The sequence below is a fragment of the Castanea sativa genome, chromosome 5, assembly GCF_040712315.1.
Source record: "Castanea sativa cultivar Marrone di Chiusa Pesio chromosome 5, ASM4071231v1".
Taxonomy (NCBI): Eukaryota; Viridiplantae; Streptophyta; class Magnoliopsida; order Fagales; family Fagaceae; genus Castanea; species Castanea sativa.
Genome location: NC_134017.1, coordinates 48,940,697 through 49,012,528, shown reverse-complemented (window position 1 = coordinate 49,012,528; position 71,832 = coordinate 48,940,697). Strand labels below are relative to the sequence as shown.

Genomic DNA, 71,832 nt, shown 5'->3' with positions numbered 1-71,832 from the left:
TTGTTAATCTTTTATTCATAGATTTGTTTTTATTAAATAGTTTAATTTAATTTAGATAGTAGAACGTTCCATTTATTTTCAATTTTCCAAATAGTAATTAATTTAGTGAATTTCGGTATTCAATAACATAGTTAATCCCTGTGGGTTCGACATTCATTTTCTAAAAACACTTTACTACTTGTTACAATTCTGTGCGCTTGCACATTATTCTACGCGAACATCCATGACTGTTACTTTGAGTGATGATGAAGTTTCTGATCATGAGTCTAAAAGTGATCAAGAAGGAAACTTCAAGGCTTTCACCGCTACTGCTGTAGTAAGTGAAATAAAGACTACTGATGAGAACTCTTCTAATGGAGAACTCTCTGAGAATGCAAATTTGCAAGAAACTTACAACAAGCTTTGTAAGATAGCAGCTAAAGATGCTATGAGTGTTGAGTTTGGGTTGAAAAAGATAATCACTCTTGAACAAGAAAAGAAGAATTTGCTGCTAAAGTTGTTTGATGCTAATGAACTCTGTTAAGATTGAGAACATGATTTTGCTCGAAAAAGTTAAAAGTTTAGAATTAGAATTATCTGTTGCTAGAGAACAAATAGATAGAACTTCTACCTCTAAACTAGATCAGATGTTACATGTCCAAAAGTTTGTGATAGGTTTAGGGTTTGTTGACAATGGATCTACTACTGTAGTAAATACTCCTAAGTTTGTACCTGCTACATTATCTTCAGTTGTTCATCCAACTCTTTTGAAGTTAAGGTACATAAGGATGTAGTTCCAGCTTCTAGAAAAACTATGGTAGATTTGAGTAAGTCTAAACCTAAGAACTGAAATCAATCTAGAAGTAAGAAAAACCACAAACCTCAGTGGTTTTGTCACTTTGTGGTGGAGCTGGATATACTAGACCAAATTGCTTTAAGTTGCAAACTTTAAAGCAAGCTTCCAAACAAAAAGTGTCTGTGTCAAAAGCACAATATCTTGTGGCACTTATTCATGAGTTGATAAAGGTTCTTAACCTTTATACCAATACTGGAGCTAAAATTAGGGTCAATTCAAATAGGAATCCCAACTCCAAGTTTGCATCTAAAAGGTCTAGATGCAAAAGACCCAACCTCAATGAGTCTATCTGACATGTTCCATGAGTTAATTCTTTCTATCTCTTGTGACCATTTTTTTTTTTAGGTTTGCATTGGCATAACATTCATACATTGCATTCTAGGTTTGTTTTTGTTGTTCTTCAGTTTTTTTTTAATAGGAAAAAAAAGGTTTTTGTATTATACATTTTCAAGATGTGTAATTGAGGTTGGCCTATGAAATTTGCATTTCATGACTGTGTACCTTGTTTAGTATTGATGAGCTTTATTTTTTTGCACGTTGCTAGTTTGTACTCTGTAGTGCTTATATTGTGTGAGTTGTTTATGGTTTTTAATCACATGCTCTTGATTTTGAAGTCACATTATTTTGATTGTAAGGAATAAAAAATCCTAGGAGAAATGCATAAATAACCATCTCACTACTGTTATTCGCCAATCATGAACACTTGTGTGCAAATTGATAGGCCAAGAATGTATTGACTCATTTGGTAAATTAATCAATTTATTAGCCAAGTTAATTAATTAGATTCAATTACATGCAATAAGCGTGATAGCACAAACAAATCACCAACTAAGTTCAATGCAGCGAAAAATAAATTTGACACAAGTGATTTGCTTACGAATGGGGAAAACTACCGAGACAAAACTCCACCGGGTGAATTTAAGGTCACCACTCTCAAGAATCCATTATTATCAAAACAAGCGGTTACAAGTAAATGGAATCCTAGTACCTAATATTCACCTACAATTGAACCCTTACCCTAATATCCAATTGGACTTGCAATGCAGTGACAATCTCTCCTTTCAATGCACGGCTTCTAGTACGTGACTAACCGATTAATGCATCGATTCAAGTACGTGACTAATACACAGCAACCCTTTGATTGTTGTAGTTGATTTGCAGCAGCTTCTCATAGAAACACCAATAAGATCTTTAATGATGGTGTGAGAGATTTTGCTTGGTTACAGAACCCAAAGGCGTACAAGAAACGTAGCAAGAAATCTTTCTCCTGTAGAAGGAGACTAGGGTTTCAAAAAGAAAACCTTATGAAACTCTCTAGGGTTAGGTTTTTCTTTTTCCACCTCCTTTAAATAGGAGCTTAATGGGCTCTCCTATTCCAAATAGGTTTACACAAACCATGGGCTTTCCTAATCCAATAAGAATTATACAAACCCACAAACCTTGGGTTTATATAATCCTTTTGGGTTTTTCTAATCCTATAAGGATTATATAAACCCATAAACAAATAGTCTTTTAGAATTAAAATGTTGCTGGCTATAGTTTGAATCCCGTAAGCTTGATAGATCAAGACATGTGTTGTGCTTTAATAAATCTCGATAGATCGAACTTCTGTCAAGGAAGTATCGAGACCTGCAAATTGCATTCTTCTTGAGCAGTTCTTGAGTAATCTTCATGTCTTCAATGTAACCACTTGTAATGATCATCTTAAACCTACTTAGATTTATCCAAATAGAAGTAAAGTGCGTTTTGTCAAAAGATATGCCAATTACATAAAAATATGTCCCTAACACAAATCATAAAAGCCGTGCTCGGTAAAGTGTAGCACTTGCACAACAAAATACTTAAGGCGTTATTGTACATTAGTTAAAAGAAGCAAAAAGCAAAAAAAAAAAAAATTATATGCTTCAAAATAAAAATAAAAATTTGCATGATTGCAAGCGTGTTTTCTAGGAGATGTGGAAGCTATATGACGTAACTCTCTAGGTGATAGTCACTTTCAAACTTATGTGATGAATAATGTAGCAAGTGTGTTTATTTAGTGTTTACATATCACCTTGTGAGTATCTCATACACTTACTAGTTGCACACACCACAAGTAGAACTTTGTTAAATTTGGTACATGTGATTGTGTGTTAAGTTTTGTGGCCTTCCAAATTAAACTTCTTGATATGTTAATGCATTTTGGGGAGTGAGGAAAGAAAAGATTAAGGAAATTTGATAAAGTTTGAATTTTTCTTTGAAAAGTTTGGTTTTGAACATTATTTGAAGTTATGAACATACATGTCATATCATAAAAACAGTTTTTTCAAATGATTCTATAGAAAATTTTTTGCATAATTTTTCAAATTTTTGTTCCTTTAATATTCGACTGATCAAGTCTATTTTTCGACCGATCGAAATGTGAAGAAGAAAAACAGGTTTTTTAATTCAAAGTCTCGGGTTCCTTCAATTCCTGCCCGATTCCTTTCGATTAGTTGAGCCTGTTTTTATGTGAAATTCGATTCCTGCCTAATTCCTTTCGACCGATCGGATTTTGATTTTTAAAAATATATAGGAATCAAATCTGACTTTTTCAAACACTCTTTTTGTCTTTCTCTTTGATTCCTCTTTCGATCCCTTCTCTAAATTTTTAAAATTTTTTTTTTTATCGTTTTCTTGGTCAAAGATTCAAAGGTTTTTCTTCATACACTTAAGGTAAGACTCTTTTGACCTTTCTTTTTCATCATATTACATGTTTTCATGCATTTTTCATTGTTTTTTTTATGGATTTTCACATTTCTCAAAATTTGGGGTTTTTATTTATTCATTTATTTATGTTTTATGTGTATGGGATTTTAGATCAAATCTAAATCATGGGTTTTTGTTCACACATCATACAAACATGATTCACATGCTTTAATTTCAAAATTTTTGTGGTTGATTAAAAAATTTGAAATTAGGGTTCTAAGTTCTTGAGAAATTGGGGGTATTGTTAAATTGGGAAAAATTGACTGATATTGGCTTTTGTTATTGATAGATTAAGTGATTATAACTTTTTTTATATTTGTTGTGTTGTTCAATTGATCAATATAGGGATTTTTTTTAGAATTAGGTTTTTCAAAATTGGGGATTTTCTAAAATTCTTAATTTCCTTTGTCAATTTTCAAGATTGTGATAAAATTGAGATATTTTAGAGCATTAAAGCATGCATCTTATGAGTTTAAATGTCATGCATCATCTAGTTTTTCAAATTGCATGTTATGTTGTATCTAACCCTTCTTAATGCAGTCTGCCCTTGGTTTTTGTTGTGTTTTTTCTTTTTCTGTCCTTAGTCATGGCTCCTAAGGTTGGTAAGAAGTTCAAAACTAGAACAAATAGGAACCTTGGGTCTTCCTCTTCTGGTTCAGCCCTAGGTGATAGTAGGAATGACAACGGGTCAGGTTTGGGGCGGGTTTTTTTATTCCCGAACTCGACCCGTGGGCCCGCACCCATGACCCGAACTCGGCCCCATTTAATAAACGAGCTTTTTTTTAAAACCACAAACCCACCTTGTCAGGCCCCAAAAGCCTCGTTGGCCCATGGTACTTTAGGGCCCATTCTGTGGCCCAATAAAAAAAATTGTTTCCCTAATACTAATTTTCTCTGCAACCAAACAGTAGGGGAAAATGAACACTCAAGAAAATCCAGATCTAAACAGATCGGAAACCCACAAAACCCATTATTTTCTCAACAACCAACAGATCGGAAACCCTTTTTTTTCATTAAAATATTTTCCCACATCAAAAGTAAAAATAAGAATTAACATATAAACCCTAGGTCTAAACAAGAAGACCCTACAAAATCAAATCAAACAAGTTGATCCTATTCAAAAAAAATAGCACTTAAACTAGAAAATAAAAATTTGATTCTTTGAACAAAAAGAACGATTTTCATTGCAAAAGCTTGAGTTCACAACGAGGTGAGGGAGATGAGAGAGTTCCAGCCTTGTGAGGTGGAGGAGGGCCAGACGAGGTAAGGGAGGAGGAGCGGCATCTGTAGGCTGCGGCAAGGTGAGGGGGGCAAGGAGGAGAGACAGGTGAGGAGGAGAGACTGGCAAGGTGGAGAATGGAGTGTCGCCGGCTAGGTGAGGTATGTTGGGAGCAGCGGCGTTGGCAAAGTGAGCAGCAACGGTCTTGTTCAAGTGAGAGTGAGAGTGAGAGTGAGAGTGAGGGAGAGAATGGGAGGCGGCTTGGCAAGATAGAGAGAGGGTGAGAGTGAATAGGTCTAAGGGATTTAGGGTTGGAAAAGTGTGTATTTACACTTGGGGTTTTTTAGATTTTTTTTTTTAATATTATATATACGGGTTGGTTTGGGTCGGGTATTATTAAAACCCAAACCCGAACCGAACCCCCTTCATGTTTTATTTTAAAAACCCAAACCCAACCCTACTATTTTGGGGGTCGGGTAAACCCCCCCCCCCCTCAATAGGGTCGAGTCAGGCCGGATACCCGTAGGTCGGATATTTTTTGCCATCCCTAGGTGATAGAGAGCGTTTTCTGTTTACTAAATCTGAGGAAACATGTGAGACCTTAACTAAGTATAGGTCCATCTGGGTTGAAAGGGTAATAGTTTTGAGTGAGCTAGATCCTTCCATTTGTAGGAACTTCATGTCTAGGAACTGGGTTTCTTTATGTGAGTTGTTTGATCCTCCTCCTGCAGCTTTGATTAGAAAGTTTTACTCTAACCTTTCTGTGTATTCTTAGGTCACAGGTGGTCATTACTTGACTTCCTAGATTAGAGGTCCAGATTTTACAATTTCTAAACAAACAGTCTCTGAAGCTTTAAGTGTATCCTTAGTTCGTAAACCCACATATCCATACACTGAGTTTCTTGTTGTTGATGGCATGATGCCACTTTTTTGTGGTCGTCTTGTTTCTTGTGGTATCGAACCAAGAATCAATTCTTGTGAATTCACTGAGCTAAATTCTTTATATTTTAGGATTACTTGTCATAACATCTATCCCATTTCATATGTTCATACTGTTCCTATAGATAGATGTGCTTTTCTTTATGCTTTTGTTACTGATGGTTCCATGTGTTTTCCTTCCATGTTTATTCAAACCATTGTTGATATCTATAGGAGTAAGAGTAAAAGTCAGAAGTTGTTCTTCCCTATATTTATATTTAGGATTTTGAGATTTTTAGGGTTGTTAGTGTTTTCTCCTTTAGAGTTAGTACATATCATTGCTCCCATAGGAATCACCTATCTTAGACAGAGACAGGCATAGATGAAGAGTGCTGAGCCAAGCACTGAGACGTCTAAGAGATCACGAGGAGAAGCTTCCACTACAGCTCTTGCCTTTGGTGCTATGCCTGCTGCTGAGGAGACGTTTGTGGATCCGACTGCTGCTGTGGATCCTTCTGGTGGTGCTGAGAATGTTCATCCTATGGTTACTCCTCCTTTATCACTCCATGCTATGATGCAGTCCTTCATGATTACACAGGTTGCTCATGGATAGCTTTTAGATGAGTTGTTGATAGAGGTTTCATCTTTGCGGAGTATAGGAGTGCCTTTCCATTTCCTCCACCCTTTGAAGACTGATTTTGCCTTTGGCAATTTGTAACAAAAATGGGGAGTAGAGTGTAAGGACTTTTTGTATGTAGGGGGAGTAGATTTATTATATTTAGGGGGAGTTTGATGTTTTTTTTTTTTGGTTTATATTTTCTTTGTTTATATCTGTTTAGTGTTTATGTTCTTGATTCACAAACATTGATATGTTTTGTTGGTTATGATAGTTATTGATGATGAGGTTATTCATTATTGATGATGATGAATTCATTGTTTTTTTATATGTCTTGTGAATTAAAGTTTAGATATTTACTTAGAATATTATACTGTATCTTCCATACATGCGTTTATGGTATGTTTTTAGTGTTTCAGGAATTTACAGGTTAATTCTTTCTACAGTTGCTGTCTATACTAGCAATAGTTAGTAGTTGATTAAGGATTGTATTAGGGCTATATTTTGTAATTGGGTTGGTATTCAAGTTTAAGCATTTCATTTTTTATGTGTGTTTTGTCATGAATTGCCAAAGGGGGAGATTGTTAAGTTTTAAAGATTTAAAATTAAATATTTAGAATCACTTTTGTGTTGTGTTGCAAACCGAGAACAAAACATGTTTAGATTAGGTTTTTAGGCAATGCTTAAATGTGGTTGTTTCAAGGTTCAAGTCTAGCTGATTGCAAAAAAAGGAAGTGTGGTTCTGTCTTGCTATGTCGATCAAGAATTAGGCTCGACCGATCGAAAACTGCAGGTCCAGTTTTTTCTGCAGAATTTTAAACAGGCTCAAGCCCGCAAAAACGTTTAAGGTTTCATCTAAACTTCTCCACATATAAAAGGGAAACACTAGCCACATTTTGAAGTTTTTGATAAGATTTGTGTGTTATTCTTTGTGAGATCTGAGAGGTTTTGTACATTCTAACTACACAAGAATCTACCGAAGCCAAAACTACAATCAAGTGTTGGTAGAACATAGTTGCTGCATCAAGATCATTACTGAAGGTGATTTGAAACCTTTGAGTGAGATCTCAATGTCATAAACAAGGTGGCTTGTGTTGGTGTAAATCCAAGAAGAGAAGGAGGCCGTGGATTTGGAGCTCACACATGGTCTTGTCAGGGTCCGTTTGGATAAAACTTATTGCTGAAAACTGAAAACATTGTAGCAAAATAATTTTTAAATATATAAATAGTGCTGCGGGATCCACTTTTAATAAAAAATTGCTAAAAAAGTACAAGCACAGTGCGCGCACTGCGCGCTTGTCCCCCACAGCAGCGAAAAAAAAAAAAGCAAAACGTGGACGCAACAACTTTAAGCTGCATCCAAACGCCCTCTCAGTAAGTTACTACATGAGGTAGCAATAGATTTAGGGTTAAATCTGATTGTAAAAATTTCAATTCTCTTATAGTGGATTTACTTTATCTTGAGAATAGCTAGGTCAAATCCTCCCTAGGTTTTTACCTTGAAACGGTTATTTTCTTTGGTTTTCCTAGGTCATCATATCATGGTGTTATTTACTTTGCCTCATCTCTGCATGACATGATTTATTTGTTCTTAATCTAAATCTAAAAATTAATCTAAGTAATCACTTGGTTAATAAATTAGGTTAAACAATCTGGTTTTAGGGGTCTAAATGAACAAACATTCTTTATCAATCAATACACCAAATTTACAATGTGACAATAAAAAAACCAAATTATTTCTTTTACTTTACTCTCCACAAAAAAAAAAAAAAAAAAAAACCTCTCTCTTCTACAAGGGAAATTGAAACCCGTTTTTAGCAATTGTTGGTTCATCAAAATACAAAACTTGGACTTTAACTACAAAGAAAATTCTATCCGTTGTTAGTAGGGCAAGGGAGAGTCTAGCGTTGTGGAAAAGAATGTGAGTTTGGAGAGAGAAGCTATTTAGGTTTAGTCTTTAGAGAGAGATGCGATGGATTTAATTAGGGAAATTAATGTAGGGGCAAGTAACTCATTAATTTTTAAAATTAGATAGAATATTAATGATATGGCATTTGTGTGTTTTTCACCCTTAGATCTTATGAGGATCTATGGTTATAAAAATATGTAAGTCTTGTGAAGTTATACCAGGTGTAACTTGAACTTATCTCTCTCTCTCTCTCTCTCTCTCTCTCTCTCTCTCTCTCTCTATATATATATATATATATATATATATAATTTAGAATTTAATTGGTTTTAGACTCTTCAATTTTTGCACTTCATAATTCACTTGCCATAAAAATTTAAAACTTAGATGGACATGTGGTGGAAAATAAGACTCCAATTGAAATCCAATCTGGAATCTAATTGGATTCGGACTTTTGATTTTTACTCTCAATAATTCACTTGGTACAAGATCTAAATTAAATGGGAAACGTGGTGCAAAATTGAGAATTCAATTAAAATCTAATTGGATTTTCTCTGAGTTTTGACTATTAATATATATAGATAAATAATATTATATATACTTACACTAAGTGTTATATTCATGAGCTTGTTTAAGAACATATTATTACATTTGAGCTTAATCATTTAACACTCAAGCTAGGATGTTGAACAACCATGATTTGTACTCAAGATGTGGATAATTGATTACCATGAATTTCACAATTGGGGTAATTGTTTAAACCCCTTGAACCTACAACTTATTGGGTAGGAATGCTCTCATGAAAATATGGAATTAGACTGTAACTATTTAAACATGATATTTATTCTGATACTAATTATTTAGATTTTTTTTTAGAATTAATTTAAAAAAAAAAAAAAGTTGTATAAATAGATAAAAATAGTTCAATTAACATATTAAATTATGTAAAAGAGTCCAAATTTGGTATGGATGAGGTGTAAAACCTATGTTTTACACTAGTCAATAAGTGATTGCCACATCAGTATTTTACTTAAAATTTAATACATCCCATTATATCTAATAACATCTTATAAATTCCCAATTTGGCTAGATTTATATATTAGTATTAAAATCGATTGAGTGTAGTTGTGTTTATTCTTAAATATGTGATTAGATGATATGACATGTTTGGATTGGAGGATAAAACATGAGTTTTACACTACATCCTTACATAATTTAATTTTGAAGTAAAAATGCTATATTATATTTCTAATGCACGTATTAGTTATAAAATATTAATTAACAATACATTTTATACTAATATATACATAAAGAAGTTATCCAAATCGAAAAGGAACTAAATTTTATTTTTAAGTTGCAACTAACCATTTAGAAGAGATAGCTCCAAATTGGTTTATAATTAAACTTTTTCCTTTCACCTTTGATGCAATGGTACTTGTTAGAGTGTGAGGAGGGAGTGGTTAAGATTCGATCATCTTTAAAAGATTGTGTTTGTATTTGTCCGTTAACACCCAACTTTATGTCAAAATTTTTGTCAAATCACTCAATTTTATGTCAATATTTTGAGGTCAGCATTATACAATTTCTTCTATTGATTCAAATTTTTTTATTAAGACAGACCCATATTATTTAATTCTTAACAAGCAACACAAGGTTGTTGTTAACATTTTACTTCTTTTAAAATCCAACTATTAATAGAAAACCTGTCACTTTCCCAAAAAGAAAAAAAAAAAAGAACAGTTAAGAAACGTATAACCCATGTTTGACCCGACACCATGTGTACAAGGACCGCCCATCTGAACAACTGAACGGTTAACGTAAAGCCAACGCGTGGTGGGCGCTAAATCCCCAGCTTCCACGTAAGAGAAGAACCCCGTATTCCGTTACACACATTGTTCGCCAACACCCAAAAGCCTCCAACCAAAACCCGTTTCCGACCGCCACGTCATTATATCCCCACACACACACCTCTTCCATTTTACCAAATCCCGTTTAAACCCTCAAACGCGCACACACACACACACACGCGCGCATAAACTCCGTTTTCCATTTTCCTTCTTCAACATTTCTCTCTCTCTGAAATCTAGGGCACAAAAATCTAGCTCTCTACGACACTACTAGCGTAGCAACCATGAATATCTTCAGGTTCGCCGGTGATATGACGCACTTGATCAGTATTCTCGTCCTTCTTCTCAAAATCTACGCTACCAAATCTTGCTCAGTAACCTAACCCCACCGATTGGTTCCCGAGAAAAAAAAATCGAAATGCAAACGAATTTTTGTAATCTCATTTCCTTTTCTCTCACTCAAATGTTGATATATTCTGTGATCTGCCTTTTTTATTTACTAATTTTTGTTAATTTTGGGCTTTCTGAACAATTAGCGTAAAGATTTGTAGTTAGAATAAGGTTTTGAAGTGAGCTGATTGAAGATTTCTATTTACTTTTATTTTTAAGCAAAGTGTGATTTTTTTAAGGTTTTGATCGAGTGCAATGACTTGATAAATATGGTGATTTTGGTTGATTTGTTAGGGATTTCTCGAAAGACTCAGGAGCTTTACGCGCTGGTGTTCCTGGCGCGGTACATGGACATTTTCACGGAGTTTATCTCCGTCTATAACACCATAATGAAGATCGTGTTCATAGCGAGCACGCTCGCGATTGTGTGGTGCATGAGGGGTCACCGGGTGGTTAGGCGTTCGTATGATAAAGACCTCGACACGTTCCGCCATTATTTTCTTATTGCTGCCAGCCTTGTTTTGGCACTCCTTCTGCATGAGAAGTTTACGTTTCTAGAGGTACTTCACTGTTAACTACTCATTTTGGGACATTGTTTGCGTAACGGGTTTTTAATTATGTTCATGATTATAAGTATGAATGCCTATTTGAAGTTTCTGGAAAAAAGATTTGAGTTTTATGCTTATGGTATTCAGGTATATTTTATAGTTTTGTGCTTGCATTGTTGAGCGGCTGGATATTCCCTATGATTCTTGAGTTTTGGTTCCATAGTAATTATTACTTCTAAATTGTTTTCCGCTCCCACCCCCATCATCAATGTATTGTTTTGACACCTCGTATTCGTTAATTCCATTTTTTGTTTGTTAACCCAATGGAATGAGGTTTATTGTATTACTTGTGCCAAGAAAGGTATAAATTGCTGTAGTGCTGGAGTTGCACTTTAGTCTGCTTTGTTCAATTTAGATACAAGCTTGAGCCAAACAAATTTAGATCTTCAAAATCTACGAAAAATAAATCATGCCAAGAGCCTTATAGCTCAATTAGTTGGCATCTACGGGTGTTTCTATGACATTCAGAGATCAAATCCCCCTCCCCAGTTTTAATTATCTAATATATATAAAATAAAATAAAAAGTCTATGGAAAATGAATTAAAGGTCAATATTAGTAGTACTAAACATTTCGTTGTGATGATTATTAAGTTTTGAACAAATTGACATAATGAGTAATGAAATTAGCTTAAGTAAAAAGATTTGGGTATGGCTCTTTTACTAAAGGGGCTGCACAGTCAAAATTTCAACTTGTCAACTAGTTTCGGGATTTTCCTTCTCTTGTTGGAATTTCTCTTGTAGTACGTTCCTTGTCAATAAGTAGTTCACTTTTGTGCTTCTAATGAATTGTTGTGAAAAAATAAAATAGATTGTTCACATTTAACTTTGGTAATATTTGCCGTAACTTCTTTTATTGATTACATTGAGACATCACTAAGGTTTCCTGGAGTGGTAAGGAGGATGAATTATTTTTTTGGCAAGTAAATTGGAGGAATTAAGGCTTGTGTGCATGAGATTTTTGAAGTATTAGATTTAGCACCTATTTTTCATCATTGATTGAGTAGTACATGGTGTGGAGGTCCTTCATCCTAAAAAAATAACCACAGTATATGGTGTGGGGCTAGTTTTCTATTAACTTGGACTTAGCAGATTGAAGCGTGAAAGTTGTTACCAGTTCAACTGTTTTGCTACCATTCTATAGGCCTAGGTTGATGAGTTTTATAGTTTAAGTGGTCATTGTGTGCAGTGTTTAATGCTTTAACTTTTGTGAAGTCCCCCTACCTGCTTGGAGGCTTTCATGGTATTTCTTTCCTGTCATTGGCTGCCTATAGTTTTTGGTGCATTCTCAAAGAAACTGCGATGCCAACACGCACGCATGTGTGTTTTAAAGATTTGCATCCTCTTTCAGGGTGAGGGGGCCTTGAGCTGTCTTCTGTGCCCTTTTGATGCCTACAGTTTATTGTTGAAGTTTGATTAGAAGATGTAATTGTAAAGAAATGATTGTGACTTCCATTAAAAAGGTTTAATATAGCATAACAGATCATATTTTATTATGATGTAAATATGTTTCTTTATGGTTATAGCTATTTTAATTGGCTGGTCAATTCTCAGTCCCTGTCACATGCAAGTTAATATTAGAATTCTTACTGAAGAGTGAAGACCTATCACATTCACATATTGTTCTCTTCTCTAATTGAATTCTGTGAATCCTACTTGTTTAACCAAAAGTTAGTTCAATGCATGCTAGCTTTGTAGTTGTTCCCTCATGTATTGTCAAGTTATAAAGGTGAAGGACGATCTCCTACTAACTTTTGATGTAACTATCACAGATCTTGTGGGCATTTTCAATATATTTGGAGGCAGTTGCAATTCTTCCCCAGTTAGTTTTGCTACAACGAAGTGGAAACGTTGACAATTTAACTGGGCAATATGTTTTCTTTCTTGGGTATGTCTATTTTTCATACCAGCATTTCTCTTAAGAATTCTCTTTATAACATGGTTAGCTAGATTTTAATTCTTTTAAATCTGCTTATTATTATTAATATTTTTGTTATTGAATGCACTTCTCCTTTAAAATTTTTCTTCCCAAACGTCTTTTGTCATACAATTTTCCTACAATTCTTCAGCAAAAGTATATGGAAAACAAACCATATTTATTGTTCACACCCACAAACACCATATATCTACAGCATTTTTGTTGCCATCTTTAATTAATTGTTTGAGTCACTTCAGTGTCAGATCAATAATGAAATGATCTAATTTGAAAATCCATGTTGTGCATGAAAGACCATATACTTTTTAAGTTGAGTTCAATTATTGACAAGAAGTGTCTGTTACATTTGCTGCATGATTCTGAAATGCTTGACAGTTTTCACAGTGGCATTTTTCTTGTTTATATTTTAAATCTTTCTTTGGAAAATATGTCCGGGACTGCATTTATAATATTTTGTCAATACTTGAGAAATAAGCATTTCTATATTGGATTACTTAGTATGTCTATATATCTTCTGACTTAGTAATCAAAGCAATATAGGAGAAACTCTAGCAAGTAGTAAACTATGGGGAAACCAAGCAACGTGTTTTGATACATGGGAAGCCATTAGAATGAAAAGTGCAATTATTCAGGTGGTGTTCTACCTACTGTACTGCTAATGGAAAGTTCATATGTTCGGATACATGGGAAGCTATTAGAATGAAGAGCCCCCTTGTTAAGTGTACTGCTAATGGAAAGTTCATACTAAATATGTTCTGATACATGGGAAGCTATTAGAATGAATTGCCCTTTTGTTAAGTGGTGGAAGAGGATCTGGTTTTTTGGCTGATAAATTGCCAATTATCCCAAAAGTTTAAGCTGTTAGAAATGGTGAATTCAATCACTTAACCATAACTTTAACACTCTCCCGCACAAGTGGGTCCAAACTCCCCCATAATAAGTGGGGCCCAACACATGGGATTTTTAGCATTTTAAATAGGAGGTAGAGTAAAGTTAAGGATTGACCTCATGACCTCTTGTTTTGATACCATGATAAATTACTGATTGTCCCAAAAACTTAAGTTAGGAAATTGTGAATTTAATCACCTCACAAATTCTTAACATTGGCCACATTCCAAAGCATGCTTTTATGTCATGGTTAATCCTTCAAAGATTGATTAGTCACAAGGGAGAGAATTGGCTAATGGGGTTAGGAGGGTGATATGCTTTATTTATTTATTTATTTTTTTGTAGAAGTAGGATAGAATTGAGAGATCATATCTATTTTGACTGGCCTGTTACCTGGAGAATATGGAGGGAAGTTTTGATAATGTTGTGATTGGCAGGTTGAGAGTTGGAGTTGTGAGCTAAATTGGTTGTCCATCCTTAAGGGTGATGGTCTGCAAACTCTAATTAGCAAATTGACTTGGGCTGCATCTGTTTATCATATTTTGAGAGAGAGGAATGTGAGAATTCATAACGAGAGAGTTAGAACTGAAGTGGAAATGATTAGATCAATTGTGCAGGATGCAAGGAAGATATTTCTCATCTCAGAATAGAATTCTTTGCTGCATTTGGAGAATCCCTTTGGATGTGCTGGTCGAGTAGTTTCTGTATTTTATCTTTTTTTTTTGATAGGTAACGAAAAATTTTATTAGGGAAAAAAAAAAACTTTGGTTTTTTGAGTTAAGGTTGGTGCTCTGTAGTTCGCAGCTTGCTGCATGTATCTTGTTGTTTTGGTTCAATAAATTGAAATCTCATTCATTAAAAAAAAAAAAAAATTTTGTGAATGGAGCGGGATAAGATATAGAATTTCACCAATCAATATGGCATGTGGTACATATGAATGGATATGCATGTGCTTATATTAATGTATGTGTTTTTGTTTTGATTGTTTTAGTGTGTGTGTGTGTGTTCATGTATGTTCTCTTGGTAAAATAAGTTTAAGAGATCGGAATACATCTTAAAAAGGTCCTCCATGGCTATTTTACTGTAATTCTATAAAATGTTTACATGTGTGTGTGTCCCTGCATCTTAAAATGGTATAATGCCATTAGCTGTGTTTGTAGAACAGAAATAGGTACTTCATTAATACAAATACTTAAACCCTTTATTTATTAAAAAAAATTCTGAAGCCCTTCAGAGTGATTTGAAACCTACTCTCTCTCTCTCTCTCTCTCTCCATAAACACATGCATATACAATCATAATTTTTCAGAGCTTACTTTCAAAAGTCTATATTTCTGAGTTTGGATATTGTTTCTGACCTTCTGTTTTTCTTTTTCTCTTTTCTGTTTTATTTTTTTTCTTCCATAACTTGGGTGCCGTATATGTTTAAGTACTTACTAAACCGCTCATGATACTGCCTTTTTATTTAACCTTCATTTTGATGGTTTACTAGCTTCCAATTAATAAGATTTTATATTGGGAAAGGCAGGAGAAGTGTATGGGTTTATCAAAGCCTAGGAAGACATGACTTTTGAAACTTGGATACATACCTAAATCTAACTCTCTAGTCTCAAACCTAAGTTGGTGTAACATAGATTTAGATGCACTTAGTGTAACAGCATAACATTTTGCTTCTCCCTGTTATTGTTTTCCATTGAAGTGTACATGGTCTATATACTGGTCTTTATCTTGTTGTCTCTTGCATATAACAGTTTTAGGTTAGCCTCATGGTTCACATAAGCAAGAAAATTATTGGACACGTGTTGATTGAACTTATGGTTGGATTTACATACTATCATTAGGGCATATCGTGGATTCTACATCCTCAACTGGATATACCGCTATTTCACAGAGCAGCATTTCAGTCGATGGATAGGTAAGTTATGCCTAGAATCATTGAGAACAACTGTTTGTCATGAGTATTGCCGCTTGTAGATATATTTAATCATTCTTTCTTAATTTGCAGCTTGCATCTCTGGTCTTGTTCAGACAGCTTTATATGCAGATTTCTTTTACTACTACTTTCTTAGGTAATGAAATCTGGCACATAGTTGATGATGATCTCTAATGCGCTTTTATATTTTGATAAATATCATTAAGAACCATTTTGTTTTGCAGCTGGAAAAACAATGCAAAGCTAAAGCTGCCTGCTTGAGCCAAGCATGGATTTTTGAAAATTTGAAGCTTGTTCAGTCAAGTTGTTGTTTGGTACTCCTTTTGCACAGAACCATTAGTAAATTGACTTTGTAGCGTGCAAGAGGAAGGGATACAAGTTTCATAGTTTTGAATTTTACCCCATATCAATGGGGGAAAAATTTAGTGGGTTTGGGCGGAAAAACCCACGTCTTATAGGCAATTGTATATCAGATTAAACACACCATGTTCTTATGTGGTGATGGTTTCTTGAGTGTCTTGTCTTAAAGATTTACTGGGAGGACAAAATTGCGTAGTTGGCTAGTATCATATGGATGTTTAGTGCAGATATAGTTATTCTTTTTATTTGTATTGCCATATATTAAATTAACATGTTTTTTACTTTCTGATGGTCTTAGTTTTCGAATTGGTGACTCGATTGTTCCTTATATGTTCGAGTATCCACCTCATATCTGATTCTGAATAGGGTTGGTCTGAAAGGAAGTTGCTTCAATAGGCTTTATTTGTTCTTGTCATTAAATCCAAACCTCTAACATATGTTGCTTAAAATAGTATTTCTCCAATGTTGGATATTATAATTCTCGCACCTACAACTTGTAGGTAAGTAAGAGAATTATACAATCCAACATTGGAGAAATGGGCTTGCAATGCATGTTGATCCAATGTTACTCTGCTAATCAATGCATGGCGATTCAATGTTACTCTGCCTTGCAAGCAACATGGCAATATGAGGGATTGATAATTCGAACTCAGAAGGAATTCATAGAACTCAATTATTTTTGAAAAGAACATGTGCGTTAGTTCTCAGCAAAAAAAAAAAAAACATGTGCGTTAGTTCAATGACTAATATCGAAAGCTCATCTGACATCTCCAGCACACTCAAACTTTAATTTTCATTTTTTTTAATACAAATAATAGAACCTTTATTTTAATGATAGAAATGTTCCTAAACACGTAATTTTATTAACCTTTCAAATTTTATATTTATGTTAGGATGAAGAGATATACCGTAGGACTACATTTTCATTGATTAATACATATGAAAACTTACGTGCATTTTTATAGTCCTCTTTTGTATACCTTTTATTCATTAAAAATTAAGAGAAAACTTAGGTACAATATCTTAGACGTTGTTTTTTAGGTTTCTTTCTTAAGATTCAGCCACGTGGCTACTTAACTAAAATATATACTTCCATCCCATGAGAAAAAATTTACATAGTAGAATCTTAAAAACAGCACTTAAGTACTGTACCTAATTCTTACTTTAAAAATTATGTTGTTAAGAAAATAATACATATATGGAAACTTATTCCCAACCAATGTTACTATTGGTATTCCAGAAACCGGTTCATGATTTATTGCGATCTAATTAAAAAGGTCTTTCTAAGTGACAATCATGCTTATAATGTAAATGATAATTTTCAACATTTTTTATTTTTATTTTTATTAGAAACAAACACACATGATAATTTTCAACATTCTGATCACACACATACCTTTCAATTTTTTTTTTCTTGGGAAAGTTAGGCACATGTATATAGAAAAATAACAATAAATCACATGCACCATAAATAATCATGCCTGTATGCATATACAGATCATGCTTACCAACCATGGAATAAAAATCTTCAAGAGGACCATGAACTAGGGTCCACAACACCACAAATAAACATGTGTGTCTCCACGTCCACAAAAACAGTATTGCATATGGATAAAATAATTTAGGTACATGTTACATCGATCCCACACAATATAACCAAGTCCAAATAATTAAAAAAAACTTTTCAAAGTTCCAAGCACTGTTTAGCTACAAATAGTGAATCTTCCTATGAATTTCGAATCTGATAATGAAACGCCAATATAGGAATCTTCAGCAATGCTTCCCACGTCTGTACATGATTATAATTGCATACAGCCATACACGTCCTCATCCTAGTTCCCACCTTAACATTATAAGCTTCTTTCTAAAATTATATGTTGTCTCTTTCACAATCTCTCACACCAATCACCAAGCTGCTCTCTATTTTTCATTATCTTAATGCACCATTGGCTTATTTTTATCAATGTCCATCTCAGAAATCCCATCCTCACCATCATCACGAAGAGTTCAACTAGTTTCCAAGTCCGTGTCTGAACGGCTTGTTCAAAAATTTTCTGATGTGTCTGAATTCAACTTTAATTATGAGCAAAGTGGACTGTGGTCTCCTCCAATCCAAAGAAGGGTGTTCATGAGCTCCCCAGGAAGAATATTCACCGAGGAAGAAATGCTTGCAAGACTTAGAAAAGTCATGCATACTCGTCCTCCAAGAAAACACAAATTTTGTTTCAATGTATGGAGCTATACTCTTCCCCTCTCTTTTTTGTTCATTCTTTTGAGCTATATTTTGAAAGTTTTTGATACATATATTAGCTTGTTTTGCAGGTATTAGTTTGCTGCTTCTGAAGAAGATGTCGAAGACAATCTTTTTTTTTTTTAGAAATGGATCTAATTTAGGCTATTTAGCAGGTCAAAGCTCAATACAAAATGACCCCGATTTATAACTATTATTGTAGTTTTCTCAAGATTCTTTTACTTGGTGATGTAAATGTTACATTGTCTGGAAGAAACACAGAGAAATATATTGTTCATGCCTATCTATTTTCCGCTCTAATCATTATGCTATATGTTTGAAAAGCCAAGGCCTTTGGTTGGCTTTTTAAATGCTAGTGGCTTTGCTTATTGCTTCAGGCAAGTATTGATTCATTGAATAGAAGTGATCTAAAACCACACTGCAGCTGGATTGAACTGTACCTGTTCTATTATAGCTTTATGTGAACTCCGTAAAATACTCAGCTGCCAGCATGCATCAATTTTGTTAATAATACGCTATCTAAAAAATAAAATAGTATTCAAGAACGCTAGCTAGCTGTTAAAAGTCAAGATCTTAGGAGGTATAGGTTGGCTTTGACAGCCACTTGAGATCGTAATATATGATATGATATATATGTATTTTTATCATTGGGCCACTATGACTTATTTAATATCATCATTCATCCGTCTTGTTAATAAGTTATTAATTAATTTTTTTATTTATTTGTTGAATGTTAATAAGTTATTAAGTTCTTTGACTTCTTTCAACCATGTTTCGAGCCATATTTGTATATGGTAAAATATGAAAATTACCCCTAAAATTTAAGCTAATTTTAGATTCTATCACAAAGTACAAACGTAACTTAATATCGTTTGAAAATTTCCATGCTCCTCTTGTTTCCTTCACCATCTTAGTGTTGGAAGGAAGTAGAGGATTTGGAGGAGTAGAGAACTTTCAAACAGTGTTAATTGTTGCTTGTGTTTAAGGAGCAAATTAGAAAATTTTTAGAAGTCTTGATAATTCATGGTATTAGCACAAATCTCAAGATTGGTTTTTGTATTTTATACCCTTATAATTTTATAGCATCCATTGGAATAAAAATCATCAAGTCACTTTCTAAGTATTCTATTTTATATTAAGGGAAAAAGTTGTTGCACATAGTGTACGCAATGAACACTATCTTTATATTAATTCATCAGTTGAAATCTATCACATGTTTCTTCTCTTTTTTTTAATCTTTATAAAGCAATCAAAGTTAAAAAAAAAATCAGACACATAATTAATGGAGCATATGATTTTTATTTTGTTCATTGCATTTTTGTGAGTAGATACAAAGAGTTAGTATATAACCTTCTAAACAATGAGCATTTAAAATGTTCACAACTTGTCGTATATTCCTTTTATTTTTATTTTTATTTTTTTAAAAAACAACTAAAGTTGTGATCTTTGAAATAAAAAGTAAGATACAAAAAAATGTCACATAAGATTTTTATTTCTGGGATAACAAATATATTGGGAAGGCAGTCTAGGTGTTCTACATATAGGGCTTGGATACAACATTTTCAAATTTATAAATGATATTCATTCATGAGCATATTTTAAACGCTTGTAAGAAACGACAATTGCTGGCTGGCAAAGTTGGCACTTGGCACTTGGCAGCAAGTTTTCAAGAATTGAATCCAAAATGCCAGTATGGCGCCAAAGTCCAAACCAGACCAGACTGCCACTGACAGTGATATATACAGATAGGAGGAAACCACCCTACTAAATTTGATTTTCAAAGCTCTATTCATTTCAAAAGTTACTGCTTACAAATCCACTATATATATCTTGATTTTTTAATATGGTCCTAGTTAATATGCCAAAGATTGTTTTTCACACAACTAAAATATGCAAAAAAAAAAAGTGCATAGCGTAGAATGCATCAAAGTCTTACTAGCTAGTTTCCCCACTTCTCTTACTACTACCTACAATGCACATCTCTTAGATTGAAAACATTTGAAACTGCCAAACTTTGAGCACCAATGCATATGCAAATTTCAGGATATATTACTTGCAATATCTACTAGGGCAATGCTTGCATGCAAAATGATAAGGGAGCAACATCCTGACAAATCTGCATGCAGATCCCGTGGTTTGTCATTTTGTCTTGCATATAGAAACAGCGCATCACAAACTTCTAAGTTCTAACATCACTGCCTGCTGCAACTTATCAAAAAAAAAAAAAAAACATCATCTGCTGCAGCAGTTCTGCCTGATATAAGCTTTTTTTACAGTCCACACTTGTTCTTGTACCTTGATACCAAAATGCCTAGTTTTAATGAGAAAATCTAACACCACACATTTTTTTTACTACAAGTTGGCTATAATGTGACAAACAGTAAGTAAAATAAGTAATTGTTAGAAAAAATATAGTAAGTTTATGTGAAAATAATAAACTACTACTTATAATTTACAATGTTAGCGTTATCATAAAAAGAGAAAATTAGAGATTTCTTTTTATGAGTAGTTATTATATATATTTGAAACATGTATCCACTCTCTCATCTGGAGTGGACTCCACAACGGTAAAAACCATCTCCATGAAAAGGGTAAATATATGACAGGATAATATTTTCCTTTTTTTTTTTTTTTACTGCCTAATTTTGAGAGAGAGAGAGGGAGAGAGTTAATGCATTTTCCCTTGACATATTTACTGGAATCAGAGAAAGCTGAATAGCCTGTCAATTTTCACAGGTTCCTCGACTATGCAATGTACTGCAACTTACACAAACACAATGGGATGCCAAATTGAGGAGAATGGAAAAGCTCACCTATAGTCTATAGCGTGAGTTTATAACTTTGTCCCATTCTAGACCTGTCCAAGTCCAACTATGGAAATTTGGTGTCGATTTTTTGTTCTTTGTTTTTCGAAGTTTGGGGTGGTAAAAAGTAATGGTAAGGCATAATTTGTTCCAGTTGTACCTTGTTATTTCGTTTTCGTTTTCTTATTTTTCTGTTCTGTTTTTGTTTTTGCTTCTCTCTTTTTAGTTTTTACCATTTACCAATATGTAAGCATGGATGCTCCCATATTCGTTAAAGTCACCAAACAGCATGCTCACAGTCCCTTCCAGAATAGCACTCTACCCAAGATTTGCATAAGGTCGAGCCCACTGTGTTACCCGTAGCACATATTGATTGGTCAATTTATAGCATAAGTACCTCAAGCATTTCACAATTTATTTTAACCAAAATCTTTTGTCAATGACACGAAAATATTCCAATGCTTAGGATGGTCGGTGACAAATCCATCTCACTTGATTCCCTCTTTTTTCTCAAATAATCTTTATATACAATAATACAGTATAATAAAAAGAAAACAATATGTCATTTTGATCACAAAGTCAAAATTATGGTGGCTTTGCAATAAAATTGTCATCTTTGTGGAGCACAAAAATTTCAAATTTGGGATGGCACTTTGTGAAAGAAAGAGGGTATGTTCATTTTATATTATTGATAATAACAGGGAAAGAAATTCAAGAAAATTTATTTATTGAAAACAGTGCTCCCAATTTATTTATGACATTGTAAAAACCAATGTCGATTTCCAATCACAAAGCCATGATTTATTAGTACAAACTGAAACTACTGAGGTGACATTAATAGTCAACTATCATTGTGTCCATTTAAAGAAGTATGCAGCATTCCACACGTTATATGTGGCCTAACCATTGAACAAAGACCAGTTTATCATAACAGAATCTCCTGGTCAATCCAATGAATGGAGTAAAACTGTGTCCTATAGAAATATTTTAAAATTTTGATTAATTCTCAATTTATTGGAAAACGAGCTGCTAAAGGTAAAGGGAAATGAATGGCAAAAACTTTCTCATAGGCCAAAAATGGCCCACTACTACTATTTAACAAAAAAATTAGCAATTTACCGCTGATTTAGAAATATGCAAAGATCTATTACTTATTTTAAACTCGAGTTTATGAAACTCGAGTGTCCAAAAAGTGGTAGATTTTTATATATTTTCAAAACAGTAAAAGATTGCAACATAGTTTGCAAAAAAGTGCTATTTTGCTATTTTCGCCTTCCCATAGTGAAAATGCACAGAAGGAACAAGAAAGTTGCAGGGCAGCTTGAAACGCCCAGAAAGGAACATAACATGGAAAAAGTCTTGATATATTGCTATTAAAAGAATAAATGAAAATATGTTCTCTTTCATTTAATTGTCTTCTTAATTAGCATAAGTATTCATACACACATGACATGAGAATGTACAGTTATGAAGTAAACCCTTCAAATGTGAATTGGTATTTTCAACTATCTCATATAAAAAATATATACTGAGACATTGTTTGAACGCAGAGCTGAATTATGTTATATTTCCTTTCTTCCATGCTTGTATGTTTCTTTTGAAGCCTCTACTCTGTGCTTTCCAAGGATGAATACACCTGCATCGATCAACAAGAGTATATGTGAAGCAGTCAAAGAATTCCTCAGTCTGCTTCACTGAGCTGATTAATAACATTAGCAAGAACAAAGAATTATTGTGCATAATTTAACACAGTTTTATCAAAATATGCATTGGGAAATGATAAACTGTGTGTGAAATAGGTAATAAATATAAGTGCACAGTCTCAGACTTTCTTCTTAAATCTGGTTTACATGAAATAATTATATGACCACCTCCACATTACTTACGTGGCTATTTTTAAAATTGGACAAGCTTAAATTGGCATCAGACTGGAACAGGACTTTGTTCTAGAATTTCTTTCCCCGTAATTCCATCCTTTAGAGTTTTAAAGTAAATGTCATAGTCCTTCTCTGGAGGTGGGTTTTCGGGGTCCACTGTAAAAGGCTCACTAAATGGAATCACACTTTTAACCTGCAGAAGACAAAGAAGAAAGTGATGATGCCCAAAACTACAATAAATGAAACTTGATTAAGCTCAAGAGTAAATAAGTATCACAAAAGCATTCTCCCACTTTCATGCTTTCAGCTCATCCAAACATTTATAGTCAAGAAGTTCCATGGTAAATCATACAAGTTAGACCGGACAGCACTTGTACTTTTTACTGGTACTGACAAAGCTAAAGTAATCCTGTTATTGAAAAAGGATTTACAGCTTTTCTAATTGAGAGAAGGAACTGCATTTCATTTTTAAACTTTTTCGGTCCTGTTTCCTCAATTTCAAAATAGTATTGTACTTAATCTTCCCCAAAAAATTTCAAATGACTAAACTATAAGCCATAGAGGAAGATTATTATAGGATGGATAACAAGAACCTTTGAGCCTGAATTACAATTTTGCAAAGACTTCGGCACCATGTTCTGTGGCATTATATAGGATGGATAACCAGAAACTTAGAGCCTGAAGTCTGACCATGTAAAAAGTCAGCGACTACGATTATAAATGTTGCTTAAAGTAGTAATAAAATAGACAGAGCAGTTCACCCCTATCTTTGAAGTGGCTTAAGAACAAGCAAGCATAATAATTTATAAATTGCATACCCTCAAAGTTATATTTATTTTCTATGATATTCAGACAAAATGTTACCACTACAACCATCCACAGTCCTTTACAGAAAAACTAAAAACTAGTTTTTACTCCAAACAAATAACAAAGCTTTAGTCGCAAATTTTTTGGGGTTGGCTATGGATCTTTGATTAATCAAGGTCAGCCACAAATACTTTTTTTTTTTTTTCCTTTTCTATCCAAAGTCATACTCTTTATTACTTACATGTTATTTTTGGTCTTTTTATATCATTTTTTTTGTTCCCTCAACTTGAATCAATTTCTTACCATTGCATTAAAATCACTCTCCTTTGAACAAGACCAAACCATCTCGAGCAAATCTCTCTCATCTTTTCATCAACAGGAGCCACCCTATCTTTAAACAGATTTCTTTATTTTGGATCCTATTTTTCTGTGTATTTCCCTTTATACATCTCAACACTCTTGTTTAACTACACTCATTTTATAATATGTTATTTCTTAACAACCCAACATTCAACGGCATAGAGCATAGCTGATCTTAATTATAGCAAGTATATAAAATTTTTCCTTTAATTAATTGGGGAAAAGAGGGGGAAAATGAGAAATGAAAGAAGTTAAAAGTAAGTCATAAACTCAGTTTACATTATTACAAGGTGATTTTGTGTGGCACATTAAACTACAAGCATTTGAAGTAAAACTTGCACTTCTATCGATATGATACATGCAAATGCTACGATCAGATATGATACATGCAAATGCTACGATCAGTTATTATCCCATACGACACAAACCAAGCATATTAATAAAAAGAGAAATGAAGTGCATATAATACAATTATATGACAAAAATAAGGGGAGCAAGAGTATTACCTCAAATGTCTTGTCACAAGCATATGTGCTTTCCAAAGCAGCAACACATATACGAGCAATCTCTTCCCTTGATATCTTACCCTGTATGTATCATATAGTAAAAAATCATCGCATAAAGTAATTTTAGCCTTGAAGGCTTAACCAAGAACCCAAGAAACTTAATTCAAGAGCAAGGTAATGCTAACAGAACCGACCAGCGGGGTATTTGAACATTACCATTAAATAGTACAAACTGAGATATGATTAAAGAAAAAATGTTGTACCGTTATATTGTCTCCCTGCTCGAAAATGAGATCTGCTCCGGCAGGCTCCTCAGTTAATGCACATGGCCTAACAACTGCATATGGTATTCTGCTTTCCCGTAATAAATCCTCGCCCTATTGAAGAATTGGCCAGTGTCAGACTATGAAGAGCAGACTTGTAGATGGATAGGCTTGAGGTACCAGCATAAGACGATCAATAACAAGCAATTTGAAATTGAAAATCTTCTCTTTTCCTCTTTACTCCTAACTCAATTATTTTTGTAACTAATCAATTGTAGTAAAAGTTCTTTTCCATTTTAATTGTATTGGTCAATATTTGTACCAAGTTTTGAGTTATTATAGTTGTAGGTTAGATGTAATTTTCTTTTTATTTACTGTGGACCTTCTCTAGTCAATATGTCATATTTATATTGGTTTGCATAATATCTACTCTAACAAGGAATTCTACAATAACAATAATCACAACAAAGCACTGGTCCAAAAAGTTTATGGTTGGCTATGGATCCTTAATAGACTAATCAAGATTAGCCCATGTTTTCTTCTCCACCATTATATCCTATCCAAAATCATAATCTCTGCACCTTAATTAATATGTACTTTTTTACTACTTCTACTAAAATTATTTTAGGTCGTCTTATACTAATGTTTATGATTACAAGACATGTTATTGGGTAAAACTGTAAAAGGCTCAACTCATAAAGCATTGGGTAAAACCATAAAAGGCTCAACTCATCAATCCATGTATAGTAATTTCTTGTATTTCAAATAAATAGTCCAAATTTAAGAGTCTGCTTGCAATTTGTTAGCAGCAGCATAGCTTTCTCTGAAAATGTATTAACACAGTAGGCTGCAACACAAATAATCTGTAACTAAAAAGATTGCAGATATTAATTAAAAACCTTTAGCTTGAATGTGAGAATAAAACCCAATTCCTTGTTCAAGCGAACAGCAGGTGGCTGTTTGCTTAGATCAAGTCCAGGCCTGTCAGGGCGGGTAACTCCGGCCGAGCCAACGTGTACAAACCTACAAAGTACACAACAGAAAGAGAGAATCTAAAGTAGAAAGTCCGCCTAACAGACAAATTATTGAAGCATTCATATAATAATAAAAATAATAATAAACAAGATCCAAAGGGAAAGAATTGTTAAACCTTGGACATATAGGATCCTTTATGTATGTTCGGATGCTTGATAATGGAAGCTCAAATGCACCTTCCACAAAAGTAGGATTCAATTTCCCATCATATTCAAACTTGCTGAACATGAGCTGCAGTGATTTGGATACATCATCAAGAACCAAGGTAGAAAACCATGAAGCAGAAAATAGCCAATAGTGTTATTGGAAGCATGCCTGCAATGATATAACATTTGTAGGGTCGAAAGGTGGGGCATCTGATACTGTTCGTGCTCGAAATATAGGCCTCAAAGAAGAAAATGGCAAGCGTATCTGGATGGGAAAAGAGCACCATAGCTTGAAAATTGTGATTAATTGACACAGCCATTTGATTAAGGGGTTAAATGTCACTCACTGACTGCCATTGGCCTGCTACAGTGTCAAAGCCTGCTGTATAACCGACAGTGTCCCAATCACTGCTAGTGCGAACGATAAGTTTATACCTGCGACCATCACCTTTAAGGCGAAGCTCCAAACCGTCATACGCAGAAAGATCCTCTGGAACTGAAAAATTCTGAAAGAAAAACAAGAAAAAGTAAACTCATAAATTAAAGTAACTCATCCAAAAAGGCCTAGAACACACACCAAGAAAAGAGAGGAGAATAAGAAGAATTGAAAAATATCAATTAGTATAAAATGCAGGAAAGTCAGGCACAGCCACACTTTTGAGGAAAAAATTATTGCCCAAAAAAAGTAACTTTTAATAATGAGATTAACTATCAATGAAAAATGGAGCAACTTAATATTTTTTTTCCAACTCGTAACAGAGGGAAAAAAAAAGGAGAGAGAGAGAGAGAAGATGACAAATTGTTGCCACAGGCAGCAAGAAAATACCAGAGAACTCCTTTGACAGAGAGAGGACAGCTCACTAATAACTTTTTTGGAAAAGAAAGCTTATTGTTAACCTCATTCCTTGTTTAGCAAGAGGTGCACTTTCATCAATAATAATATGGCCCTCACATATTGATACGCAAAGTAGAGATGTGGCAATTAACCAATATTATCTTATAGTACTGTATTTACTAACCATGCCAGATGGATAACTGAAACACTATATTATCTAAGTAGTCCAAAGAAATGTCAAAAGTTCATGTCAGCAATCGATAGAAAGGTTGTCACACAACAAATTGGTTGAAGAACCTTTTAATGAAATCGTTTTGTTCCATTTCTTAAAGAACTTGGGGCATAAAAACTAAAGAAATTTCACTGTCTTATCATCTGGACAAATGCTACAAACACTTCATATAGTAGCATGATTTAGGCTTATTAAGATTCTAAATAAGATCATTTGTCAGCATATGTTGAGTGAAATAGTCCAGAACAAGGATTAGAAAGGCATATATCACACAGAAGTAAGAAGTCAAGAAAAATCATTGCATTTTACCTTTGTTCTGATACTAGTAAAGCCACCATTGTTTGCAGTGGAAACAACACCTGGAGGAGGTGCACCAAATAATATATAAAGAAATAAAAAAATCAAAGAATTTGGATGTTTAAAGCTAATCACCATAGTTCTTATGGGATTGCATACAAGAAACTAGATAATGGAAAGATAAAGGTGGAACAGTCTGACAGGAACAACCTTTGAAAACCCCAGTTGGGCCACCAATTTCACTGCCTCTTCGGTCAATTTGAAATGTGCTTTCACTAACTCCTCCCATAACAACATCATCCAAAGCACCCCAAGCAAGCTCTCTAGAATTATTATCTGCAAAAACAGGAGTAAGAGGAAACAAAAGAAGAAACAATCAGTCACAGATCATATTCATGTTTCAAATCAAAATGAAAAATGCTATTTAGGATTTTGGCTAAATTGCAAGGCACCAATGCCTATACTAATTGGTCACTTAAGGTCAGCCAACCCATGGTGAACATATTTTTCCCCTAATGTAGCAGAGTATCAAAATTCTAGGTTGAATTGTTAACAACTAATGGCAAATCCAGCAATCTGCTGAAAATGACTTGTAGAATAAGATATGAACACAATAAATTTGTAAATTCTATACACAAAAGATGATGTTATAAATGGCATTTCAACATTCATGTTTTATGGCATCTATAATTTATGAACATTTGTTCTCATTTTGCTTCTTTCTTGAATGCTATGCATTGCCCCCACCCCTCACCCCTTTTGTCCATTCCAATTTATTTTGAAGCTTTTGTTTTATTTTGCTCTTATCTGTATGCTAAAAGACTTGCTCAAATGCAGCAGCATGGTTCCATATATATAATTTTCATCTAGAAAATAGTGTACCTTCAAATCCAAATAGTAGTTTTCCATTTCGAAGTCCAACACTTCCTTTTATAGCATTGATTAAATTTTTCATCCCAATGTATTCCACCTTTTCAGGTGAATCACCTTTTATCTGTTCTCATCAATCAAATAAGGCACCATAGTCATCAAAAACCACAGATTTGCTAAATGGAAAAAGTGAAGCTATAATTTGAAATTTCAATTTGAGGGGAGAAAAAAAAAAGAGAATAGGCATCAGTTCGCCACCTCTGGTTCAAAGAACTTGATCCCCTGTACCACAACATTTTTTTAGTGTTAGAGTAGGAAAATATGGGGTAGCAAGCATACAGATTATATTTAAGAAGCCAAACAAATTGATGGAAAGTGGGCTGACATTCTAATTGCAAAATATACTGCATCTATACATGAAACTATGACTTTTCACCATCTTAACAATTTTCAAACACATACTTGGCTATATTTTGCCCTATCAGGAGTGTCCCCTTCCTTTGGCCCAACAATGACAGAAACAGCATTAATAACTTTCCTCACTCCTCTGAAATATTCAGGAACCAAAGTGCTCTCCTTAGTGACGTCTCCAACAATCTGAGATATTGCAGAGAAAGGCACAGTTGGAAGCATGCAAGGTAAGGAATGAAAACAGAATCAATTTTTCTTATAAAATGCTCATTATACATAATCATATACTAGAAATATCTTGGTGTGCCATAAGTTCTGCATGAATGAATCTGATTATCTTCCACCACAAAATAGTGGTGACTATATCATATACCAGGTACTTCAAATAAAATAATTGAAGTCCCAGACAAAATCCACAGACTCAAAATCAGTTTGATAACTCACTATAGCTATTATACCTATGAAGCATCTGGCTTCTTCACAGTGTTCTGATTGACTACTATAAAATGGGAAATTCTGCCAAAACAGTTAGAAGTATCATTGAGTCAAATTTATCAAAAGGTACAATGGTACCAGACACGAATTCAGAAGCTTCTGATGATTAATAACTTAAGATACACAAAATAAAGTGGAATGACATTAATAACTTTACTAAGAAGTCAGTTCCCACCATAGATGCACATAAAACTTATATCCTTCAGAGAAACCATTGTGTGAGGTCCTGATTGTCAATAAATGATAGCCAGACAACTAAACTTCAGATCATATGATTGAATGTGTGGAACGCACCCAAACAAAACAACTTAAAGCCATTTTTTGATGACAGCATTAATGTAATCAGTAAGGAATAAAAAGTTAATGCAGCAATTTCCATTAAATGGGTCGCTTGCTCACCAAGTCAATATCTGGGCCCAACATCTTTCTTGCCTTCTCTTCATTTCTGACCTGAAAAATTGTCATATGTCAACAACAATATACGGGGAATAAGAAAATAGGCAGCTATTGTAAGCCAAAAATATATTAAAGAGCAAACTGTAATTTACTTTTCTTGAATATTACAACCGGCTTGCAGAACCTAAGCATGCATTAAAATTAATCAGGAAGGTAAGCAGAAATACCAATACTCGGACTGGCAATCCCTTCTTCCGTAAGATGTCGACCACTCTTCTACCCACACCACCAGTAGCTCCAGCTACCAGGACAATACCAGAGGAATCCATGGTGTTTACTGGTTTACTAGGTGATGGACTGAATAATTTCTCAATCAGAGATTCAAAGAACTTCACAATTCCCAAATATTGAATTATTGTTAGTAAAGGGCATAATAAGGTTCCAGTGTCAGATTTGAATAACATTCGCTTATAAACCATGTCTGACCTTAGCAGGAGATGGGGGTCCATTGAAAAAATATATAGTTTTAAAAAATCTGCCAAAGTCCCAACTCTGCTTTCCAGCTTCTGCTGAGATTGGCCCTCTTTTAGTTCTTGACGAGAGAGAAGCTAAACTTTGTCGGTAAACAAAAGACTGTGGTCTGTCATCAAGTTGAAGAAACGGTTTAGGAAATGGAGAGGACAGCAACTGACGATTCAAAGATCTGTTCGAAAATTTTCTACCAAAATGTGATGCAGATCCCTGCAGTGTCAATTGATCGAGCCATGCAAATTAAAATAATCATCAATTTGAGGATGATGACATGCTAAAAGTTCACCAACTATACATGATGTAAACTTTTAGTTTAGTGATTAAAAAAATGTTGAATCTTTTCCAGTGATTCTGAGGAACTTGGCCAAAAAAATTGCACCCATTATCCTTCCATATTTTAAACATTGCATGATGATCACATTTACATCAAACACTTTATCATACTTTACTAAACATTCATTAACTTTGCAGGCTCATATAATACAATTTACACATAGAGACCCTTCAAATTCTAAAACCCACCATTTAATTCACTTTTTCTAACTAATACTGACAGAATCCGATTAGACAGAAATGGAAAAAACTATGTTCTTAACACGCAAGCCCTTTTTTTATATATAATAATTACGTTTTCATATACTTTTTTGCTCTGGTTTTTTCTCTATTGGTATATAAAAAACTTTCAGTAACCGAGTAGTTCACACAACAAAGACTACAACTTTGAATCTTGTACTGATATTAACTAGATATTTAAGCACTACACTAGAATAAATTTTTTTTTTTTTTTGGGTTTTTAGATAATGGGTGTGTGGGGTTACCTGAAGGTTGGGAATAGAGGAAGACAGAGGAGACGGTGATATCTGCATAGACAAGCAATCCATATTGTGTTTTCAACACAGACACAGAGTGAGACACAGAGAGTTAGCGGTGTTGTTTGGAGACTGATCTATGTTTGTTGTTGTTGTTGATATTTGAAGTGTAGTAATATAGACCACACACAATAATAGTAACAGTCGCTTTTGATTCTAGTTCTGGAATCGGAGGCTGAAAGCGCGGCAACGTGTCATTTTCCTCTTTATTTAGTCCTTAGTTTTGCATTAATGCGATATTCACTATATTTAAATAATTTCTTTAAACTGTGATTAAAAATCTATAAAATAAAAAGAAGTAGACCAAATTGAATGGAAAGCACCAAATTGGACTGAAGTGAATCAAATTAAATCGAAAGGACTTAACTGGACTGAAGTGAACTAAATTAGATCGAAAGGACTTAACTAGACTAAAATTGAGCAAATTGACCAAAATTGATGGAAATAGATAAAAATAGACCGAAATGTTATATTGATGTAGCTCCAACAGAAGCATAACAATAATAAATTTTAGTTTTTAGGTATTATATAAATTTATATGGGTTGAACGAAGTGATCAATTGATTATAGTGTGAAAAAGTTATCGATTGGTTAAAGTTGATTTCTCTCAACTCTCTCCACATTGTAGTAGTAAGTTTCTTTTCTCCCCAAGGAAAGATGGGTTGTTTACAAAAATTGCGTTAATTTCCTTGTTTTTCTCTTGCCTTCAGTGGTCATATCTAATCTAAGAGTTCTACCTTTTCTTTCTCAGTGTGGTTTGATTTTGTTTTCTATGGGGTAATGCATTTATGGTGCTTCCCGGTAGAATTGAGTCTCTATTTAATGTGTCTATGGAATGTCCTAAAGCTTGGGAAACTTGGGGCTTTACTCAATTTTCTCACTTACTTTCATCAATGAATTTTCAAAGTTTTATGGACTTTCTGTGGTATATTGTAATGGTGGCTAAATGGTCAAATAAGGATGTGGCCTTAGCTGTTAATATTGTATGGGCTTTATGGACAAACAGAAATGAAACACATCATGGTGGGCCGAGGAAATTTGCAAACCAAATTTTTCAGTGGTGCATCCAATACTCAGATGAATATTGGTTAGCTTGTACTCTACTTGTGAAGAAGAATAGTGCAGCAAAGAAGAATTAGGTGCCTCCTACGGGTTTAAACTATAAGGTAAATGTAGATGGTGTTGTGTTTTTTGCCCAAAAATCAGTTGGAGTAGGTGTTGTAATCAGAGACAATAAAGGTCATTTTATTGCTAGACTCAGTAAGAAGCTTAATCTTCCTTTAGGAGCGATTGACACTGAGGCTAAGGCTTTTGAAATTGGACTTGCTTTTGCTAGTGAGATTGGGATTCGAGATTTTGTTTTGGAAGGTGACTCTCTTATTATGATACAAGCTTTGTGTGATTCTACCCCAGCACCATCTTCAGTGGCTCCTCTGGTTTATGGTATTACAATAGCTGCTCATGATTTTAAGAGTGTGAAATTCTCTCATGTCTGTCACAATGGAAATATTCCTGCTCATTTGTTAGCTAAACATGCTTTTGACATTGTTGATTATTGTGCTTGGATTGAAGAGAGTCCTTGTTTTATTGAACAAGCTCTTCTCCATGATGTTTCTATGGCTTTTACTAATTAATGAAGTTTCAGTTTGTTATAAAAAAAAAAAAATTTAACTATAGTGTATTTCTATTTGATTATACTGATTATTGCACATAACTTACACACATTTTCGTTTTGCACTAAAATAATGACTTGAATTTAAGTCATTATTTAAGTGCAAAATGAAAGTGTATGAAGTCATTATTTGAGTCCAAGTATGTGTACGATTGTGTGCAACAAGCAGTGTACACTAGCATTTACTATTTCTATTTTAGGGCAAAAGTAACGTTACGTACCAAAAAACATTTTTCACAACAATAGAATTGATATTGTTACTAGTTTTCATCTTATATGACTTTATCTTTTATCAACTCAACAATTTTAACATATTTTGTGATTTTTGGGGGTTAATTTTTGTCACTCTAGAGTTGTTACATTGATGGATAGAAAAAAAAAATGAAATTCCAAAAATATTTTAAAAATGTTGTTTCTATTTTTTGTTATTGATCTTTTGAGTGTTATGCTATATTATGCATGTAACAAAAAGATAATAAACTGTGGATGATAGAATCCACTTGGTTCGGATAGTCACTGTAAGTGCACAATTGCACCTGGCCCCAAGAACAGTTACGGGCTCAGGCCCAATGAGCCTTAAACAATATGAATCTGTAGAGTGTGGGCTTGAAACCCAGGTTAGAAGTTTCTGAGGATTAAATGGCAAGCCAAAGATTGCAAACACTTGAAAACAACAAGGAATATTGTAAATCAACCTGCTCGGACGTAAGCCGAGAGCTGTTCTTATATTATCTCTTTCTCTTTTTTCTTTTTCTTTTAGATTACCAAAAAAGGGGAACCCTTATTCCTGTTCTAGGTTGCTCCTTAAATACCCCTCTTTTTGATACTTTGTACACGTGTTGCCCTAACTCCCCCTTAGCCTAGATATTTCTTTTCTCAGTGCCTTTGAATAGTAACCAAAAGTTTCCCTTCCACTGTTCAGGTGTCACTTCCCCATTAATGCGGCCAGGGTGGTAGGTGCAGGGTCTTTAATGTGGAGGTGGCAGCCTTTATCTTTGGTATTCCTCTAACATCGGTGCTTCTAGGACATTCAAGGGTTCACCCCCTTTAACCATTGGTCTTGACCGTGTCATTCTCTAACCTTTACCATGAAGTCCCGGGTTCTCCGGTGTCCGTCCGAAGGGAAATTCACCCTCGGCTGGATCCTCGGATCCTCGGCGTATAGGCCGACCCGTAGTACTAACAAATTCTAAACCCAAGAGCAGGTCGGCCTTCCTTAGCATGGCCCAATGGCCCACATCCCCATCAGGGTCTTTTTACTCCCCATAGTCACCAAAACTAATTTGTATGTAAAAATGAGGGAATAACTCACAACAGGAGTTTCAAAAGGGAAAAGACATGTAAGACGAATGATAGAACTAACTTAAAGCTCGAAAAACCTAGTTATTAGGTTACCGGAGGTGGTTTTCTTGTTACCAGATATGCATGTAACAATGGAGGAGGATTTTCTAATTCCTTAATCCCTCTGACTCTTTCTCTCTCTCCCATAGATCAATATCTCCCCTCAGACAATGTCCAACCACTTTTCTTTAAGATCTTGCCCCATTGATACTCAAGGAGTCAATGAGTTTGTAATGATGAGAATCTTCCGCTTTTACATAGGTTACACCATCTTTTAAAATCATAATGGAAGTTTGAGTCTAGCTCATTATTCCAACGTATCATATTCATAATCAAGACGTGGGTTTTCCTGACACCATCAATGTGGCAATTTCCTCATAATTAGTGTCACGCATTGAGGCTTGTGCTTGGATGGGGGACTTCCTCAAGGCCCTATATCTTCTCGGCCGAACACCCTGACTAGTTCTCCTCGGCACAATTATCTTTCCTCGAGAGAGATAGTGTGGGCGGGAGGAGTTTCCTTAACATGACTATTCATGTTAAGCCTTTCTTTTATTGTCCATTGGGCCCTAGGCCTTTGGACAACGGCCCAACGTTACATATACTTCTGAATAGATTGTACTGACACTCCCAAGAAGATCCAAAGATGTAGCGAAAATAGAGTTTTGAGGGGGTATTTAATTATAGGTAATGGTTGGTGGATGCATTTACCATAAGGATGGAGTTGTCCACACAACTTCTTCTCCCTTCAGGTCGGCTGAAGAGACGTTGAGGCAGGGTGTGTCTCCCTAATGTGGTGAGTTGGAACTTCCATTGTCTCGTAGCATTCAATGCTAATATTCGACAGTGGATCGATCGAGTTTATTAAATACCATGTGACTTGGCAAATAAGCCATTGTAGCATTTCAGAGAAGCTTCTTTTATATACTTTGAGATAAGAACGTTACCACTCTAGGCTAGGAGGTGACAAACTCATTCGTCCAACCAAACTATATGCGACTCCAAAATCTATATAGATAGGTTCTTTTGACCCAAAATCCTTAGTAAGAACCTGGTTTGATTCTCATTTTCAGTGTCCAAAACACAACAACAATTTTGGCCTCTCCAATTACTATCTTAATAAATATATATATTAGCGTAAACAATCTAATTAATTTGTTAAAGATCTATAGCTGACCTAAATCTTTTGAATTAAAACTTAATTATTGTTGTTGTTAAAAAAGAAAAAGATGGCAAGTTTTATCCTAACCATCATCTCTAATGTCTGAAGTTTTTGAGCTCATATATATCATACTTCAATTTTTCATAATATCATTTTTCCCCTCAGATTTTCACATGCATATATTGCTTCTTTTTTTTCGGCTCATCACATTATTGCCAATAAGGTCATGCTTTTTTTGGTATTATTTAACCATGTGTATGACTAACATCTAGAATTTCATTGACACTATATTCACTCGAGATTTCTTTCATGTTTTCAACAAACTGAGTATTTTGGACTAAGTTTAAGGCACCACCTTCAGAGGTGACTGAAACCATGAAATCATATATGCTGCATGGTCATCTTCCTATTCTACGTGCGGTGGAGTTGCATGTGTCTACTACTTTTTCAATTTAAGCTATGGTTATGATTTCTGCGGTTTTATTATTCTTAATTGGTCATTGGCAATTTGGCACTGTATTGGCACCTGAGCTGATTACATCTTTTGGATTATTATCAATGGAAGGTCCACATGTAGCCTATGCGGGCCAATCGTAGTTGAACCAATTTGGGCCGCTATGGTTGCTACATTGAAACCAAGTAACCAATAGGCAATTCTGGGCCAATGTGTTGCAACTCGGCTCGCTCATCTCTAAAACATTTGTCCAATTGAGTTTTTTTTTTTTTTTAGAGAAAGTTTGTCCAATTGAGTTGAAATGAACATATGACCTTGATCTATTTGTAGCCGAGCGGAATTTGATGCTGGAAATGTACGGTGTTTCACAAAGAAAGTATGAAATTATTTTATCTAGCTTTTCCTTTTTTATAATTGACACAAACACCAACAACAAAAAAAAACCCCAAAATTTTACTGTAAAAGTCTTCAATCAAATGGAAAATGGTAAGACTTTTCGTAGTTATCTTCCCCCATAATATTTGTTTCGAGTTGGGCTTGGATTAACACCTTACACCTATATATATCAACTCCTTATTCACTTAAAAAAAGGAAAAAAAAATCTATTATCCTCCATCTAAGATTAGGAAAAATAATTATAGCATACCTGTCATTCTCTTTGAAATAATAAAGTGGTCGGTTTTTAAAATTATCCTCTTTTTTTTTTTGCCAAAAAAATTATCCTCTTTAATTTAACGTAAATAAGAAAAAGACCTTTGATTTTTTTTTTCTTTTTCTTATAATGAGTAAAATGAAGGGATTTGAACATAGGCTCTACCTAGGAAGATTAGACAATGCCAACAAGCCACAAGATTGTCGGTGTATTGACTTTTCAAATTAAGTATAGGGTAAGATAAGAAAATTAATTATGAAAAAAAATATATTTTTATTGAATTTTCAAAATGGGTAATATTTTGAGACATCCGAAGTTAGAACAGTGGATCCAAAAAAAGAAAAAAAGAGTCAGAGGGAGATGAATTCTAAAGAACACAAAAATTCATCAAAACTTCTATTTTTATATTTTATTATTATATAGATGATTAAGTTTTTGAGACAATTGGTTAGTTATCATACTATTAGAGTTGGAAAATTTAAATTCAAATTTTGTCTCCACCTTACCTTTAATTTAATAAATTTTCACATGTTAAACCTCACTTAATAAGAGTGGACATATAAGAGTGGTTTATGTCCACATGTGATGGGAGAATGTTAAATTATAAAATTAAATTTACTATTTCTTAATAGCATTGGCAACACTCGGTAATTCATACGAAGGTAAACCATGCAAATAGTTAATGGAAGCCATGGTTGCAGACTTACAGTCACGGGCCATAGACCCGCGTGTTTTGGAGTCCGTGAATTCCCAAAGAGAGGAAGCTCAAATTGATTTAAGTTGGCACCCATCCTACTCAACTATCACATATTTGCATTCGGCAAAGATAAAATAACATGCTTTCAACATGTTCTTAAAGTCATGCACAACGAAAATTGCTTGTCTCACACACATTGTCTACTCGTATGTATTGTAGTGTCATTGTCTCCGTTGTGTAACAAGACAAGGAGAGCACTTTCGGCCACAGCAACAGATAATTCTTGTTGTTAGGCAAACACCAGAGCTGTTGACAAGGGAGAATGATTCAAGGGCCTTTTGTGGTCTTTGTAGGCAATCTGGTCAGCAAACTTCTTGTTTATTATTTTACACACATTATTTGCCGACACTGTGGTGTGCCCAATTCAAATCACTATTGTGATGGGGTTCATTTTTCTACATATTGTTCGTGTTGGCAAATATTTCTATAATTACATTACTGTTGTGTTAGCAACATAGCATGTAATAATAAGTCAACAATGTCGACCTTGATATTTTGTTCCTCAAGGCACCAATTGTTTTTGTTGGACTATTGGAGCTATATTGCAGATCTCGAGGAATTCTTAATGCAATTTCTTTGATAAAAGTCGAAGTAAACGGATCGATGACGATGAGGTGCCACGATTAGCTCGTTTAGCACTTTTATAAAATTGTTGCCCATTTCATCAATCACTTCCATAGAACTTTTAAGTCAAGGTGATGAGGCTTGCATGCCTATGCCCTTCTAACTATGGAAGAAGAAAGTAAAGCCCTCATAAAAAAGGCAAAGGGTCCTACAAAAACCAACTAAAAGGTCTTTGGACTGTATGATACTACTGAAAAGAAAAGGAGAAGGCCCATGAGGGGATTGTCATCAAAAGGATAATATAGTGATCTTTGTTACCTTTACTAATGGAAGGAAGCATATTAAAATGGTGGTTTGTCTCCTTGATGTGGTATGATTGGAGAGAGTTGTTGTTGACTTTGTTCATTACAAACAAACCTATTAAAAGGGAAAACTATTAGGTATTCTCGGAGTACTATAAATACGTACTTCCTCCTCTCACATAAATGGTAGGTTTCATCATAAATTTAATCAGTGGAACCTACCATTCATGTAAGAGAAAGAAGTACGCATTTATGATACTCCGGGAGTACACAATAATTTTCCCATTAAAAGCTCTCCAAAATAATAATAATAAGCCAATCGTGCAATTCGTGACCATAAATGTGTCGAATGGAATCGTTGATTTTATAATAGAGAAACAACATATATAATATGGCAAGTACTCAAGCACAAGCTAATAACAATATTTTCCCTTTAAATTTACTTTTTTTTTTTTTATACAAGATAGAATTTCTACTCTAACTTAATCTAAATGTAAATGTGTGTGAAACTCCCTCCTGGAAACTTGAACCCCGGCCCTTTAAATTTACATTGATTGAGAGGGAAACAATTGATAAATTAAAGAAGCAGTTGTGACCCTAGGAATTCTTTTTGGGGTAATCATTAAGAAACTTATATTATACGAGATCTAATAAAAAATTACTTGAATTTATCAATATCACAAAGAAAACCATTCATATATATAAAGTTTTACAATTTCTTTCTACTAACAAAATTAAATGGTGAAAAGGAATTGATGAGAGATAAAATGATAACTGAAAATACTGAGATAAGAGTAATAAAATAAGAGAGAGAGAGAGAGAGAGAGAGAGAGAGAGCAACAAAAAGTACATGTTACAACTGCAAACCGAGTTGTCGAGGAGATCAAAGGTGTTGGTGCTGTTGAGGAGAACTCACAGCCAATTTTTGTTACCATTTGGGCTTTTAATTTTTTGTTCAACGGGTTAAGATTATTTTTGTGATTAATGTTAGGATATAACAATTTTAAGACATGTGGTCAAATTTTTGTGATTTTTAAGTTAGTGTTTTCAAAATTCTTTTAAGGTAGAAAAAATAAGAATAATTATATATATAATTTTTCTGCAAGTATAATTTTTTTTTTTTTTTGGCAGGAACATTCTAGCTTCTATGTAGAGCGGCCCTGATTGTTAGGTAGCTGAGAAGTCAAGCCACAATTCTTCAACTACCTAAAAGATGACGATTTTTTATGATTTGTTAACAATATCATTTAATAATGTGCATGATAGTTTAATCCAAACTTTTTATAGGGTGATATTATGGACTTGTTACTTGTAAAAGGAAATATATATATATAATGAAGTGTTTAGCTGCTGAGGATATCTGAGGATATTCAGTAAAATATATTATAATCTACGTCAGCGTGTTTCATTGACCATTTCATGCTTAAAGTCTAGAATTAATAAATTGTTCTTTTCTCTATTGTGATCGTTATTATTGCCAAAGAAATTAAAAAGTGGTTAATATAGTTACATAAATAACTCTACCAACTTCAAAGCCAAGAATGAACTTTATACAAATGTAAAAATGGGGGATTTAGACCAAAAGTTTAAGAGAATATGGGAGGTGTATCTAGGGGTGTGCACGAGTTAGTTGGATTGATTTGAGGGGATTTTTCGACCCAATTCACTATGCTAGGTTTTAAAAAAAATCCAACTCTACCCAATCCATCACAGGGGTTCAACCTAACCCACATGGATTGGGTTGGGTTGGGTTGGGTTGAACCCATGGGTTGGATAATTTTTTATTATTATTAAATTGAGCAAAAAAAATATCTCACTTGCCATCTAAGTTGATAAACAAAATATACATAAATTAGTATTCAAGCTCAGTTATAAACAAAATATATCCAATTAATAAACAAAATATACATGAACTAGTATCCCAATTCAATTATAAATAAATAAAAGTGGAGTGAGAGAGTGGGAGTGAGAGGTGGCAGAGAGAGAAATACGATTATGAGGGTTTGCAAGGTAATTGGGTTTTATATAGGAATAGCTGAATAGGGGAAAAATTAAATAAAAAAATTATTAATTATATAATATAGTTTTAAATATATATAATTTAAATTTTAAAATTTAAATATATAAGTGAGTCGGGTCAGGTCGGGTTAGACAGATTGTGATTATTATGACCCAAACCCAACTTAACCCACTATTAAAAAAAAAAATTCATAACTCAACCCAACCTACCCATCCCTAAAAACCGACCCAACCTGACGGGTTGGGTTGAGTTGGATTAGTTTTGACAGGTTGGTGAGTTGGCTACACAATCCACAGTGTATCATATGTAAGAGGAAACAATTAAATAAAAGATATCGTTTAACCTCTTTATTAACCGTCTTCATCTTCAATAGTCTTTGTTATTCTTTTCTTCTTTATGAGTTGAAATTGGCTATCTAGCCTACTTAGGCTCACATGCGTAAGGGCGTGTTAGAATTATAGTTAAATGGTTAAATTTATTATATTCTAAAAACTCAAACTTTTAAGAGAATCGATAATTTAACAGTCTATTGGTAAAGAGTTGTGGACCATTGTTTTTATGTGAGTTATATCTCTCTGCAGAGAGCTCGGCTAACGCGTTTATTTGTTTTTTTTTTTTTTTCTAGTAAAAATGTCTGTTTTAAAGATGATTAATTAAGTACTAATAATTATAGTCGGTTCAGTGAATATAGCCATCACAACACCTATCACCTTCCAATCTAACGGTAGGGTCATACCAAATCAAATTACCTTTGTTAGTGAGGAAAGTCTAAAACTATATTCTTATTTAACCAGGCTTTTTCCTTCACCACAAAGCTTCATCAACTTAATTTAGGGGGCACTTTTTTTCATATGTTTACTTAATACTAATACCCTAATGAACCCGATGATCAAACCAAATTTTGTCCTTTCTTGCCGGCTTGGAGGAAAAAATGCATGGTAGGTTTTGGAGTACTAAAGGTTTTTTTTTTTTTGCAACTTTAATATTGAAGTTAATTTTCATGTAAATTTTGTCATGCTACCGTCATATTGATGTGGCTCACATAGCAGTCCGGAATGATATAGAAAAGTCTATGACCAAAAAAAACAAAAACAAAAAAACCTGGATAGGCTGTACCTATTACCATATCTAAGAGCATTTACAATGAAAAATGTCATCCTATCCTATTTTACCATCTTAAAAAGTTATTTTATCAATTATAACATACTATTTTACAATACACTCAACATCCCAACTTTTATTTTTCTATTCTACTCATTAAAATAATATATATATTACCCACTAAAATAATAAAATATATTCCAATGCAACTCTGTTTCTTTCTTCTCCCCATCTCTCTTCCACTTTATCAATTAAAATATATTATTATTTTTACTAAAGTGCTACAGTGTCTTCCTACATTTAGGATGTCACTATAGCACAATTGCAAAAAAATTTACAATTGTAAGATTTTACAATTTCACCTGTTGGGTTGTTTTTGTGCCTTTATGCTAAATTTTTCCTATATATACCATTTACAATTGCCAATGAGAATGCTCTAAGAGCATTCACAATTGGCCCTGCAAATGACATATGTAAGCAAATTTTAGCATTAAAGTACTAAAATGACCTAACATTTGGCCTTGTATTGGTCTGGTATCCTAAAAAAATTTAGAATTGTGCTACAATATCATCACAAATTTGTGATGTTACTTGTTGATGCTCATTTTGGGAAAACTCAGCAGCAAGAAGAAGCTCAACTATACTGGTAGGAAGAGAGTTAATGGATTGAGAGAAAGAAACTCATCAAGTCCGAATGGCAGGAATGATGAGTCTTAGGCCCATAAAGTAAACAAATGGGCCTTGGAAAAGCAAATGGGCCAACAGGAGCCCAAAGGAAGAAGCAGTAAACTCATGGACATTATGTGATGTAGAAAAGTGAGAATTGGCCACAGCAGGCCCGAAGTAATGAAGCAAGAAAGTAAGGGGTTTATGGAAAGCTCATGAACCCTAAGGATGAAGAATATAGTAATTGAGTCAGGAAAGCCCCAAAAAGAGTTAGTAAAAGTTCATAGGAATGTAGAGTTGGAAATGTGTTGAGGACGCCTAAGGAAGGAAAATGGGCCGAGAATGCCCAATAAGGAAGAAATGGGCCAAAGGATTCCACAAGCAATGTAATGGGTCAAGGAAGCCCAAAGCAACATAACTACAAACCCAATGACAATATTGGGGCATTGTAACTAATTGAGGGAAGAATGTGCAGTAGGCCCGAAAAAGGCTCAGCAGGCAGGGATCAAATAGCATCGCAGCAGGAATAATAGAATGACATGGCAGTAACACTGGCACACCAACGGAAACAACAAATGGAAGGCTGAAAGAGAGAAAAGCCTATTATCAAGCAATGCCCAACCCTTGGGGGAAGCAAGCCATGAAGGATGGAGGGTCAAAAAACAGTTCATGCCACAAGAGGTCAAGAATGGGTGGCAGAATGCACAAGCAAGCCTCCAGTCCACAGCAAATGCATGAGCAGCAGACAAGTCTTGGACATACACGGAATGTGGAGAACGCACAAGGCCCAGGCACCACCAACCTGTACACAGCCAATACAGGAGTGGTGGGTTATGGGTCAGAGGTAAGAGAGGGTATGATCTGACAGTGGGGAGAAGGGAAGGCCTATTTTGAAGTTCCCGCTCAAACTCTTTTGGAGGAAATGTCTTGCTAGGATGACATACTACCCAAAAGAGGGAGGATGAGTTGGAACCATTAGGTGCATGTCATGAGGGATAGTGAGAGAGAGAATACCCATACTGTGGTGAATAAGAATGCCACGGTGTGCAAGCAAACAAAGAAGAACTCTTTGTCAAGTAATAGGGTATGACACGGCCAGCGTAGGTAAGTGGTGGTAGCCAGGTAGCTAACAAACCAATAAGTAGTCTAGAAGTACACCCACACCCAGACAAAAATTATTAAAGGGAAAAATAATAAAAAACAGTCATGGCAAGCAATATATAAAAGGCTTTCGCCATGCACAAATTCATCATCGAAACAGTTGCAACCACTATGAGAGAATCACAGCATCACCATCACCATAACATTACACGAGTAAGCACTAAGAAAGAAAGAAAAGAGCCGAAAAGAATCAAAGTGACAAAAAGGAGAAAAAGAAAAGAAAAAGAGAATCAAGAAGAGAAATATGGAGTGTAGAGTGGCATACATGCACCAATAGGCTAGTCCTTTCTCTCATTCTAAAAGTCTATCCTTTGTTGAAGATGAATGATTTACTTGGGTATAAGCCATTCAGGCCCGTTCCCTCAAAGTGGGTAATTTCTAATGGCAAGATCGTCCTGTGAGGTTACTAATATTGAGGAAGTGGTTACCTTCTTGGTCTTAATCCCGTAATACCACTAAACACGGCAGACTAACCTTTTGATATTATTGTTTATCATAATCATTTCCTTTCTTGTCTTTGTGATTTCACCTACAATGTATTTCTTATTACTATATCTTTTTTTGAGGATTCCTTATTTATATCATCTAACAAGAAACATATTGCCTTTATTATTGTCATACTATACTTGTTTGCCATAACCCCTCTGTAACAGTTTCGCCTGCTAGTGACATGTGACCCAAGTTTCAGCAAAGAGGGGCATAGGTTGTGCACAAGCCGGTTCAAGGTGGGTTGCAATTGGACCGGTCTCAACTCTCCTATCCAGAACACTTAGGCCTTGGTATAGCAGGAGGCAGTCCAGCCCAAAATCACAAAAAGGCCCACCACAGTACTATAGCACAATCGTAAAAGGAAATAATATTTTTTTATTCATTCCTCTCTCCTCCCACTCTTTGTTTCACGTCTCAATCTCTGTCTCTCTCTCTGCGTGTCTCATTTCTGGCTTTTATTTATATTTTGAAATATATTATTTTATTGTGTAGATATATAATTTTAATGTGTTATATTGTAAAATAAAAATTGGGATGTTGGGTGTATTGTAAAATGGTATGGTATAATTGATAAAGTAGTTGTGCGTCCCAAAATAAGGCTGTTGGGCTTCGAAGGAATTTGGGCTCACAATCTATTTGTATAATGGGCTTTTGGATTTCCTACCACGGGTGGTGTTATGCTCGGCAGGCCTGTATGCTGGGCTTCCTCCCTTTCCTCTCTATCTCTTCCCTCTCTTCCTTGGGGCGAATTAATATCGCTCTCTCTTTCTCATCCTTTCTCTCTCAAATTGCCAACCACATTAACTGAGTCTTCCCTGCCTATTTATAGCCAAACTTAGTGGAATGGTCATGATTGTTCCCCTAGTGGGTGGAAGAAGGGGTTCAATACTATTACCCATAAGTGGGGGTTTAGTTGGGAGTGGGAGGAAATAAGAGTGGCATTGGAACTGGCTCGAACGCTGGGTTTGATTCTCGGCGGGTGCGTTCCCTAGGCAATAAAAGGGAGGTCCAATGTCGTTTCATCTAAGTTAATGTTTGGTGGTTAGAAAGAGATAATGATAGTGGCGTTGGGACTAGCCCCGCATGTAAGTTATGTGCTCGGCAGGAGCACGTCACAGGTTGCTTTGAGCACTCTGAGCTCACAACTCTCTGACGGCACGTGCTTTACAATGTGTGATCAGTGCGGGAGCTCCTATAAGAGTTGGTCCTCATGGGCCTTAGGGCGATTGGGCTTGACAGGGAGGTAGGGCCCGTACAATAGCCCCCCCTTGATTCATGTTCTGCTTCAGGCGATGAATCAAGGATCCCGGGCAAGTTGTAGTGATGGCTTCCCGCGGACATATACTCTCGGCACGTGTCCAGGGCGATCGTCTCGGCGGATTTCTCGAGAATGGCGCTGTATCAGGTTGTCACGTTAGCAATTAATATTGGGTAGTTGGCGAATGGCCCGACGGTTCGTGAATCGTGCCCACGTGTGTGGGGGGTTATCCAAGAAAAGGATTTGAGAAGGTTGTTTTTCCCGCCCCTTGCCTCATTAAACGCTTCAAGGCCCTATAAGTAGCCCATTCTGGACTCCCTCTCCACTTTTCGTGTTTTTCTTGCTCTCAACCCCTCCTTTGCCGAGCATTCTTCTTCTGCACAAAAACCTCCTCAGTTCTCCACTGTCTAGAGCCCCAAGTAAGTTCCTTCTACCTCTCTTTCCTTTTCGATTCTTCCATTTCATACTATAGTAATGGGATTTTCTCACCTACTTACCCCTAGGGCTGCCTTGGCTAGTTTTAGAAAGACCTTTGGCATCCCAGGGGATGTCAACGTTGCGTATTGCAACGTGGGCGACCTCGAACTTCAGAGGGCTGCTGATTCGAACGCAGCGTTCTTCCCACCGATGTCGATACTCGAGGGTGGAGTTAGGTTCCTTGTAGACCCTCTCGTCATAGGTACCCTAGGGTTTTATGGCCAGTGCCCCGACCAGTTTCCCTCTAACTTTTATAGGGTTGTTAGCTGTGTCGTCCGGTTAAACCACATGTTCGGGCTGCAGTTGAACCAACACAACATAAATTTCATGTATAAGCTGTGCGGCAACTTCGCCCGTGGTTATTACTTGAAAACTAGAGATACTCGAGTCCGTCTCATATCTTGCCTGCCCGACTCTAATAGGAACTCGGCCGGAGAGTTCGTTCGGGTGCGTGGTAACTGGCATGCCAGTGAGCTTCTTTGCCCGCTCTCACCACGTGAAGTTGGTCGGTACTGACAATCTCCCTTTGACTTGCTCTTGCATCCTTTATATATATATACTATATTATTATTTTTGTTTTTAGCTGATCGGTTTGTTCCCGGACTTATTGCAGAATCCAGAAGGTTCTTCCCGGACAGTTGAGTTATACACGCACGAGACCTCAACTTCGTTCTTAGGTCGGAGATCTTCATGCACGACGACGGGCAGCTTAGGGCATCTCATTTGATCCTTGACGTCAACCCTGTGTACACCACTTGTCAAAACTTTGGCCAGGTGCTCTTGGTAGACAGCCCACTCCTGTCGTATATTGACGTGCGGTACAAGACCTTCCTTCCCCCCGAGCTTACCACAAGCGAGGCTCGAGGAAGTGGCCCGCGCTATACCACTGCCGAAGACATCGCGCCGGTGAGGGATGGCTTTGTCGAGCGAGTGTCACAGAGTCAACGAAGGCACGAAGCGATCGGATAGCCAGAGGACGGTGCCCCCGTAGCCAAGGAACCCGCTGCCGCCCAAGCAGAGAGAATGGTGAAGCATAGGGAGATGACCCTTTCCCGATTCATCCCCGACGCCGGTCTTGCGGCTCAAACCCAGTCCCCGAAAGGAACGAGTCAAACTCCTCTTGGGGGCGAGGGTAGGAAGAGAAAAAGGGTTGCCGAGAATAACCCTCTTATACCGGGTGACGCTTTGCCGAAGACCCCTCCCCATGTAGCGAGAGGTTCCAGGCTTCCTGAGGGGCCAGTAGTGACACCCTCTGCGGTTCAGGTCGGAACGAACGTGGCATCCTCTTCCCGACAAGTAGTCGGTTGGCAGCACACCTTCCAGTTAGGTGACGAGTGTTTTCCAAAAACCGCCAGCGTCCGGCTATGGGACACGGGTGCAAGGGGGCGAGTGGCCCAAAGTTTGGCGCAGGGCCTCATACTGCCTGAGGATGTGCATTACTATGCGCAGGGCGATGACGAGACACTCGCCACGTGACTACAATGGCACTTCATCGCGGTAACACTCTACTCCCCTTGACTGTGTGCATTGCACTGAGTGGTCCTCTCTTTTCTTTTCCAATTTAATCATTTGGCTACTTTCCAGTCTCCAGGCCGCGCAAATGACCAGCGTTGTGACCGGGCGGTTGAAGGACGCGGCCGAGGCCCTGGAGGAGGAGAAGGCGCTAAAGGCTGTTGCTGAGGCCACGGCCAGGGAAAAGGAGGAGGCTGCCGCGGTATCGGAGAGAAAAGCGGTAGATGCCGAGAAAGCCCAGCAGGCTGCCAAGGGGAAGCTAACCTTCCTGGAAATGAAGCTCAGGGAGACTGAGCTTAAGTTAGCAACGGTGGACAGCTTGAGCCTAGCCCAAGCTAATGAGATTGCCAGCCTGAGGGAGTCCCTCGAAGCCTGTGACGAAAAATGGTACAATGTTAGCTTCTTGGATGCTAAAAACTCCGCGGAGCTGATCATTCACCAAGCTCGGCACCATGGCTTCAGGGAGGGATGGCTAGCTGCCCTTTAGGCGATAGGGGTGGCCGCGGACTCTCCGCTATGGAACCCCGATCAGATCCCCTACCCGGCCCCTCCTCCACCTGCCGTTCAGAGACGGACCGAGGCATCAGGTGAGGAGGAGATTCCGACCATGATAGACCTCGTGCGGGACATTAATACTCATATGGAGGCAGCCGACCCGAAGGTCACAAGCAATATCCGTATGGGGGCCGAAACTGCACCAGACCAGGTTTCACTGACAACTGTGAGCGAAACCAAGCAGCCTGTGCCTCCGCCCTTACCAGCCGACCCTGCCGTTTGATAATCCAGTCCTTCTTTGTCTCTCTGCTTTTTCTTTTTGTTTTATTGCTGTTATTATTTTTTCTTTGACGTTCGAAGAGCTTAAATCGCCGGGCTGTGGCGATAGAACAATTTCCCTGTCTGCCAGACAGTTATAATTTATGTTTTTTAGACGTCGTTGTTTCGATTTATGTCGTTTGTGTGCCGCTTGTGCTTCTTTATTGCTTGCTTGATAACCGCTGATTCTGTATGCGATTACTTTCTTAATGTTAATGTTGTTGGTAAATGCCATCATAGCTTACTTTCTCGCTTTAGTGAACGGGTCCCTACACCTACGTGAGACTAGCGTAAGGTTTTCACCTGCTCGGTGATAGTGCTCAAACCGAGGGCAGGTTTCTGCCATTAAATAGAAATAGAGTAAGGTTTTCACCTACTCGGTGATAGGGCTCAAATCGAGGGCAAGTTTCTGTCCTTAGATAGAAATAGCGTAAGGTTTTCACCTGCTCGGTGATAGGGCTCGACCCGAGGGCAGGTTTATGTCCTTAGATAGAAATAGCATAAGGTTTTCACCTGCTCGGTGATAGGGCTCGCACCGAGGGCAGGTTTATGTCCTTAGATAGGAATAGCGTAAGGTTTTTACCTGCTCGGTGATAGGGCTCGAACCGAGGGTAGGTTTCAGTCCTTAGATAAAAATAGCGTAAGGTTTTCACCTGCTCGGTGATAGGGCTCGAACCAAGGGCAGGTTTCAGTCCTTAGATAAAAATAGCGTAAGGTTTTCACCTGCTTGGTGATAGGGCTCAAACCGAGGGCAGGTTTCTGTCCTTAGATAAAGATAGCATAAGGCTTTCACCTGCTCAGTGATAGGGCTCGAATCGAGGGTAGGTTTTTGTCCTTAGATAAAGATAGCGTAAGGTTTTCACCTGCTCGGTGATAGGGCTCGAACTAAGGACAGGCTTCTGTCCTTACCGTGAATGAGTTGCCTTTAACCTTGCGATTCTCTTTATAATTCTTGCCTGGTGATAATAACTTGAAATAAGAAAAAGGGGGGCGCTAAATCAAGGTCTTCATATTAAACATGCAGTGATGCCCGGTTACATCAGGTTTATAACTTTGGAGGGTGTCCGGTTACTGATAATATTTTTTCAAATTGCGAACATTCCATGGCCGGGGAAGCGGTTTTTCCTCCAAATCCTCTAGATAGTATGCCCTTGCGCCGATAATAGCAGTCACATGGTAGGGCCCCTCCCAGGTCGGAGCTAGCTTTCCCGCGCTCGTGTCTCGCGTATTCCCCATTACATTTTGGAGTACCAGATCTCCCGTGGTAAACTACTTCCTTCTGACAGCTCTATTGTACCTTCGGGCAAGCTTCTGTTGATACTCTACCAGCCTGATGGTGGCCATATCTCGGTGCTCCTCCAGCAAGTTCAGCTCCCTAGCCATCAACTCCTCATTCTCGTTAGAATTGAATCCCGCAACTCAGGAGCTACACGGGTTTACTTCAGCAGGGATGACTGCCTCCGCCCCGTAAGTTAGAGAGAACGGCGTTTCTCCAGTGGATCTCCTCGGAGTGGTTCTGTATGCCCATAGGACGCTTGGCAACTCCTCGGCCCATCTACCCTTGGTACCCTCCAATCTTTTCTTCAGGCCACTCACGATAGCCTTGTTTATCGCTTCTGCCTGGCCATTACTCTACGGGTAAGCCGGAGTGGAGTATCGGTTCGGGATACCAAAGCCCTCGCAGAACTCCCGGAAAGCTCTGCTGTCGAACTGCAGGCCGTTGTCCGATATTAAAGACTCCAGCACGCCGAACCTTGTTATAATGTTCCTCCATACAAATCTCTAAACATCAACGTCTCGGATGTTGGCCAGCACCTCAGCCTCTGCCCACTTTGTGAAGTAGTCTATTGCCACCAACACGAACCTTCGGTTGCCCGTTGCTCGGGGAAAAGGCCTAACTATATCCAGCCTCCAGCGGACAAATGGCCACGGGCTGCAAACTGGGTTCAAGTTCCCGGCCGGCTGGAAGATCATCGGCGTGTGAACCTGACACTGTTCACATCTCTGAGCATACTCGGTGGTTTCCTTCCTCATCCGCGGCCACCAGAAACCCTGGGTCATTGCTCAGTACGCCAGCGAGCATCCCCCCACGTGGCTACCACAGACTCCCTCATGCAGTTCGGCTAACAGCTCTTTAGCCTGGCTGAGGCGAAGGCACTGCAGGTATGGCCCTTCGAATGATCTGCGATATAGCTTCCGATCGACAGATAACCAGTACCGAGTGGAAGTTCGCCGTACTCTGGCTGCCTCCTTCTCATCTTTCGGGGCTCGATCCTCTGAAAGGAAGTCGATGATCGGATCCATCCAGCACTTCTCGGCTTCAGTGACCTGTACAATCAGTGCCCTGGCGGCAATACTTGGCTCGGGCACCAACTCCACCCTGATCAGCCGAGGTACCTCGTCAGCTATCGATGATGCTAAAGTTGCTAAAGAATCGGCGTGCTGGTTTTGTCCCCGGGCTATTCGCTCGATCTTGACTGTCTCAAAGTTACCCATTATTTGCTTTGCTAGCCGCAGGTATTCTATCATCTGGGGATCCTTGGCCTCGAAGTTCCCTTGGACCTAACTTACCACAAGGAGGGAGTCCGAGTACACCTCTACCTCCCTTGCCCCCAGATCCATGACAACCCTTAGTCTTGCCAGCAGAGCCTCGTATTCGGCCTCATTGTTAGAAGCCCTGAAACCTAATCTGAATGAGTGTTCTAGCTTCAGATCTTCCGGGGTGATGACCACGATCCCTACCCCCGCTCCAGCCGCATTGGACGCTCCGTCCACAAACACCCTCCATGGCTTGACTTCTACCACGCCGGTTATGCTCGTAGCTCTCGGCGAGAACTCGGCAATAAAATTCGCAAGCACTTGTCCCTTCACAGAGTTCCACAACTTGTACCTGATGTCGGAAGAGCCCAGCCGAGTACCCCACTTGGCTATCCTCCTCGTAAAGTCAGATCTCCTCAATAGTGACTAGAGTGAGTACTCGGTCAAGATGTGGACTGTGTGGGCCTGAAAATAATGGGGTAATTTTCGGGTGGAGTGCACGAGTGCTAGCACCAGCACCAGCTTTTCCAGTGGTAAGTACCTGGTCTCCACGTCGACTAGCGTCTTGCTAATGTAATAAACCGAGAGCTGTGCACCGTTATCCCTTAGAAGTACGGCGCTTGCTGCATGCTCGGATACGGAGAGGTACATGTACAAGTCTTCTCCCGGTTCTGGGGCTGACAACGTCGGTGCCCGGACAAGGTAATCCTTTAGATCTTGGAAGGCCCTGTCACACTCCTCGTCCCACTGGAACCCCTTTCACTTCTTCAGAAGTTGGTAAAAAGGCTGGCATCGATTAGCGAACTTGGAAATAAATCGGTTAAGAGCAGCCAGCATACCAGTCAGCTTTTGAACCTCTTTCGGATTGCCCGGCGGTCTGAGACGTTTCACGGCTTCAATTTGATCGAGACTGACCTCTATTCCCCGTTTGGTAATCAAATAACCCAAGAACCTGCTGGATCCAACCCCGAATGCACACTTATCGGCATTGAGGCGCAGCCGGTGTCGTCGGAGTATTTCGAACACTTCTTTTAGGTCACCAATGTGCTGTCCTTCTTGCTTGCTTTTTATCACCATGTCGTCAATGTATACTTCCATCGTCAGTCCAATCTTATCCCCAAACATCCTCGTCATCATTCGTTGATAAGTGGCTCCCACGTTTTTCAAACCGAACGGCATCACGGTATAGTGGTAGTTAGCATTGGGCGTTAAGAATGCCGTCTTCTCCTGGTCTTTGACGGCTAGGGCAATTTGGTGATAGCCCTGGAAAGCATCGAGAAAACTCATTCTAGGGTGCCCGCACGTAGCGTCCACTAATTGGTCGATTTTCAGCATCGGAAACGGATCTTTCAAACATGCTCGGTTCAAATTGGTAAAATCAACACAAACTCTTCACTTGCCGCTCTTCTTTTTCACAACCACCGTGTTTGCGAGCCATTCCGGAAAGAATGTCTCCTTTATGGCCCCCGCTTCTCTCAGCCTCCCAACTTCCTGTCTGATGGCTTTCACATGCTTCTTAGCAGACCTTCTCGGCCTCTGCTTCTTGGGGGGTCACAAAGGATCCACATTCAACTTGTGAACTATGAACTCGGGGTCGACGCCGGGCACCTCATATGGATTCCATGCAAATACATCCACGTTTCATATGAGGAATAATAGTAGCTGTACCCTCTCCCCATCACTCAATCCTGCCCCTATCTGAAAACTCCTTTCACTTCCTGGTAAGATCTTTACGCTTACGAAATCCTCGGCAACGCTAGTCCCCTCCACTTGGGGATGCTATAATTGCTATAGGGTCGCCTTCTCGGTTGATTCCTTCTGCTCTGTTTGTTTGACTGTTGCGGCTACCAAACATTGTTTGGCCGCCTGCTGATCGCCCCTTATTACTGTAATCCCCTCATCAGTTCGGAACTTGACTTTTACGTGCAAGGTGGACGGCACAGCCCCCATGTCGTGTATCCACGGCCTTCCGAATATTGCCGTGTATGGTGAGAAAGAGGCGACCACTATGAACATCACCATCACCTCCCGGCCTCCCATGATAACTGGGAGCGAAATCTGCCCCTCTAGAATCACCACGTTCTCGTCGAATCCCATTAAAGGTGTATCATACTTGGACAAGTCTCCCTTTTTCAGGCCGAGCCCCCTGATCTATCATTATTCTCTTCACTATAAATCCCCTTATTCGGGCCGTGACTATTAAAGCATCGTGGTGGGGCTGAGCAGTACCTTCCAGGTCGTCGTCGTCCAACGCAATGGGTTGTCTACTGTACCTTAGCTTCTTCCCCGGGGGTTGTTCGCTCGTGCTTCCTTCTGCTAACACCACGGTCAATACCCCTTTGCTGTGGGTGCTCTAATCGCCCTGGGTGCGGCGTGGATGACCTCTATCACTCCCAAAGGGGGTGGGAGAGAGTTTCGACGCAGCCGGTCAGCCTGTCCGGTCGCCTGATTCCCTGTCTCCACCAGAAACTCTTTCAAATGCCCCGCCTTCACCAACTGTTCAAGGTGATCTTTCAACACTCTACACTGCTCGGTGGTGTGCCCTTTATCCCTGTGATAGGAGCAATGCAAATTCTAGTTTCTCCTTGACGGGTCGCCCATCATCCTGTTCGGCCGCTTAAAATACGACTCATTTTTTATCCTATCAATGATGTGGTGTACAGGCTTTTTGAACGTCGCGTTGACTCCCCCAACCGCCGGACCGGGCCAGGCTCTTGAATTCTCAAATCCTTCCTATGTCTGGGGTTGAAGCCCTTGTTTCGAGGATAACTGATTATCGGCTCCTTCCCTTTGGACTACAGCCGATCATCTTCTAAGCGCTTGTACTCTTCGATACGCCTCATCAATTGTCTCATATCCTCGGGCGGCTTTAAGGTCAACGATTCTCTCAGCCCGGATTCTTCGGGTAGGCCTATCCGAAAGGTGCTCGCCGCGATCTTTTCATTCCCCCCGCCAATCTCGTTGTACAACTCCCAGTACCGATTGGAGTAGTTGCGAAGGGTCTCTCCAGCCCCCATCTTCCTTGATAGCAACGCATCTACGGGCTGCGGCACCCGGCTGCAAGTCATGAACCGCACTCCGAACTCCTGGATCAGTTCCCAGAAACTATGGATCAAGCCCTTCTTCAACCCGTTAAACCACCTTAAAGCGGTGGGCCCAAGGCTCGAGGGGAAAACCTTACATATCAATGCATCATTATGGGAGTGTAAGGACATCATCTGAATATAGTGACTTACATGTTCCACCGGGTCTGTCTTCCCAGTGTAGGAATTGAACGGTGGCCGTGCGAACTTGCTCGGCGTAGGTGTGCTCTCGATATCTCTAGAGAACGGAGATCGGGCGGCTTGTTGCAATGCTCGGCTCATGGTATCCATGGTCGCGTTACGTGGTCGCTCCACGTTGGGGGAAGTCGATTCACGGTTCGCATACTCTTGCGAGCGGTCGCGGTGCCTACGAGACCCGGATTGATGAGATCCTGCCTCATGGCGATTCCCCACACTTACTGACCTTTCCCTTCGTTCTCCCTGGTCCCTTCTCATGCGTCGGCCCCGTGCTTGCAACTCCAAATCCTTGACCGCCCTGCGCAGGCGTTCGAGCTCTTAGTCCCTCCGTTTAAGCTCCTGATCTCTTCTGTCAAGGCGGCTGCGGCCTGAAGCGTCAGACATTGTCCGGAGGGTTTGGTACGACCCTTCTCCGGGCCCATACTCTTCTACCTCCTCATGCCTTCTGTCCTCCTGCCTTTTTTGCCTCCTTTCTCACCATGTAGATCCCCGCGACGACCCTTCAGTGCCGTTCTCTGCATGGCTTCTCTGTCTGCTTCCAGACATCCTTACGCGCACGCCAAGATAGCACCACAGCTACGTAGGAGATTCCCACAGACGACGCCAATTGTGCGTCCCAAAATAAGGCTGCTGGGCCTCGAAGAAATTTGGGCTCACAATCTATTTGTATAGTGGGCTTTTGGATTTCCTACCACGAGTGGTGTTATGCTCGGCAGGCCCGTATGCTGGGCTTCCTCCCTTTCCTCTCTATCTCTTCCCTCTCTCCCTTGGGGCAAATTGATATCGCTTTCTCTCTCTCTCTCGTCTTTTCTCTCTCAAATTGCCAACCACTTTAACTGAGTCTTCCCTGGTGGGTGGAAGGAGGGGTCCAATACTATTACCCATAAATGGGGGTTTAGTTGGGAGTGGGAGGAAATGAGAGTGGCATTGGAACTGGCTCCAACACTGGGTTTGATTCTCGGCGGGTGCATTCCCTAGGCAATGAAAGGGAGGTCCAATGCCATTTCATCTAAGCTGATGTTTGGTGGCGAGAAGGAGATAATGATAGTGGCGTTGGGACTAGCCCCGCATGTAAGTTATGTGCTCGGCAAGAGTACGTCACAGGTTGCTTTGAGCACTCCGAGCTCACAACTCTCGGATAGCACGTGCGTTACAATGTGTGATTAGCGCGGGGGCTCCTATAAGAGTTGGTCCTTATGGGCCTTAGGGCGATTGGACTTGACAGGGAGGTAGGGCCCGTACAGTAGCTTTTTGAGATGATAAAATAAAATAGGATAGAATTTTCGGATGAAAATGCTCTAAGAAAGTCCATGAATTTATTATACAGAACTACTTGTCATAAAAGAGTCTTAGCATCTATCTTAGTTGGATGTAATTAGATTTTCTTAGATCAGTGTTAGAACAATCTTAAGGGATTCTCAATCTTACATGAAATCCCACTAAAGACTAATATATATATCTTGTGCTAACACTAAATTGCATGTCCAAACTGAGAGTCTAAGAGAAGGGTAGGACAATTTGTGCATACATGGGATAGGAGGAAAACTAAAAGAAGTATCTAACAATTTTTTTTATTTTTTAAAATCATAAAATGACATCAAGATTCCATGGACAAGCTTGTGCAAATGTTATAAAATTGTGATCTTTCCAACCAATATCATTATTATACATTTATGAGAATATGAGATTATAAATTAAGAACACCTTGAGAGAGTGCTTATTTGTTAATTGTATTGCCCATAGTCTGAGAATTGGCTAGTTAATTATAGTATATTCTTTGGAGGACTACATGTCAGCAACTAGCAAGAAGGAATGGGACTAAAAAATTGTTTATCCGAGTAATATCTTTGTTGGACATTTTGTTTTTCATGTCTTTTAGAACAAGTTTAAGGAGTTGAAACAAATTAAAAATCAAAGGGGGAGAAAGAAAAAAAACATTCTGTATGCTCTTATAAGTTATAAGCTTTTGTTGATACTTGATAATCAGAGACGGCCTTTTTAATTAGTAGCTGGATTGTCCTGAGTCTTTGTCTTGGTTGGTCGAAATGTTTGGGATGATAGTTCTTCAAACTATTAAATTAATGTCATCGATCAAAACAATCACTTTGTTATGAAAATAAAGAAAAAGTCATGATCGCCCAATTCATCCGAAAAAAGAAACAACAAAATCCAAAGGATGTAGAATCACTTCTTTTTCTTTTTTCTTAGCTAAACAAGAACCATGCATGGTACATTTTATTAATATGTATTATTATCTATGAATATGATAAGATTTGAACTTTTCATTTTATTATGATTGTTTTTTAATATCGTATCAAGATATTAAATAATATTTTTTGAAGCCTATATTCAATTTTAGATCCTTTATTCAAAAAATAATAATAATAATAATAATAATTATAATATTAGTCCAGTTAATTAATTGGAGCATACATTAATTACATTATATTACTCTACGTACGATATCATGAGGAAGCACAGCACACAATACATTTTCCTGTATCATTCATGTTAATAAATGAGGCAAACAGTTGGTAGAAAAACCAAGCCAGGTGGAGTCCTTGAAGAATTTGTTTTGGTTTTCAGTTTCCACAAAGGTGGTACTAATTTCAATTTTGTTCTAGCTTGTAATTTGGTCATGTTCCTATCTATCACCATTGGCCGTACCAGTTTCTGGCAAGAACGACATTTCCCAAAACAAGAATATATTCAATACTGAACCAACCGAAAGAATTAAATCCTACCACTGTCACCAGAAAAAACTGGTAAATAATAAAAGCTCAAACAGAGTGGACAAGTTTTTGGAACCTAACGGTGGCCATGAAATTGACGCGAAATTATTTACTCCTACGAGAGAAGCCTTTACAGCAGGTCCATGTGGACTCTTGACGTAAAAGTGAACAATTTTTTGAGATGAATGTGTTTTTGCTTTTTATGGAGTGGAAAATGCTGAAAATTCAAAACACTTCCTTGTTTCTTTTAATCCAAAATTTGTTAACAATTTTAATTACTTGAAATAAAAGCTTGATTCACGTTTGAGATATGGGCATTGTCATTTTTAACAACGGGGACCATGTGTATCTGATACTTGTGCCTTACGATTTTGACTTTGTAATGCCTTGCCAACCACAGACTCATAACTTTGGCTTCAAACGATACAGCTAGCTGAGCTTGGAAATTCAGAGAATTTCCAGCTCAAACTTGACAAATTAGGTAGTGGTAAAAGTATTATAAGTACTAATTGGAGCATTTGGACTTAATTGCTGGAATGTTTTTGATATCAGATGTGTCGTTCATAGCTCAAATCTTTGCCACTATAGTTTGATAGCATTTTTTTTTTTCAATCCTACGCTACACCTACCTATTAATGAATCTACCTTGATGATATAACTTCAATGGGATTACAATCGATGGAGAATAAGAAATAAAAAATAATAATGTTAGAGATGGAAATGTGTGTATATGCATAACCTTTAACATTGATAGTTAGAGAATGAGAGATTTAAACCTTAATTTTTTTTTGTCGAAAACACATAAGAATATGTACGTTAAATTATTACTAGACTCTTGGCTTGTATATATATTGTTAATATTTTTTTTTGAGAAAAATATATATTGTTAATATGACGTAATTGTTACTAAACTTATATGAATATAACAATTCATTATAAGTTATGTTGTTTACAATAAATTTTCCAATACTTGTATGAAATTAAGTGATAACAAAAAACCATCCATGTCAAAGAAAAAACATTAATTTGGGGACAATAAATTTGAGAATGTTGCATGGTACCATAACAAGAACATGACATTTTTTTTTTTTTCAAAATTGTATCAATACATATCATACATGTTTGGACACTGACTAGCTAGAACCCTAAATTCTTTGCCTCTAATCTAGCTAGAGTTCCTTAAGGTTTACCCCATCCATCCTATTAATTAGGTGAGAGGGCCAGTGGTCAAGACCCCCTAACTTAGAGCAGCCCATCAAATTTTGTTGATACATGCACTAATTTTGATTTGGGGACCCACATTTGTCACAATATTATTTTTCGAATAATGTGTATTTGATGTAGACAACATATATATAGGGTCAATCATGAAAAATTCTTAGGTAGTCCCGGAGTATAGTAAAATGGTGCTCCCTTCTCTCACATTCATGGTAAACCCCACCATGAATTTAATGAGCAGACTCCACCATAAATATGAGAGGAGGGAGCACCATTCTCTGTGATTCGGGAGTACCTAAGAATTACTCGTCAATCATACCCATACGCTGATTTCTATCAATATATTTGTAGTTTTCACTTTTTTCTTAATCTAGATATTTAGGGGTTTTAATTAATGGTCATTTGTCAAAATATATTTAATAAATTATCTTAATTGGTACGGTCATTACTTCTCATTAATTATTAGGGTTTTTGGAACTAAGAGGTGTATAATAGCAGAACTATATTATGTTTATAATATTCTTGAAAGAGATTTTCTTTAGTGGACTGTAGGATTTTGTTGTTTCTGATAAATTATATCTATTAAAAGTGCTTTTTTTTTTTTTAAGAAGAAGTTACCCCACCATCAAAGTTCTTGATTGGATTCAAATTCTAAAAATGTTCAGATCAAATGAATTGGGACAATTATCAAAAAAAAAAAAAAAGAATTGGAACAAACTAGAAACACTAATTGTGACCTATGCATCCTTTTGAATCCTCTTGTCTATTGTTATGATCCATAATGCAGTGCATCATTTCTTATATGTTCGCCAAAAGGTTCTGGTATGAAGTCACTAGAAAGGTGTGAAACCTTAATCTACTGGGAATTGACTATTAAATTTAGAAAATATTAGTGGTTATTAATTTTCAATCCGATAAATTAATATAAAAATATAAAAATGATATAAAATGAATTACATGGCCCCCAGTAAGTAGAAAAATGGCACATCAACACGATGAGAGAGCTATAAAATAATTTAGAAAAAACACGAGTGAAAGTTGTATGGGTAATGCATTAATGGATAAAGGTGCAACTATTTAGTTGTCAAAGTGACAGATTTTCAACAATTGAAGCAATCAACTATGAGGGAAAAAAAGAAAAGAAGAATATATATTAATTCACTTACAGATAATTGAAATAAGAATCCAATGAGAATTGTAACCAAAATAGATTAATAACGCAAAGTCCCGTGTATCCACACGCAAGAGCAACGTCCTAGGTGATGGCCTCATTGAAAAGGCTACTTAGAACCTCAATAATCACCACATCCTCCAAACATCACATATTATGGCCCAAGTATTACCTCCATAAATGGGTAATTGAAATCACTAATGAGAAGTGCCATGTCTATAATATTTTCATAATAAATTTTAGATGCATTCCCGACATAACCCAATCGGATCTATACTAGCACTTTAAAGACTTGTGACAGTGGTTTAGAAACGTCGTTATAGCTCAAACATTTTGTAGTGATGACATGTTATTACTCATCAATAATAATAATAAGTAACAACTTATCATATATGCATGATTTATTGTAAAAATGTTGTGAATTTCATGAGGATCAAACAAAACCAAGTCACTCATGATTAAAAAATGTAACATAGTAATAATAATAATAATAATAATAATAATAATAATAATAATAATGTGGAGTGCTCTTGGCTCAGGAGTTAAACCTCACGGACATCATAGTTGAGTCAGACGCCTTATCCATCGTGCAATCTGTCCAAAAGAAGGAGCTAAATGGCAATATCGGTCATATTCTTCAGGGAGTTATTTCTGCTCATTCTGACTTTCGCTCTTGGAAAATTCAGCACTTGAAAAGGGAGTCTAATAGGGCAGCTCATGAGCTTGCTCAGCTGGCTAGAGCTAGTGGGGAATCTCAGATTTGGAAAGGGATGAATCCTCCATGTATTCAAAATCTGCTCAGGCAGGAATGTATTTAAGTCTCCTTTCCCCTGTTTTAGCTCCCCGTTGTACTTCTTTTCTCAGTAAATGAAATTGCAGATTTCCCATCAAAAAAAAAAAGAAAAAAGTATACAATATCTGTATCAGTCACAAGTATACAAGAAAGGACACACATCATATAACTCAAAAGCTATACAAATACGGAAATAGCGAGGTAAGTATACGTGGAGTTCTACTCACCTTAACTGCACAAACCCAATAAGCAAAATCACCTTGCACAAGGTTTGTCACAAAGATCCTCGAAGCCTAAGTCTAAGAAACAAAATAGTGTCTAATAAGAATATACATAATTTCATACTTACGCTATCACTTCATGTAAGAATATCATTAACCTTATAATCTCAATCTATTATTTTATCCACAAATGTAAAATATTAGAGCAGTGATGAATATTTGTTAAAATTCATATCCAATAAAAAAAATATTGAGTAGTGTTATAATTTTAAACTACAATTCTGTGAGTTTATTGTCAAACTTTGTCTTTAATTTATCTTGTAATGGTACTAGTTTTCTTAACTTTAAACCTAATATCAATATTATAAGGAAATTTATCTAATAAATATTAAAAGGAAACTTATTTTGAGAGGTCGCATTCATAAGCTTTTTAAGTAATAAGTTGGAAGATTATATATATGTCAAAGCAAAGGGAAGTAAAATTCAAAACGTTGATTGATTGTTATATTATCATTATCATAAACTAGATTAGTTTGGCCGTCACATTAGATGCCGTGATAAATTTCCATGTAATATTTATTTGATATAATAATATAATAAATAATCTTCCAACACATTATTTAAAAGCTCATGAGACCTCTCAAAATAAACTTACTTCTACTATTTATTAGATAGTAGTCAATAAACCTTCAATAAGAATCTTACCGCATCATATTAGATAAGATAATTTTATATACAAAATAACGGTTTTACTTACTATTAGTACTTTTTTAATTGAAATTTCTTTTTATTTTAATGAAAAATTATCATATCACTAATTAACTAAATAAAAGGTGGAGATTAATACCTACTACCACTTTTTATTATATATTTAAAACAAAATGAGTGTCCAATTAAAAAAGTACTGGAACTAAGCCAAATCTCAAAACATTAATAATAAAATACTCATTATTAATTACCATAATTATCAAATTTAATTTAGACAAAAGATAAAAGAAAAAACAACAAAATTTTTTTTTACCTTTTTGTGTATTGAATGGTTTATTGACTACTATATATCTTATAAATATTAGAAGGAAATTATTTTGGGAGGTTTCGTAAAGCTTTTAAATGGTATATTGGTATATATGTTGAAAAATTATTATATTCGCTGTCAAAGTACGTAGGATCAATCAGTAAATGGTATACATGTTGAAAGATTATTATATTGGTAGTCAAAGTAGGATCAATTAGTACTAAATTGGTTTCGTTGATCAGTTTACTTTAGTTTCCCTTTCATTGGCCCGTGTTTATCATGCTATTTTAAAGCGACGGCTAAACAAACCTAGTTTATGATAGCGATAATTGAATAATCAATCAATGACAATGTTTTGAATTTCAGTTTCCTTTGCTGCTTTGATATAATTTTAAAATGGGGTTTTGCCCCTTACAGCAAAAACAAGTAGCAAAATACTAATGTTTTGAAACTATTTAACCATATGTCCTTGTCTTGAAACTCAATTTTCTAAAAATCGAGTTTCAATAAAAAAAACTCGATTTAATGAAAATCGAGTTACTTACAAAATGTTACATGGAACTTGAGTTCCATGTAATTTTTTTCTCATAACTCAATTTTCTAAAAATCGAGTTTTTCATTAAATTTAAAACAGGAACATATGCTTAAATAATTTCAGAACATGGACATTTTGCTACTTGTTTTTGCTAAAAGGGATAAAACACCATTTTGGCCAAGAATTTTGATAGTCTCACACTCCCTTTATACACATCATGTGTTTATTATGATTTTTTTTTTTTTTTAATGAGGATTTAACGTAAAAGTGTTTTTTTTTTGGCATAAGAAAGGCAATATTAGATAACTTAAAACGGAGTTTACAAACCAAACACTTCAAACGAAATAGTTACAGACCAGATAAAAGTGTGTATATTAGGCGTAGAAAGTGTGAAACAATCATTCTCCTTTTACGATTAGGTAAACCCCACTTGACCACTATTCAGTACAAGATGCGACTCGAGCTGCAGCTTAGCCGATCGAGTCGAGATACAAAGGGTGTGGGAACTTTGACGGTGCATGAAATGAAATTACAAAGAAAGTAGAAATTAAACTGGGGTCTTTGGCCGGCGAGTGTATAGTATGCTGTCTTAGCTAATTCAATTCAACACACTCTTCTCACCTACCTAATCCATCTGCATCCACGCGGCGTTCTAACATTGTTTTAAGTTTTATATGTAGTATGAAATCTCAAGGCTTAAACATATATACACAAACAAACCCCATTCCTTCGAAATTTCAAACCTTTTACTCTTGACTTGTCCACCACTGATGACTTGAGCCGCACGTTCTCTCTCTCTCTCTCTCTCTCTCTCTCTCTCTCTCTCACACACACACACACGCGTTAGTGCATGAACAAACACACTGTCTCTCTCTTTCTCTTTCTCTCTATCAATCACACTATATATACAAGGCCTACCCTTTAGAAAACTCTCCCCACCATACCTTTTTTCAATTCCTTGCATTTCTTTCCTCACAAACAACAATTAATACCCACATTTTCATTCATTCACTCACTCAACTCTTTCTTTCTCTCTCAAAATATGGCTAAATTCAGCAGTGCGCTCCTTATTTTCCTAGTTGTGTTTGGTGCACTTGTTTCATGTTTAGAGGGCAGAAGGCTCCTAGATGTGAAGGAAAGCAAGAAGAGAGTCTATTCTTTGAGTGACGGTTTGTTTCTCAGTGCCCTTCCTAAGGGTACAGTGCCATCTTCAGCCCCTAGCAAGAAGGGTCATGGTGTGGAGGTTGATGAAAAGCTCATCTCGCGCCACCTCATTAGCATTGATCGGATTCTAGGCTCTGTCCCCAGCCCTGGTGTTGGCCATTGATCATTGATCTCTTCAAGATTAGCTGCTTTCATTTTCTCTTTGAAACATAGTTCTCAGAGTTTATTTTTGTCTCTAAAATTTTGGGTTTTCTCTAATTCTTTTGGCTTAGGTGAGCTTTAGAATAGAGAGATTTTTGTAATAGTTGATGACATGTATAGATAGTATATGTTTTGTTTAATTTGTTTATTTTCTTTCTTTCATTTCCTTTCTCTCTAGGGATTTATATTGCTACATAAATCCCTTTAGATCAATTTAGATTTCTTGTCTCTACTAAAATTAGAGAGCATGATCAGCAACATGAGTCATTGTGCTCATCTTTATTTATTTATTTATTTTTGTATTAGCTAGGGTACAACAATATATCATATCAAATTCCCAAAATAAAAGTACAAATTTTCAAAGAGCACCTGTTATCTAGCTGACTTTTTATATTTTATGATTCTGAATGTATTATTTCTAATTGATCTGAGTGCCTGCTTCTTGACCAAAGATTAAAAACAGTCCAAATATAGTCCAAACTAGCTGTTGAGTTTTAGGTAGGGTGAGCATGTTGGTGATTTATAATATTTAAATTCATTTAATTAAATGGGAAAAATGTTCTCTCTAATATTTAACTTTAATCATATAATCAAATGATTTTACATGGAGGTGACGTTTTTCATAAAGATGTAAGTTGATCTGAAATTGTTGGGTTACACCCTTAATATTGGATTGTGGGTACCCTATACTTAACTTTAATTGGGTAGCCCCGTCAATGTTTGGCAACTGAATTTGATAGGACATTTCTCCGATGCGTGTGTTTTATTATTACATGGAAAATATGCTATAGTAGGATAGGTGAGCCTTTCAATTCAAATCAGATAGTGATTTGCATTGAAAAATAAAAAAAGGCTACAAGGGAAACGGAAAAGAAATAAAGAAGGCAGTCCAGCTTGGACAAGGTATTGTTGAGAACTACATGTCACGTAATGGTCTGCCACTTGGGCTCTAATTTGGTGGAATAGAAGCACCAAAAAGGCGGAAAACGCGTCTAAGAAGCTTATCCCATCATAAGCCAACCGTTTACTTTTTATAAAGATGGTCATCCTCATGGTAAAAAAGATAGTCATCCTCCTCTATTTATAAAATTCAATTTACCCAAACTCAGATCCTATATGCTAGGGACTAGGGACCCAGTTGAAACTCCAAAGTCTATGGTTGATGCCACACCTATCGGTTTAATAATAGAATTGAGGGTGAGGTTAAAACTTAAAAAGATCTGGAAAAATGTTTCTATGTAGATTGGGTCATTAATTTACATAGGTCGCTATTGGACATGGCCTTGTCCTTTTTTTTTTTAAGAGAGAGGAGGTTATGTGAATTTGTTCTTGGATATATCATAGTGGATAAGCAAGTTTTTGACCAGACACGTATATATCCCGAATAATCATCAAAAGAAGAAAATAAAAAGAAGTTTGGTACAATCTCATAATGCTATAAAATTAGGTAAATATGTTGTTTTTAAAAGTAGATTCATTCCATTTGAAGAAGGACTCAATGCGACTGATTTTTAAGTTGAAATACCCCTAAGATGAGACTATAGTGTCTTCTTTGTGTCGGACACACTTCCTTGCACAAAGGTTCAAGAACAACCTTCTAATATACATTCATTTACAATCTATCGAGTAAGGATGCCAATCTCACAAAAGGAAATATATATAGGAGAGAAAAAGAACAATTTCACGAGAAGAAAAGAATAGTGTAAGGGCAGGTTTTGGGATCCCAAACCCAACAGGTGAAAGGATTAAAGCCCAAAGAGCCCAATACAAAGAATTTTTAGAGAGTGGGCTAAAAACTAGGCTTCAATGAATTGAATAATGCTCACAATGGATTAAAGATGGTAAGAAAGTAAAGAAAAACAAGCTTTATGCAAAGAAATCCTTCCTCGCCAAAGTCCGAGGAGAGTAGTTCTTGAATATATTTCTTTTAGACTTCATTACAATTACAGTTCTCAATGCTACAGTGTTTTTCCTACAGATTTCTAGATGATCCCTGTATAATGGTGTCTTTCTTCCTTATATCTCCTTCTTTTGCTTCTTCTCCACCCTCCACATGTAGGTCAAGTTGCTTGCTTTGATCCTTGTCTTATCAGCACCTTCCTGAAATCTTTGGAGGTAGCTGTAAGCCTGTATATCACTGTTTAGGTATCACCTCCACATTAATGCGGCCAGAGAATTAGTTACATAGCTTTTAATGCGGTGGTAGCATTTTTTCCTTAGATATTTTTTAACTTTCCCTTATCATATTCCCTCCTAATGTTTATCCTTACCATTAGAATCGTCCGGAGTATGGCTTTTGATGGTAGACCAAACCTTTTGACCTTTGCTTTGCTTAGCCGATGAGGTATTTCTCCTTAGACTACCTTCCCAAACCTTCATGGCTAGAATCCCTCCATACCCTACTAATTTGTATGTCTTAGCCAATATCTAATTATCCTTAGACTGCTAAACATCCTCGGACAAGGCCCACGGCCCAATATACGCCCCTGAGCCTTCCATCCCTACAATAGTTTCGGCATCCGGAACGCACCTGCAATTAATTTATGCGACTCCATGTTCCCTACGGTCTGTGGTACGATGGAGATCCAACAGCTAGAGATTTTTTGGGAACTTGAGCAGGAGTTTTCCCGCTTGCTTTTCCCTGTCATATATATATCGCTCACAAGCTTCAACTATTTCACTTTTGGCACTCTCAAAACTTAAGAGCTAGTCCGAGGAGCCTTTCTTCTCGCCTGTAAGTTGTCTCTAGCAATATCTTCCTCCTTTTTTCTCTTCGGTCTCTTCTGTCTTTCTTTTTATTTAGCGCCCTTTCTTCCTCGGCCCATCTAATTTCACCCCGTTCATTTATTATCTTCACCTTTTCTCTGTTATGGGTAGATTTGCTTACCTAGTAGACACCCCAGAAGGTATAGAGAGTTTTAAAGCTCGATATCGAATCTCACTAAGGATCTCTATTAGGTATTGCAAACAGGGGGAGTAGCATACCATGAGGTAGGAGGGAGAAGTAGTAATCCCTATGATCACCTTTTATCGAGAGAGGGATGAGAATCCCTATAGGCAGAGTTACTAGGGATTATCTAATGGCTCATAGGCTTTCCCCCACCTGGTGTGCCTCCAATATGTTTAGGATTTTAGGTAGTGAAAACACCATCAATGAGAAGATGGGCATGAACCTCACCCGCCATGACGTCAATTGGGTTTACAATCGTCACAAATTAACAGGCCAGGGGTACTATCTAAAAACTAGGGTTCTTGAGGTCAAGCTCAAATCATGCCTCCCTGAGTCCAACAAAGGTATAAGTAAGGATTATCTAATCGTCTCAGGGGAGTGGCACGATGGCCTTCACTATCCGACGAGAGAAGGGACACCTGGTGGGGTTCTTAAGTCTAGGTTTATTATTCTAACAACGCCCCTTTTTTCTCACTAACATTTTTTGTACTCACTCTTCCTATTTGTACTTGTAATTTAGCTTTTGTTTGATTTGCGCTATTTTCTAACAGTGTTTTCTGTTTTTGATGGGTTTGTAGACAAGTACTCTGCTATCCCGAACTTCAACCTTGTCAACGAGGTAAATCTGAACAAAGTACTCAAGGCCAAGGTCTTTGTCTACAGGGACGGGCAATTAAGAGCAACCCATCTCATCCTCGGCTATGATCTAATATCAACCAACTTCCAAGTGCCCAAGGTGTACAGCAAGTAGAGCTACCTTCCAATTCGCAGTCAAGGAAGAAGTAACTCCTTCCCTACAAGTAATCAAAGAAGAAGAATAAGAAGAAGAAGAAGTAATCGATGTCTCAAACTCCGAGGACGACTTCGAGGTCTTCAACTAGCCCCAGTCCTTAGAAATCCCAGCTGGTGATCTTGGCCAACCTCCCTCGTCTCAAGTAAGCTATACCCAGGAAGCTTTCACCATTCCTGATGCCATAGTGCTACAACGCAAGGCAAGATCAAGCCTTTATGACCTACTAAAGCCCCATGCTGGGGGCAATGCGCCAAAAAAGGCAACCCAGACCAAGCCTCCCACTCCTTCATCCACTCAAGCTCTCCAACTCGATCCTGCTGACAAGAAGAGGAAGAGGGATCAGAAAGGCAATGAGGTGGTGGAAGAAAGGAAAAATTCATCCCTCCAAGGGAACTGAGGCCCAAAAGGGGGCCAAACAAGCCAAGATAACACAGACAAGGTCCTCCAACGAAGGGGCCATTGTGGACAAGAAGAGTGACCATCAAGCCAAAGTTCCAACTTGGACTCCTTCTATAATGTTGGACGGAGCTCCCATACCCACCAATGCTTCTGTCAGGGACTTCCAGCATGGGAAGTTTGGATACTTGGCCAACGCCGTGGAACAGGCTTTACTACTGCCTAGGGATATGGCCGACCTGAGGTCAATGAGGAAACATAAAGTGTTCCTCAGCTTGAAGAGGGACCTTGCCCTGGTAAGTTTATTAACTAGCTTTCTTATATTCAAAATTATAACTATTTTCTCTAACAGTTATACTTCTTTCCTTGAAAGGCTGTTCAAGCTGCACACAGAGCTAAGGAGTTGGTGAACAGCTTCCATAGGCAGATGAAGGACGAGGAGGGCAGGCGTATCACTGCTGCGGATGCCTTTAATGTGGCAGAGAAGAGGATTCAAGAGCTGAATACCAAGTTAACAGAGGCCGACCGAGACAAAAAGAGCGTCAAGGCTACCTTAGAAGGAGTTGAAAGGCAGGCAAAGAGTCAATGCAAACAGCTCCGCCAGATCGAGGACCAACTAGCTGCTGCTAATGATCAATTAAAAACCTTGAAGACAAAGCTAGATGAGGCAAAGAAGGTTGTGGAGAAGCCAGAGCAAGATGGCTATGACGTTGGGGTATTAGAGACTAAGGAGGCTCTCACGGCTGAAGTCTTTGAGGTATGTAGGATTTACTGCCTCCAAGTGTGAAATAAGGCCTTCAACCAAGTTGGGGTTAAGGCCTCCTCTACCCTTAGGAGAGCAGAGAATGTCTACTACCTCCCAGCCATCCATGCATCAAGCTCCTCAAGCTCCAATTCTGACACTGCCTCCAAAAAGACAGATATTGACAAGAACAGCCCTGCCAAGGTCCTCCCCTCTTCCAGCAGTCCTCCTAAGGAAGCAAAACAAGTTAAGACCATTGAGAAAGAAAAAGATATAACCAAAGGAGTGGTTCCTAAAGCTACCAAGCCTCCAGCTGCGCTCCAAGACCCTTCTAAGGGTAAAGAGGCCTCTAAAAACCTTGAGATTGTTCTAGCTACCCTTCCCATGCCTGTCAAGGAGGACCCCAAGGGCAAAGGTACAGCCTCCACAGCTGCTAAAAACTGCCAAGTCCACCAAGACCATAGGGAAGGACAACCCTCAGATCAAATAGGGCTTAGGCTAAAAATCTATAGACTTTTGTTTTCATGTAAATGTAGTTTATATCTTCAAAGCTTGTACTTATTTTTCCTTTCCCAAGGCCTAATTTAATGACAGTTATGAATTTTCTCCTTTACATGTGGTGCTTGTGTAAATTCTAATGTAACCTTCGCTTTACCTTACACTTAATTGATATAAGAATGAGATACAATTTCATCAGATTTAAAACATGCCTATATCCTTGATCTTAACACTCTTTTGTACAAGTGATAGTATAACTGCTACAACTTACATAATCAGTCACAGAACAAGCTAAGCCTTCCAAGTCTACAATCTTCAATGAAAAGCAATTTTGACTTCAAATTCATACCTTACATGCTTGGAACAAGTAATTGATTTAACAACATGTGCTTTAGGTTTCTCTTTTTAACCTTAACTAATGGTAAAACATATACTTACTTACAGTTTTACCTGCTCAGCCACTTAACAGTATATCATAACAGTGGTAGATGTTAATTTACTCACAGCATATGGTCTGAGGAATCAAACATGACTATGGTTCTGTTTAACACATAAACATTTGCTTAGAGAGCATTAATTTACACAAGGTATGTGGTCCAAGAAGCCAAGCATGACCATGGTTCTGTTTAATATTCAAACAAATAATAAGAAATATCAATTTACTCAAGGTATGTGATCCGAGGAACCAAGCATGACTAATATTCTGTTTGATACTTAAACAAATAATCAAGAGTATTAATTTACTCAAAGTATGTGGTCCGAGGAACCAGACATGACCGAGGTTCTGTTTAATATTTAAACAAATGGTAAGAAATATCAATTTACCCAAGGTATGTGGTCCGAGGATCCAGGCATGACCAATGTTCTGTTTGACACTTAAACAAATAATCAAGAATACTAATTTACCCAAGGTATGTGGTCTGAGGAACCAAACATGACCGATGTTCTGTTTAATATTCAAACAAATAATAAAAAATATCAATTTACCCAAGGTATGTGATCTGAGGATCCAAGCATGACCAAGGTTCTGTTTGATACTTAAACAAATAATCAAAAATACTAATTTATTCAAGGTATGTGGTCTGAGAAACCAGGCATAACCAAATTTTTGTTTAATACTTAAAAAAATAATCAAGAGTACTAATTTACCCAGGGTATGTGGTCCGAGGAACCAGACATGACCGAGGTTCTGTTTAATATTCAAAAAAATAATAAGAAATATCAATTTACCCAAGGTATGTGGTCCGAGGACCCAGGCATGACCAATGTTCTATTTGATACTTAAACGAATAATCAAGAATACTAATTTATCCAAGATATGTGGTCCAAAGAACCAAACATAACCTAGATTCTGTTTGATACTTAAACAAATAATCAAGGGTACTAATTTACCCAAAGTATGTGGTCTGAGGAACCAGACATGACTAAAGTTCTGTTTAATATTCAAACAAATAATAAGAAATATCAATTTACCCAAGGTATGTGGTTCGAGAACCCAGGCATGTCCAAGGTTCTGTTTGATACTTAAACAAATAATCAAGAATATTAATTTACCTAAGGTATGTGGTCTGAGGAACCAGACATGATCGAGGTTCTGTTTAATATTTAAATAAATAATAAGAAATATCAATTTACCAAAGATATGTGGTCCAAGGAGCCAGGCATGACCAATGTTTTGTTTGATTCTTGAACAAATAAACAAGAATACTAATTTACCAAAGGTATGTGATCCGAGGAACCAGAGATGACCGAGGTTCTGTTTAATATTCACACAAATAATAAACACAACACATAATGTCAGAAATAAAAACATGGCAAAGTTGCCTTTCATTATTAATAATACATTTGTAGGTTATTTACATTCCAAGGACGTGGTATGACATTCTCGTCTAAATCTTCTAGGAAATAAGCCTCTATACCAGGTACCGAGGTGATACAGTATGACCCTTCCCAATTGGGCCATAACTTTCCCCACGCTGGGTTTTTTGAAGTACCTACAACCTTTTTTAATACCAAGTCCCCAGGGGCTAATGGCTTTAACCTCACACTTGAGTCATATCCCTATTTGAATTTCTTTTGATAATATGCTAACCATGGCATTTTCTCTCTATTCTTCAATTAAATCTAGGCTCTTTTCTAGTAGGTTGTCATTGCTGTCTAGAGTGAACAAGTTTGTTCTCAGCGTTAGGAATCTAGTCTCTAGAGGAATCACAGCCTCAGCCCCATAAGTCATCGAGAAGGATGTTTCCCCTGTTAACCTACGAGGGGTAGTCTGATACGTCCAGAGAACATGTGGTCTTCCACCTATTTACCTTTTGCATCATCCAACCTCTTCTTGAGCCCATTTACTATGACCTTATTAACAACCTTGGTCTGCCCATTCCCTTGTGGATAAGCCGGAGTTGAGTACCTATTCTTGATACCCAATTCACAACAATACTTCCTGAAAGTCTTGCTATGAAACTAAAGCCCATTATCCGAGATGAGGGTATGAGGAATCCCAAATTGAGTGACTATATTCTTCCATACAAATCTCATGGCATCCACATCCCTAATATTTTCCAGTGGTTCGGCTTCAACCCATTTGGTAAAGTAATCAATGCCGACCAAAAGTCATCTCCTTTTCCCTGCTGCTTTAGGGAATGGCTCTATAATGTCCAAGCCCCATTGAGCAAAAGGCCAGGGACTAGACAAAGGATTAAGGACACCCCCTGGCTAATGAATGTTTAGAGCAAATCTCTGACATTGGTCACACTTCTTCACATATTCATGTGCTTTCTTTTGCATATTTGGCCACCAATACCCTTGAGTGAGAGCCCTGTGAGACAGTGATCTACCTCGTGTATGACTTCCATAAATTCCTTCGTGTAGCTCTTCCAAGAGTGGTTCCACTGTCTCAGAATGGACACACAGCAAATATGGCCCAGAAAAAGAGCGCTTGTATAACTTTTGATCCTTTGACAACCAGAACCGATGAGCTTTTCTTCACACTTTATCAGCCTCCCCCTTCTCCTCGGGCAAGATGTTATCCTTAAGGAACAGCACAATAGGATCCATCCAACTAGGCCTCATCCTAATTTGGTAAATCTGGGCCTTCTCCCTTTTTATCTCAGTAGGCTTAGATAAATACTCAACCAGGATAATTTGAGGTAGACTCTGTGCCGAGGAGGTTGTAAGAGTGGCAAGAGAGTCAGCATGTGTAGGGATTTGTTATAAGGTGAAAGACTCAAACCTTAATTGCAAGCGCCTAACTTGATTCAAATACTCTTGCATTCTCAAATCCCTAGATTCCAACTCTCCCTTTACTTGGCTTGCAACCAATCTTGAATTTGAAAATACCTCCACTATTTTTCCTTCCATTTTTTGAACCATAGTCATTGCCATCAACAGAGTCTCATACTCAACCTCATTGTTTGTGGCTGAAAAGCCCAACCTTAGAGATTTCTCAATGATGATCTTTTTAGAGGATACTACAACTAGCCCCACTCTAAATCCCCTTTGATTTCTAGCACCATCGATGTATACCCTCTAAAAGGGATCTTGCAGGGAGACCACACCATCTGATTTTCCACCCATGCACTACTTTTCCCTGTCCTCCTCTATTGGAAACTCAGTAAACTTGGCCACCAAATCTGCAAGGACCTATCCCTTAATGGAGGTGTAAGGCATATACTTGATATCAAAAGCTCCCAAGATTGTTCCCCATTTTGCAATCCTCCCTGTGTAGTCAGCTTTCTGAAGCAGTGATTGAAGAGGAAGTTGGATGAGAACCACAACGATGTGAGCCTGGAAGTAGTGAGGGAGCTTTTATGTAGCATGCACCACTGCCAAAATGGCTTTCTCCAATGGTAGATAACGAACCTCTGCTTCATGCAACGATTTGCTTACATAATAAACTAGTCTTTGTACCCCATCATCAACCCATATCAACACCAGGCTTACTGCATGAGAGGCTACATCAATGTAAGCAAATAGTACCTCCTCCTTCTGGAGTTTGGACATAATGGGTGGCCAAGGA

The 71,832-nt window shown here is 37.2% G+C and overlaps 4 protein-coding genes and 1 long non-coding RNA gene across 7 annotated transcripts; 2 read left to right on the top strand and 3 right to left on the bottom strand.

The window, feature by feature from the left end:
- The first annotated feature begins 10,027 nt into the window (after positions 1-10,027).
- On the top strand, positions 10,028-16,467 carry LOC142636494 (ER lumen protein-retaining receptor A-like). Of its 2 annotated transcripts, XM_075810741.1 has the most exons (6): positions 10,028-10,442; positions 10,753-11,018; positions 12,837-12,952; positions 15,729-15,802; positions 15,893-15,956; positions 16,045-16,467. In XM_075810741.1, exons 2-6 carry the CDS (start codon positions 10,806-10,808, stop codon positions 16,079-16,081), a joined length of 504 nt encoding a protein of 167 aa, XP_075666856.1. In that variant the 5' UTR covers positions 10,028-10,442; positions 10,753-10,805; the 3' UTR covers positions 16,082-16,467. The 2 variants fall into 2 exon arrangements, with proteins under 2 accessions (XP_075666856.1, XP_075666855.1); XM_075810740.1 differs by lacking the exon at positions 10,028-10,442 and having other exon boundaries at positions 10,723-11,018.
- A 1,371-nt stretch (positions 16,468-17,838) lies between these two features.
- On the top strand, positions 17,839-18,714 carry LOC142636895 (uncharacterized). The gene is made up of 2 exons (XR_012844426.1): positions 17,839-18,410; positions 18,503-18,714. It is a non-coding gene; the product is annotated as an uncharacterized LOC142636895 (long non-coding RNA).
- Positions 18,715-22,583: 3,869 nt separating this feature from the next.
- On the bottom strand, positions 22,584-31,313 carry LOC142636685 (protein HIGH CHLOROPHYLL FLUORESCENCE PHENOTYPE 173, chloroplastic). Of its 2 annotated transcripts, none has more exons than XM_075810965.1 (17): positions 31,115-31,313; positions 30,252-30,506; positions 29,993-30,154; positions 29,769-29,819; positions 28,926-29,060; positions 28,722-28,745; positions 28,476-28,587; positions 27,804-27,929; positions 27,606-27,655; positions 26,577-26,735; positions 26,399-26,494; positions 26,199-26,314; positions 25,948-26,071; positions 25,049-25,162; positions 24,786-24,866; positions 23,122-23,305; positions 22,584-22,871 (listed from the first exon to the last, which is right to left on the bottom strand). In XM_075810965.1, exons 1-16 carry the CDS (start codon positions 31,175-31,177, stop codon positions 23,159-23,161), a joined length of 1,815 nt encoding a protein of 604 aa, XP_075667080.1. In that variant the 5' UTR covers positions 31,178-31,313; the 3' UTR covers positions 22,584-22,871; positions 23,122-23,158. The 2 variants fall into 2 exon arrangements, with proteins under 2 accessions (XP_075667080.1, XP_075667081.1); XM_075810966.1 differs by having other exon boundaries at positions 22,694-22,921.
- Positions 31,314-49,630: 18,317 nt separating this feature from the next.
- Positions 49,631-50,062, bottom strand: LOC142635335 (uncharacterized). The gene has a single exon (XM_075809516.1). It carries the CDS (start codon positions 50,060-50,062, stop codon positions 49,631-49,633), a length of 432 nt encoding a protein of 143 aa, XP_075665631.1.
- Positions 50,063-51,892: 1,830 nt separating this feature from the next.
- LOC142635334 (uncharacterized) lies at positions 51,893-53,643 on the bottom strand. The gene is made up of 3 exons (XM_075809514.1): positions 52,904-53,643; positions 52,440-52,655; positions 51,893-52,250 (listed from the first exon to the last, which is right to left on the bottom strand). The coding sequence occupies exons 1-3, from the start codon at positions 53,641-53,643 to the stop codon at positions 51,893-51,895; spliced, it is 1,314 nt and encodes a 437-aa protein (XP_075665629.1).
- Positions 53,644-71,832: the final 18,189 nt, after the last annotated feature.

Coding starts and splice junctions, on each gene's coding strand:
- LOC142636494 (XM_075810740.1), top strand. CDS start 10,728: ATGGTGATTTTGGTTGATTTGTTAGGGATTTCTCGAAAGACTCAGGAG. Junction 11,019..12,836: donor AGAAGTTTACGTTTCTAGAG/GTACTTCACTGT, acceptor TAACTATCACAG/ATCTTGTGGGCATTTTCAAT. Junction 15,957..16,044: donor TTTTACTACTACTTTCTTAG/GTAATGAAATCT, acceptor TTTGTTTTGCAG/CTGGAAAAACAATGCAAAGC.
- LOC142636685 (XM_075810965.1), bottom strand. CDS start 31,177: ATGGATTGCTTGTCTATGCAGATATCACCGTCTCCTCTGTCTTCCTCT. Junction 30,155..30,251: donor GACCCCCATCTCCTGCTAAG/GTCAGACATGGT, acceptor GGAATTGTGAAG/TTCTTTGAATCTCTGATTGA. Junction 27,930..28,475: donor ACTACTATTTGGATTTGAAG/GTACACTATTTT, acceptor CTGTTTTTGCAG/ATAATAATTCTAGAGAGCTT.
- LOC142635335 (XM_075809516.1), bottom strand. CDS start 50,062: ATGGGTAACTTTGAGACAGTCAAGATCGAGCGAATAGCCCGGGGACAA.
- LOC142635334 (XM_075809514.1), bottom strand. CDS start 53,643: ATGAGAAGGGACCAGGGAGAACGAAGGGAAAGGTCAGTAAGTGTGGGG. Junction 52,656..52,903: donor CGCTTAGAAGATGATCGGCT/GTAGTCCAAAGG, acceptor CTCCTATCACAG/GGATAAAGGGCACACCACCG. Junction 52,251..52,439: donor AGAGCACCCACAGCAAAGGG/GTATTGACCGTG, acceptor ATGATAGATCAG/GGGGCTCGGCCTGAAAAAGG.